This window comes from Tinamus guttatus, unplaced genomic scaffold, assembly GCF_059628265.1.
Source record: "Tinamus guttatus ecotype Peru unplaced genomic scaffold, ASM5962826v1 Tinamus_guttatus_pri_ptg000892l, whole genome shotgun sequence".
NCBI classification, from domain to species: Eukaryota; Metazoa; Chordata; class Aves; order Tinamiformes; family Tinamidae; genus Tinamus; species Tinamus guttatus.
The window spans coordinates 173,985-243,382 of NW_028289426.1; the positions used below are offsets into that span (position 1 = coordinate 173,985).

The 69,398-nt window shown below is 54.0% G+C and overlaps 3 protein-coding genes across 3 annotated transcripts; all 3 read left to right on the forward strand.

The window, feature by feature from the left end:
- Nucleotides 1-19,471: 19,471 nt before the first annotated feature.
- Nucleotides 19,472-21,891, forward strand: LOC148591264 (olfactory receptor 14A16-like). The gene is made up of 2 exons (XM_088537907.1): nucleotides 19,472-20,197; nucleotides 21,880-21,891. The coding sequence occupies exons 1-2, from the start codon at nucleotides 19,472-19,474 to the stop codon at nucleotides 21,889-21,891; spliced, it is 738 nt and encodes a 245-aa protein (XP_088394033.1).
- A 5,801-nt stretch (nucleotides 21,892-27,692) lies between these two features.
- Nucleotides 27,693-57,514, forward strand: LOC148591265 (olfactory receptor 14C36-like). The gene is made up of 2 exons (XM_088537910.1): nucleotides 27,693-28,435; nucleotides 57,421-57,514. Exons 1-2 carry the CDS (start codon nucleotides 27,693-27,695, stop codon nucleotides 57,512-57,514), a joined length of 837 nt encoding a protein of 278 aa, XP_088394036.1.
- A 7,947-nt stretch (nucleotides 57,515-65,461) lies between these two features.
- On the forward strand, nucleotides 65,462-66,382 carry LOC148591266 (olfactory receptor 14A16-like). Its single transcript, XM_088537908.1, has one exon. The coding sequence runs from the start codon at nucleotides 65,630-65,632 to the stop codon at nucleotides 66,380-66,382; it is 753 nt and encodes a 250-aa protein (XP_088394034.1). The 5' UTR covers nucleotides 65,462-65,629.
- The last annotated feature ends 3,016 nt before the right edge of the window (nucleotides 66,383-69,398 follow it).

Sequence of the window (69,398 nt, forward strand, 5' to 3'; positions counted from 1 at the left end):
AGGGCTCCGCAGGCACCCAGGACGGCAGCGATGTTGGAAGGGCAGCGGTGGGGTTTTGTCAGGCCGTAAGGCCTCTTCTCCTGTGGCACCAAGTTTTTGCCATGAGCAGGTGGCAGATGGCCCTGCAGATGGCAGAGGGACAGAGCAGCCTCCATCGTAGTCCCCAGCACGGGGCCCTTCCTGGCAGCAGCCCATTTCTGCACCAGCTGCCCCCGGGGACACTGCCCCCTGTGACGCAGTCCCTGAGTGTGTCCAGCCCTGCAGGGCTCTGTGTCCCCCAGGGGTTTGTGGAGTTCGGCCCTGCATCTCCAGGCCCCGTGTCCCTGGGGTGCGACAGTTTCCCTTTGGCTGTGGCTTGGGCACTGCGGAGACACATTGTGTGCGACACCCGGAGAGTTGAGAGCTGCCCCGCGGTGGGGCTGGGGCTTCTTCCCCTTTGCTCATCCCCAGGGCCACGTGTGAATGGAAGTGCCGGAAGGAATTTTTTGCTGCCTGTACCCTGCGCCTGGTGCACACAGGGCTCCACACAGACACGTGCAGTGGGGATGACTTTTGTGCCTCAGCTCGCTTGGAAAAAATACTCAACATATGAACAATGATACAGGAATATATATTAAAACAAAAACAAAATAGAATAACAATAACAACAACAGTAACAATAACAACAACAATATCAAAAACAATATCAACAATATCAACAATCAAAAGCTAGTGTGACACTACAGAGAAAAAATTACACAAAATAGTCTAGGGAAGGAGTCCTCATGCCCAGCGCTTCCTGGTAGCAGCCAGAGTGAAGGGGAGCTTGGTCTGCAAGGGAAAAGGAGGCATCAGCAGGGCCGAGGAGCGGCTCGGGGGCTCCCGTGGAGCAGAGGCTCTTTGGCGGCTGCGCGGGCTCTTTGGCAGCAGCGCTGCCGTCATTGGTGCCCTGGCAGAGGCTTGGCGTGGCCAGCGCAGCCCAGAGGCCGGCAGAGGGGCTGAGGCAGCAGGTGCCCAGGCCTTGGGCGCTCCTGCGCCCTGTGCAGCTCTGCCCCGGCGCCGCGGCCCGCCAGAGCGCCCGCACACCTGGGCCAGGCTCCCGCGCGGCTGCTCCCCAAAGGCAGCGCGGAGCAGCGCCGAGGGGCCGGGCACAGCCCCAGCTGTGCCCGTGCAGCCGGCAGCAGGGACCATACCTGGGGGCTGCAGCTGGAGCTCTCCCAATCCATCGGCTCTTCTTGGCTGCAGCCGACCAGGGTGATGCTCCCCACGGTCTGGAAGAGAGGAGGAGACCTTGGTGGGGACGGTGCATGGGGAAGAGGAAGGGCAAGGGCATCCAGGGGCTACGGGGGCTGTACCTGGCTGCTGCCGTAACTGAGCCACTCCATAGGCTCAGGGTGGTCCCCTGAAGGCCCCCTATCCATGTGCGGAGCCTGTAAGAGAGAGGGAGGCGTTTTCAAGACAAGTCCCAGAGCTGGGGAGGTCTGGCCCCAGGGCCCCTCTTCCTGCAGCGAGAATCGGGAAAGCGAGAAGGGGCCAACCCCATCCCCAGCTGTCCATGTGCACCCGGCAGCAGCAGCAATACCTGGAGGGCACAGCTAGAGGTCTCCCACTCCATAGGCTCTTCATCCTGGCTGCATCCAGCCAGGCTGTGGGTTCCTGGGCTCTGGAAGAGAGCAGGAGAGCATAGGGGGACAGTCATGGTGGCAGATCTGGCTCTGTGCATGGGGCCTCGTGTGCCCTGCGTGCACAGGGCAGGCGGTGCAAAGAGCCAGGGCGCCAGGCTCAGGCAGCAGCCCCCGAGGCCTTGGCCGCTCCTGGCCCTGGCGCAGCTCTGCCCCAGCACCCAGGCCTGCCAGAGCTCCCTGCCACCTCTGCCACTAGCCCTGCAGCTGCTCTCGCAGAGCCAAACGCCAGCCGTCCCCACGCAGCCTCTGCCTGCGCGCACAGTACCTGCACAGAGCTCTCCCACTCCATCTCTTCAACTGGAGAGTTGTCCATTTTTTTAAGTCTCCACCAACTGCAAAAGAAAAGGAGTCATTGTCATTTGCAGCCGTGAGAGCAGGTGTCTCTGCCCCAGCAGCCGCTTGGTGTCTCCGTGTGTGGGAGTGGTGGGGCACAGAGCTGGGCCTGCCCGCGGCAGCCTCCTTGTCCCCGGCAGGCCCTTTTGCAGTTGGGGAGCCGAGTGGCAAGTAGAGGAGAGAGAAGGGCAATGTCAGCGGTGTGAGCGCCAAGTGTCGCGTGGTGGCTTTGGGGCCTCCCCTGGGAGGCATCGCGCAGGCTGCCCTGCAGCCCCGCAGCTCCCCTGCATCTTGTGGGCACCACGGGTGGCCCCTGGTGCTGCGCGGCCCTGCTGCTCACCTGGCCTTGCTGCTGCATGGCCAGCACTGGGGCCACTGTGAGGCGCAGCCCTGGGAAGCTTCCGTGTTCCCGTGGCGATAACTGCCCCTCTGGGATGTTCCAGTGCTCCGTGGGGGGAGGAGGGCAGCGGCAGGGCCAGGGGGGCCGCCGTGAGGAAGGGTCTGCGTGTGCTGGACTCCCCCTGGCACTGCTGAGCCTGGCGGCAGAGAGCAGTGCGTGGCCTTGGGCTTCCTGGGTGCCAAGGAGGGCTCCTCACGCAGCCCCATGGTGCTGCTGGTGGCTGCCTGCCCAGAGGCCGGACTCCAATTGGGGCTCTGCTTACACCCCTGCAAGCAGCCTTGAATGCCTTCATCTTTCTTCCCTGCTCCACTCCTGCCCTTACCGCCTGATAGTCTCGAGACAGCTTTCTTTTCCATGGTCTAGACATGTTCCTTGGCAGTGCAATGAGTGCGAAGGGCAGTTGTGCCCAGGGCCGGGTGTGCATGTCCTCAACAGAGCCCTTGTGAGTTGGTGGTTGCCTGGGAGCCCCTGGTGCTGCTGGGCTCCTTCTCTTGTCCTGCCATGCACCTTGCAGGCGCCATGTGCTGTGGCTGAGAGCAGCCTTGGTGCGGCTCCTGCACTGCTGCCCCTACCACGGCCTCCTCGGGCTGCAGAGGGCAGAGCAGGCACAAATGTGCCCTCAGCAGCAGCAGGGAGCTGCAGCTGCTGCAGCTCTGCCCAGCACTGGGCTACAATGCTCACTTGCTAATGGAGGTGATTTCCCAGCCTTTGGGTAAGGACAGGAAAGCCAAGGGCAGGTGGAGCAGGAGATCCCCCTCACGCAGAGGAAAATCCCTCCAAAATCAAGCAGTGCAACCCCTGCACCGAAGTGCTGGAGCCCAGAGGAGCATCTTGCTGCTCGCCAAGCTTGCTTGCTGGCATGCTGAAAGGGGCTCCCGCTGGACAGAGTAACCTCCTTCCTGGTCCCCAGATCTTGGCATCTCCCATGCCGACAGAAATGTTCTTCGCATCCCTGACATCACAAGCTCAGAAACAAGAACCCTGCTTATCCAGTGTCACCTTTTTCTAATTAAAGACCAAACTTCATAAATATATTTTAAAATTGCTGACTTTCCCAAGTATGGAAAAGCTGTGCTGTGCTTGCTGAAGCCAAGGTGCCTTCCCCCTTAACTCTATTGGTGCTGGGAGTGCAATTGCAGGCTGAGTGTTTGGCTCCAGTTTTATCTGGGGCAATGGGCCAGGGATTATAGACAAAGGGGATTTACCCTCCTCTCCCTCTGCCTTCCCCTTCCCCAAACACTGTCTCAAAATACAGAATTGGGATCGTGTCAAACCCTGGTTCCTTTGGTTCCAGCAGCAATTCAGCAGCACACAAAGAGTTAAATTATGGCATGAGAGTTTGGCCATGTGTTGAGAGGCCACTTGGCTTTTAGCGGAGGATCTCTAAGCCGTGCGCCTGTTCCTGTGCTGCTCACGGCGGCATCAGGGAGGCCGGTGCGCAGGACAGGAGCTGCTCCCTGGGGCAGTGCAGCCCCGTGGCATCAGCTCGTATAGCGAGGGGAATGAGGGTTGGATTCAGATGCCGCTTGTGGGTGCCCAGTGCCCTGGAGAGGATGAGTGCTCAAGAAGTATCTCCCAGGGACTGTCCCAAATAGTAACAGACTGGTGACAGATGTCTATTCTTCAAGAAGGGATAACCTTCAAGAAGGGATAACCACCTGGAGAGCAGAAGGGATCTCCAGGGGCAAAACATGTCTGAGTCAGGTTTTGAGTGGAAACTCACAAAACCACGTGGAGTCACCCAAGAGTAAAGAGCCAAACCAAGCAGTGCCCCAAATCAGGGCTCTCAGGAGTGGCAGCAGCCTGGGTCTAATCACACCTCCAAACACATCCTGAGTCATGTGAAATACCCTGGGATTTCTCCAAGCATCCTCCACAGTCACACACCCTGGGGAGGAGGTGGTCAGTTGCAGTGACTGTGGTCCAGCTGGCTCTGCCCTGACCATCATGGCCAGTGTGGAGTCACCCTGTGTCCCCACAGCTGCTCACCCTACAGAGCAGCACTGCCAGCCCAGGATGCTGCAGGGAGCACAGGAGAGGGGTGCAGGAAGGGCCAGGGCAGCATGGGCTCACAGACCTGGGAAAAGGCTCTCTGTGCAGCAGAGACATCTCCAGAGCAAAGCAAAGAAGCAGTGACTCCAGAGCAAAGCAAAGAAGCAGTGATGAGCTTGTGGGGACAATAAATACAAAAGTGTTCCCATGGGTTTCAGCTTGGGCAGGCCACTCTGCCACTGGAGACGCTTGAGGAGTCCCAGAGCCAGGACCCCTGTGCTGTGCAGGGGAGAGGGGCTGCCCTGAGGGGCTGCAGGCAGTCAGGGTAACGGATCTCCTGGTCATGAGAGACCTGGCGTCCGAGGAACACTCCCCGCGTGGTGTTTCACCTAATCTGCTGCTACTGCAAGAGCCCTGGGGTCACTCTGAGAACCAGTCAAGAGCACAGATGCGTGCCAGCAGTATCAGTGACGGGGAGCCCCATTTTGCTGGGTCTCCTGCCCACCCCAACCACCTAGACCAGTGTGGAGTTAGGAGTCACCCCATGCCTTATGGCCCCACAGCCCCACTTGTCTCCCTGGAGATTTTCTGACACCAAATGACACGGGGAGAAAAAGCTACAAAAGGGGTTTATTTGAAGCAGGTGATGGCTACGGGCGATGTTGGCGAGTATGGTCTCTCTGGGCACATGGGTGCTATAGGACACAACAGGGCAGCACCTCTGTAGCCCTCAGGACAGAGCATCCGTTGCTCTGTCTTTCGGCTCTGCTCCAGCCCCCATCTCACGGTCCCTGTCTGGAACATGCATCCGCTCGCTGCTCCTCTCGTTGTCCCGGGATGCAGCAGCAGCAGAACGCTCTGCGCAGAGCTCGAAGCGCCGTCCTGAGCCGTGAGCGCCATCGCCGGGGAGCTGCAACGTCTGGGAGGGCAGCAATGCCTGTGGTGGGAAGCAGAGCTGTGGGCGATGGGCTGCAGGGTGCAGGTCTGCACCTGCCTGTCCCTGCCACCAAGGGCTTCCCGAGGGGTTCTGTCCTTGGCACAGCAACTCCCGAGCGCTTCCTGCTGCCGGCCTCGGTGCCACCCCCTGTGCCAGGACAGGCCACTGTCCCCAGCAGGGCTCTCCACGCGGGTACGTACCTGGCTCAACGTCGGGTGTGGGGCTGCAGGAGGAGGGCTTCTCCTCCTCCTCTTGGGGCTCCAAGGCCACCTGCATGGGCAGAGCAAGAACACGCACCCGTCAGTCATCAGCTGGCCCTGCTGAGGGTCCCAGTGCCCCAGGTTGCACAATGGCAAAGGGTTTGGATCAGAGGAGGCTGCCCATGGCTGCATGTCCCAAGGGAAGGGACCTGCGGCTGGCACGGCAATGGGACAAGGCTCTTTGTGGGGCCATAGCAGAGGGCTGGGCAGGGGGAAAGGAAGGCATCCAGGGGCGTGCGTGGCACAAGGGGGCTGGTGCCCTGGTGTGGAGGGGGCTGCTGCTGGGGCTGTCTCTTCCCTCCTCGCTCGGCATCCAGGCCTCAGGGCTGAATGCGACGTGGGCTGGAGCAGACTTCATCCCTGTGTCTTTGGCACTTGGAAACGGAGATGAGCCGGCATCTCCCCATGGAGACATGGCAGAGGATAAATGCCTGGGGGTGACCGTGGGATGCCATGGGCAGGGGGGCTCCAAGGAAATGGGGTAACTCTGGGCACCCCCCACACAGCTCCCACGGCAGCTCCCGGGGATGGTGGGGACAGGGGAGGTGCTGCTTGCTCACCTGGGCAGCAGGGCCTGCAGCCGGGGGAGAAGCTGCTGCTGTTGTTTCCTGTAGCAGGGTTTCCTTGGGAGACGGGCTGCTGCTCATCTCATCGCAAGGGGTTTCAGCCGAAGGAGAGGCCTCTGGTGCAGGTTCTGGAGGAAGTGATGGAGACGGAGGAGCATTTTCCCCTGCATGCTGGATGAAGTTGCTGGATGCCGGGGAGGCCTCTGGTTCTGCTCCTGCACTTGCTGCTGGTGGGACAGGCACGCTGTCCTCTGCGTGCAGAAAGCTGCTGGCCAAAGGAGGTGCTCCTGGCTCACCGCCCCTGGGCATTGCTGGCTCAAGGCTCTCCACGTGGCCAGGTGCCTCGCTCACAGTCTCTGTGGTGCTGACATGGGGTGAGCAGGGCACCTTCTCGTGCTCCGTCTCCTGGTCCACAGCCGGGCTGCAGAGGCTGGCTCTGACCCAGGTCAAAGAGTTCATTTCCTCCACCTCCTCTTCCCCATCCTCCTCCTCCTCATCAGTGTCCTCTACTCTCTCCTCCTGCAGTGCTCCCAGGCCTCTCGGCGCCTCCCGCGTTGGGGTGTGAGCATAGAGCCGCTCTAGCACCTCCCACTTGCAGCTTGCGCCTTTGAGGAGCTCCACTCGCGTGATCTCTGGTCTCCAAAGGTCATAGAAGGAGTTTCTGGCGAGGAGCTAGAAGGAGAGAGGGAGGTTTGTTAAGGGAGGAAAGGCCTCGTGGGGCTCCGCCAGTGCTTTGACAAGCTGGCTGTCCCGCACGACGCAGCACAGCTGCTGGCCACAGCACTGGGAGGGTTCCCCCATGGCCCAGCACTCCCTGGCACTCACCTGCTTGGGTTTGGCATTGAGTGATCCTGCCAGCGTCAGGGAGAAACGGTTGCCACGGCCCTCCTCCTGCTCGTCCTGCCTCTCTCTCAGGTTCTGCTCCCTCATTGGAAAAGCTCCTTCTCGGAGCTGGGCCAAGCTCTGTCCAGTGCGCTGCAGGCAGCTCCTCTCCAGCTCCTCCAGCGGCTCTGTTCTGATGCTGAGCACAGCCAGGTAGCGTGCAGTGTTGTCTTCATGCACGTGCACTGGCCTTCCTTGGAGGTGGCACGTGATCTCCAAGGGCTGCTGCCGTGTCCGTGATGTCCGTACTCTCACTGGCCCACTTGGGCAGCTTAGTCCGCTAGGCCAGCTCGGCCAGCTAGGAATGCTGCACTGGAATTGTCCCCGATGACTGTAGGGATCAGGCCCTGTCTGAGGTGCAGAAGATGATGTGCTGGGGCGCCACTCTATGCTCTGGAGCTGCCATGATCTTGCCTGGGCGTCTTGGTGGATGATGCGTGCCAGTGCGTGTGGGGGCACAGGTACAGCGAGCTCCATCCTAGCTCTATTGGCATCAGGCTGTGTTGGCTCCCGTGGAGAGGGCGATGGCGTTTCCTGAGGCCTTGCAAGGCTGGTGGAGGGCTGCGGCTCTTGCACTGTGGAGGGGACATGGCTGGCCTTCTCCTCCACAACCTGCAATGAAGGCCACCACAAAGGCTGTCCTTACTGCTGTCCTTGGTCCCTCCCTCCATCCTTCCCAATGGGAAACCTCCGGCAGCCTCTGACCCCCTTGACGATGGCTCTGCCATGCAGGTGGCTGCTGCCCTGCTCCCAAAGGCTGCCTGGGGAGAGGGCTCGTGCCTATGGGCAAGCCTTGGGCAAAGGCAGCTCCTCGGAGAGCCCGAGGCGGGTGCGTGCAGGCTGCCGTGCAGAGCAGCGCTCGGCCTGCCGGGCACAGAGACCTCCTGGTGTCTCCCAGCACGTCCCGCCTGCTTCTCGGCCCCATGGGGAGTCAGGCAGAGGCTCGGCCGCCACCACCGCTCAGCTCTGTACCTGTGCGATGCCGTGTTCAGAGGTGTGTGAGCCCTGAGGGTCGGGCAGCGGTGACAGCCGGTCCCTTTGGTGGGACGAAGCCGGGCTCCCGCTGCGCTGCACTGCTGCGGGCAGCTCCTGCTGGCCCACCTGTGGGGAGAAGGAGGCCTGTGATGGGGACACTTGTGTTGGTACGAGCAGCTCCTAAGCACAGGAAACCCCAGCCTCATGTTGAAGGGAACCTCCTGGCTGAGCACAATGCGGCTGTGCGTGGCCTGGACCTGCTCTCTGCCCTCAGTACAGAGCTCATGGGGTTCATGTGTGCCTTGGAGCATCCAGATCAAAGAATCATAGAATCACTATGTTGGAAAAGTTCTCCAAAACCATTCAGTCCCACTGTAAACCCCTCAACCCCATGTCTGCTAAACCATTGCTCTAAAGTGCCTTATCTGCACATTTCTTGAAGGCTGCCAGGGGCAGTGATTCTACCACTTCCCTGGGCAGTCTCTTCCAATGCTTCACCACTCTTTCCACGTGGAAAGTTTTCCTAATATCTAACCTGAGCCTCTCCTGGTGCAACCTGAAGCCATTTCCTCTTGTCTTATTGATATCTATTTCTGAGAATAGATCAACCCTGCCTCACTACAACCACCTCTCAGGTTGTTGTGCAGAGCAATAATGTCTCCCCCGAGGCTCCATGACCATTCAGCCTCTCCACTATCCTTGGACTCTGATAGGTGAATTCTCAAACCAGCCCTTGGTCTCTGAAAGATCATTACATGATCCTGAGCTCTGTGTTGCTGAACCCATGGAGAATCCTGTGCAGAAGGCCCTTCAGGGATGCAAGTCCTTGGGCCTATTCTTGACACCAACTTTGGAGGAAAAGCCCAGCTTTCATGCACTGTACTCATAGAAATTACTTTATTTCAGAGATACTGTTAGGGAGCCAGTCCTTGTCCAGCATTCGACACAATTTATGGTATCAGGTGAGACAGAGTAGACACCGTAAAAAGGGGAATGAATACAAGTTGTTGGGTAGCAACACAATAACAATTATTATCACTAGTAAAAGCCATAATAAAAATAACATGAAGAAACAATGCTCAATCTAGTTATGGGATATGGAAAGAGTCATTTGTGGAGAGATGTGGAAAAACTACCACTTCTTAAAAATGTCCATGAAATCACTTTCCTAATGGCATCCTTGAGCTCCTTGTTCCTCATGCTGTAGATGAGGGGGTTCAGTGCTGGAGGCACCACCGAGTACAGAACAGCCAGCACCAGATCCAGAGATGGCGAGGAGATGGAGGGGGGCTTCAGGTAGGCAAATGCACCTGTGCTGAGAAACAGGGAGACCACAGCCAGATGTGGGAGGCACATGGAAAAGGCTTTGTGCCGGCCCTGCTTGGAAGGGATCCTCAGCACAGCTCTGAAGATCTGCACGTAGGACACCATAATGAAACTGAAACACCCAAAGCCTAAACAAACACTAACCACCAGAAAACCAGCCTCCCTGAGGTAGGAGTGTGAGCAGGAGAGCTTGAGGATCTGGGGGATCTCACAGAAGAACTGCTCCACCACATTGCCTTGGCAGAGTGGCAGGGAAAATGTGTTCCCAGTGTGCAGGAGAGCATGGAGGAAACCACTGGCCCAGGCAGCTGCTGCCATTTTGACACAAGCTCTGCTGTCCAGGAGGGTCCCGTAGTGCAGGGGTCTGCAGATGGCAACGTAGCGGTCGTAGGCCATGACTGTGAGGAGAGAAAACTCATCTGATATGAAAATAGTAGAACTTAAGACCTGCCCAACACATCCCAAGTAGGAAATGGATCTGGTGTGCATCAGGGAATTGGCCATGGATTTGGGGATAGTTGTGGAGATGAAGCCAAGGTCGAGGAGGGAGAGGTTGAGGAGGAAGAAGTACATGGGGGTGTGGAGGTGGTGGTCGCAGGCTACGACTGTGATGATGAGGCCGTTGGCCAGGAGGGCAGCCAGGTAGATGACCAGGAAGAGCGAGAAGTGCAAAAGCTGCAGCTCCTGTGTGTCTGAGAATGGCAGGAGCAGGAATTCTTTCAGGGAGCTGCTGTTGGACATTTCCTCCCCATACATATGTGGAATTCACCAAGGAACAAAACAGACAGTGACAAGTTAGGAGACACTCTTAAAAGGAAAATAAACAAATTAATGAAGTTTTCTTGTCTATCTGTCTAGTTGTCTCATTCCCAGATCTCTGAGGCTCATGCCTAGTTGTCTCATTCCCAGATCTCTGAGGCTCATGCCTCTTCTAGCTAGAGGATGATGTTACTCTAAAAAGAGAGCAGCCCCTGCTGAGAGCAGAGTCTGGTTCCAGAGTGCCCATCTCTGACCTTCTTACCCTTTCTACGTGCACCTGAGGGAGGTCTCCACACTCCCCTTCTAGCAAACAACACACAAGACCCTTTTCTGCTGCCCATTTACAGCCTCCCACCATCACTTCCATACTATCAATATTTCCATAGGTTCCCCATGGGTCGCTGAGATACCACAGATATGCCATGAGACAAGAGAGCCTTTCTGGAGGGCAGGTGGCAGCCTGCAGGACATCACGGGGTAACAGCCAAATGACTGTGAGGATTTAAGATGGACTTTCCTTAAGGGACAGTCAACTCATTTCTCTGTACTGCATTTCCCGGAGCTCCACAGGACAGAATGGGGCTGTGGAGACCTCACTCCCCTGGAAATCCTTCTTTTCCACTACTTGTAGCTTTGGTGCCTGAACTGCAGCTGAATACTCCCAACCACAGGAAGCAGAGAGCAAGAACAGGAGCAGCATGGACAGGAGAAGGATTAAGGAGCAACACCATGACCCTGTTGCCAAGGGAGGCAAGGAGAGGGACAGAGAGGCATTCTGGAAAACCTTCACTTTACGAGCAGGGTATGGCACCTTGCAGAGGGGGACATGGCAGCACTGCCCCTCTCAGCCCTTTGGTGGGAGGCACCAAAGAGATGCCCCTCTCCTCTGCCACAGCCCTGGCTGCAGAGTTCAGCCAGAGTCCCACGCCCTGCAGTTCCTTCTCCTTCCCTGCCCATCCCTGCCTGGAGCTGTCCCTGCTGGCAGCTCTTTCTGTGTCCCAGTGTCTTGTCCCTGTCACTGCTCAGAGATCCCATGTCACCCTCGGTGCCCAGTTCTGCCCTACAGAAACCTCTGGCAATGTCCAGGGCCAGCTCTGTGGTTGCAGGTTGGAATGGAGCAGCTCACATAAAGTCCTAGGATGCTGCAAAGAAGATGCTGATGCTGCCTTTAGGCTAAAGTGGGGATGAAGCAGCTCACTGACGTTTCTCACAGACCTTTTAATCTCTCAGAGTGAAGGTTTACGACTCCCAGCTCATTGCCAAAACAGAAAACTTGCTCCTTCATTCTCCCTGTCAAAATGAGGAAAGTGAAAGTGCAGAGACCTGAAGGAAAGCTCCTTCTCCTTCAAGCAGCTCTTCTCTTGATTTTCCTCTTGAAAGGACCCCTCGGACATGTCCTGTGCATGTGCTGGAGCTGTGAGCAGAACCTGACCCCTGCAGCACCTCTCAAAGGCAGAAAGAACCTGCCCTGCCAGGGATCTCTCTTCCCACCCAAAGCTTCTCCCCACAGCAGCACAGGGAGCTCCCTGGAGAGGCTGTGTGCTGACCCTCACCGGTGGCAGAGTCACTGCCCTGGGCAAACAGCACCATGAGGTACAGGGACACTGCTCTGAATCACAGCCCCAGACAGACCTTGGTGCACTCCCTGCCTTCACAGCCCTACAGCCCTGTGTTCAAGTGGCATAGCCAAGAGAAGCATACCCTGATCCTCTGACCATGTGTCAGGGAATCCCTGCCCTGAAGCATCTCCTCCTCCTGCTATGTCCTGCCTACCCCAGGAGAGAGAACATTAAATATCCTATGAGCCATGGTTTGGATGGGATGCAGACACCCTCTCCAGGAACCTCAGCAGCATTGCCCTGCAGCCAGAGACTCACTGTTTCAAGGGCTGTGAAGACTTCTTCCACAATGAGCTCTGCTCCCGCTCCACACTGCCGTTCCCCTCTCGCTGCCTTCTCTCCTCCCCTGTCCGCAGCAGCAGGCAGTGCCCGCAGCCCTGCTGCTCTTGGCACAGGAGCTGCTCCTGCACTCGGCTGTCTCTGGGCAGTGCTGCCAGGCTGCCACGAGCTGCCTCCGTCCCAGGAGCCCGGCCCCGCTCAGGAGCAGAGGCCCAGCTGAACTCACCAATTTCTCTGCCCCTTGTGCCCCCTCCTCCTGGGGAATGTTCCCTCAAGCAAACTAAAATAATTATCTGTTTTCCTTTTCTCGTGAGTGGAGAGAGGTTCCAACATTGCAATTTATTTCATCAGAGGATGAGGAGCTATGAAAGTTGTGAATGTCCCACTCTGGAAGAATGATTTTCATCTCTCAACCAGACAGGGACACCTAGATGGGACAAAAGCCAACTCACTGAGACATTGGTCAGATTTTGATTAGGATTAATCAATCTGGGCATTACAGAATGCAGACCCCCAGGCCTGGGTCTGAAATGATATTCAGATTGTTCCTGTAAATTCCACAGACGCCATCGGTGGGATTCCCCTTGCCAAAAACAAAGTGAGCACAACACAGAGGTGTGCATGTGTGGTCTGCTACAGTCATTGGAGATGGAAGAGTCAGTTGCTTCCACACAGATATCTGGTGACAGTTGAAGAGACAGATGTGGTCCAAGGCAGATGTGCCACACACAGATGTGGTGTCAGTGTCTGCTTGCTCTGATGCAGGAACTGGGGGACCTGCATCATCCTAGAGGATGAGGTGAGGATCAGGTGGGGAATTGTCTTGGCTATCTGAAATGACCTCCTGGTGCCAAACACAACTGGAGCTCCACTCACTCCAGCTGAGGCATAGGAAGATTCCAGTATTAACCAGCAGCTCTTGTAATTCAGTGCAGACACTTGATTTGATGGTGTTGAAAAGTGCTGGAAGAGCCTTGTCAGATGCCTGGGTTGTCCAGCTCAACCATATGTCTCTAGCAGATTGGACCTGCAGGGAAACTATCCCCTTTGGAGCACTTGCTGGGCAAGTGCTCCAGAGAATCCTAGGGTTCCGTCCTGAACCCAAACAAATGAAATCCAGCACTGTCTGCAGGGAAAGTCCATCCCATCTACATCCATGTGTGCTGCATAATGAGGGGCACATCACACCAAGGTATCTTGAGATCCTTTGCACTCTCAAACCCTTCTTGATCTCCTCCCCTCAATTTCTGCTCACTCCATCATATTATATGAACAGGGACTGGGCTAATGAGGACCTCAGCACGGCTGGATCACAGGCTGTCAAGGTCCATGAACACCGTCAGGGGCACCTTGTCCTTCCTGGAGATTTGTGCAAGAAGTCTGTCATAGGTCCAGTATAGCCACAGAGTCACCTCAGGCACAACCCCCTTTCCTGCTGTTTCTCAGTGGCCCAGCTCTGTGTCCTCCTGGCCTCAGACACTGCTGGATTCACTTCCTTAGTAGGAAGCTGCTTCCACCATTGCATTGTTCCTGCTATATATGGCAGCATGGCTCTGTTCTGAACTGGGCCATTGCACACCCAGTGTCTTTGCCTCTTGGTAACAGGTTTCTGTTCTGTTCTCTGTGTCACAGCTGAAGCTCTATAGCCCAAATATATACAAGTGTAGGCAGCCTGAAGTAGAGGCAGGAACACGTGAAGATGTGCAGGCTGTCACAGGCCAGAAATATCATTGGAATGATGATCAATGGAAGATGAGGGAGGATGCCTTTTGTGTGAAGGAGCAGATTGGATGTGTGGAGCTCTTTATTGGAAGAGACAAGGTTTGAAGTGAGAGCTTGTGGGTGAGCATCTCAGGAGGGAGCTCTCCTATTTCTTGGCAGTATAAAAGAAGTCTGTGGATCTCTGGCCCTGGTTCTTGTTTGGCGGACTTTAATCCCCCTATCATGACCTGGAAAGGCAAAGTGCAGGGTGCAAGCAGTCTGGGAAGCTTCTGGAGGGCATTAAGGAGAACTTTTTTGCACAGCTGCCACACGAGCTGATAAGGACGATGCTTTCTGGTATCTGAACATTTCAAACAAGGACAAACTGATCAGGGATGGGATAGTCAATTTCTGCCTTGCCTACTGTGACCATGAGAATCTGGAGTGCCTAATGCTGAGGGGAGTGCAGAAGGACAGTAGCAGAATGGAGACTGGACTTCAGAAGAGCCAACTTCCTGGCCTGTTCAGGGGACTGGTGGGGGATTCCAGGGAAGGCAGCTCTCAAGGACATCAGAGCTCAGGAAAGCCAGCAGGTCTTTAAGGACAGACCTGCCAAGCGTAAGGAGGGGTCATTACGATACTCACTAAAATTATCAGATACCTCAGGGCACTCAAACCAGCAGATACCCCTTGGGTACACTGGGATCTCGTTACTTATCTCCAGGGTAATAGGGCAATGTAGAGGAGAAAAAAGGCAGAGGCAAAGGCAGAGACATTTAGAAATATTGCCCAGCATCATATTACAAGGACAAGTGTAGGGTCCTGCACCTGGGGAGGAATAACCCCAGGCACCAGTATAGACTAGAGGTTGACCTGCTGGAAAGCAGCTCCGCAGAGAGGGATTTGGGAATCCTGGTTGACAAGGAGTTAACCATGATTCAGCAATGTGCCCTCGTGGCCAAGAAGGCCAATGGCATCCTGGCCTGCATCAGGAGGAGTGTTGCCAGCAGATGTTGTCCCCTCTCCTCAGCTCTGGTGAGGCCTAACCTGGAGTATTGTGTGCAGTTCTGGGCTCTGCAGTACAAGAGGGACATTGAGGTTCTAGAGAGGGTGCAGCATAAAGCGACCGAGATGGTTAAGGGACTGGAGCACCTATAGTATGAGGAAAGACTAAGCAAGCTGGGCCTGTTTAGTCTGGAGAAGAGAAGACGGAGAGGAGATCTGATCAGCATGTAGAAGTAAGTACCTTAGAGGTGAATGTAGGGAGGATGGGGCCAAACTCTTCTTGGTGGTGGCCAGTGACAGGACAAGGGGTAATGGGTGCAGGCTGAAACACAGGAAGTTCCATCTCCATGTGAGGAAGAACTTTACTGTGAGGGTGACAGAGCCCTGGAACAGGCTGCCCAGAGAGGTTGTGAAGTCTCCTTCTCTGGAGATGGATGCGTCACCACCTCCTGGTGTCCCCTCCTCTGGAGATGGATGCCTCACCCCACTCACCTGGATACCACCCTGTGCCACATTCTCTAGGTGTCCCTGCTTGAGCAGGGGCGTCGTACTAGATGATCTCCGGAGGTCCCTTCTAATGTTAACCACTCTGATTCTGTGAACTTGCTGCTGGAGACAGTGCCTATCGTTTCCCTTACCACATCTTCAGAGTGCAATTCAGCCGAGTCTACATTAGCTCACCAATCAGACAGGGAGGGGAATTACTGCAGCACAAGCAACCTGGCAATCATCAATTACTAATGCTACTGCTCTTGTTACACTGTGCTCACTTAGGCACTGGGTTCATTTAGCAGCCTAAAAGATCTTGCTGGACTCCCTGGTCCAATGGTAGCTGGCTGCAAGTCTCTGCTCCTTGTCCACGTTCAACGTAGAAGATCATGCTCACAGTGGCACAAATTGATGGTGCTATGTGCTCCATTTCCCTCCTCTTGATTAAGGAGCTGCCTTTCTCCAGGGCTGCAGAGCTCTGCAGGTGTCAGCCCCTCCACGGGGCACCCTCAGCAAACCCTCTCATCCCCGCTGCTGCTGCTGGGACAGGAGCGGCCTCAGAGCCCGTCCCCAGCCATGGGCCAGCGCTGGCCTCGCAGCTGCTCTGCCAGCAGGGACCTCCCAAGGAACTTCCCAGCCAGGCGCCTCTTGCTGGCCTGCCCGGGACTCAGCAAAGAGCAGAGCTCACGGTCACCCTCACAGACATGTATGGACCTGCTAATGCCTGGTGCTGTCCAGTCAGGAGCACAGACAATGTGACCCCCCTCCCAAGCAGGAGCAGTGCCATGTGCCTGCTGCTGGTCTCCCAGGTGCTTGCAGGCGTGCAGTAGGAAGACTGTTTCCAGGAGGACAAGGGAGGTCATCCTGCCTCTCTACTAGGTCCTGGGGAGGCCACCCCTTGAGTCCTGTGTCCAGTGCTGCACTCTCCAGTACAAGAGCGACATGAAGCTACTGGAGAGAACCCAGCATAGGTCTACAAAGTTGATCAGGGAGCTGGAGCATCTCTGCTATGAGGAGAAGGTGAGAGACCTGAGCCTGTTTTAGCCTGGAGAAGAGAAGGCTGAGGGGGGATCTTATCAGGGTATGCAAATACCTGAAGGGAGGATGCCAAGAGCATAAGAGGATGGCCCAGACTCTTTTCAGTGGTGACTAGTGATGGCACAAGAGGCAACAGACACAAATTGAAGCACAGGAAGTTCTGCCTGAATTTGAGGAAAAGCATCTTGACTGTGAAGGTGACAAGAGCACTGGCATGGGTTGCCCAGAAAGGCTGTGGAGTCTCCTTCTCTGCAGATATTCCAGACCTGCCTGGACAGGATCCTGTGCAACGTGCTGTAGGTGACACTGCTTGATCAAGGGGTTTGAACTAGATCATCTGCAAAGCTCCTTCCAACCTCAACCATTCTGTGATTGTATAAATGGTCTCCACTGTAATAGATCAGCTTTTTGAGCTGCAGGGATGTGCCTGTCCCTCAGCTTTCTTGTGAGTGCTGCTCTAGTAGGTGAGAAGGCATCCAGGGTCATTAGAGACCAAGAAAATTCCTGACCTGGCCTCCCACTCAAGCTCTATCTCCAGTGATTCCATTAGGACCTTTAGGCCAGGAGCTTGCAAGCAGACCATGTGCATGCTTAGCCTGGTAAGGGGGAATCCCACCTGCCATGTATTTGTGGAGTTCATGAGTTAGCTGAATCCTTTTCCAAACCGGGCGCTTCTGAACAGAGATGTGGAGCCCCAGTAAGCCATCTGAATAAATCATCTGAATCATATATGCACTATGTATCAACAAGCTCCCTTCTTATCCCTGTCTGGGTGTCCTGCCTAGTTAAGAGATGTGAATCAGGATTTCCCATGGGACATTTCTAACTTTTGTAGATAATCATTATCTGATGAAGTAAATTGGAACATTGGAATCTGTATCCCTGTACTCTTTAGAGAAGGAAAACAGGTTACTCTACATGATGGAACATATCCCAGAGGGAGGAATCCCAAGGGACAGAGTAATTCATGAATTGAGCTGGGCCGCAGCTCATGGCAGCCTGTCAGCACTGCCCAGAGACAGCCGAGTGCAGGAGCAGCTCCTGTGCCAAGAGCAGCAGGGCTGCGGGCACTGCCTGCTGCTGCGGACAGGAGAGGAGAGAAGGCAGAGAGGTGAAAGGCAGTGTGGAGTGGGAGGACAGAGGAGAGCTCATGGTGGGAGCAATCTGTGACATGGTGAGTCGCCGGCTGCAGGGTAATGCTACGGAGGTTTCTGGAGGGATCTGCAGCACCCCTCCAGCTGATGACTTTTTTTCTGAGGATTGTCCTCCCAGCTTCTACTTTGCATACAAGGAGATGCTTCAGAACAGAAATTCCCTGTCCCAGCATCACAAGGTCAGGGCATTATGGCTGCTTCTTCTGGAGCTGGTGCAAGACAGTGGAGGCAATGTGGGCACATAGGTTCTTCAGAGCACTGTTCTTCAGAGCAGTGTCCATGCGCCCCAGGGTGCTGTGTGCCCGGTGCAGTGATTCTGTGAGGATCAGCACTCAGCCTGCCAGGGTGCTGCAGGGAGAAGCTCTGGGTGGGAGGAGAGATCCCCCCTGGGCAGGTTCATTCTCCTGCTGAGAGGCTGCTGTGTGGGGTCAGGGCTGCTCACAGCTCAGCCTCACCCACACAACATATCTGGAAGGGGCTTTTCAAGAGGAGACTCTTGGGAAGCTTCTATGAAAGGGAAGGGAATATCCAGAGGCTAGGATTTTGTTTTGTATCCTTGACAAGGCAGCAAAAGAATGGGACATTTTAGCTTTAGATGCCTGAAGGAGAGTTCTGCAGTGCTGCTCTGAGGGATCAATAGGTCTGCGAGGACCCCAGAATATTCCTTCAACTGCCTTTTCACCTGTGGGCAGCAGCAATATCCCCTTTGCAGCTCTCCTCATTCTCATTGTGCTTAGTCTCACTCCACTCTCAAGGGGAAGGGCTCCAGGGCATTTCTGACCTCCTCTGCAGTCAGATTTCCAGAACAGCAGAGCTGCCTCTCTCCTGCCATGTGCCCATTTCCCATTGCAAGGCACAGGGTCTGAGAACCACTGTCCTGGAAGTCCACACTGTCTGGGAGGTGCAACCTGGGGACGGTGCTGCTCTGTCTTTCTGTCCTCCCTTGGCAGCAGTCACAGTGTTTCTCCTTGTTTCCCTGCCTCTCCTTTCTGCTCTTGTCCTGGCAGTCAGCTGGGGCTTCAGCTACAAATTCAGATACTCACCCTGAGGTCCTGCCATGGAGGTGTCTGAAGAGTGGCAATGTGCCCAGGGTGCTGGGCAGTGTCATTGGAGGGGCTGCAAAGGGGTTGACTCTCCCTTTAGGAGACTCTGTGGCTGTCAGGACACGTGACTGTCTCTGTTGTCCTGCTGGGGTTGTGAGGTGCCCTCCAGAAGAGGATTCAGTGCACAGAGTCCTTGCCATGTCAGCAGTGTCCTGTTCTCTCCATTATGTATCCACTTTAAACTTAGAGGGAGAGCAGAGTTAAATGAGTGCTTTGAAACCAGTCTTCTATGATCTCAACAGAGTCCAGGGTTGTGTGCAGGAACAAGGGAGATGGACTCAACAGCACTCCATGCTGTTCCCTAAGCAGCAGAGAGCCCATTTCCATCTCCAGTCTGCTTAATGTTCACATTTTCAGAAATAGAGACATCTGTCTTTATTTGCATGTCAATAAAGACATGCAAAGAACCTGACCAGATATGGTGACAGATCTAAAAATTTCCAAAATATGTAATTCTAAAACAAAATGCTAAAACCCCCTGCTGCACCCTGGACTCCTTGGAAGTGTGTGTGGGAATATGAAAAGACCCTTTATATTAAAGGTGGATGTCCTGTGACATCAACTCCAGAAAGGAGAGATAACAAGAACCAGTCCTTTATACACATTGGCGTAGAGTAACTCAGGCTGCGGCTCCACCCAGAACACTCAGGTGGAGCAGAGATTGAGGAGCTGACTGAAGGTGACAGTGAGAAGAAGAAATTGCTGAGAGTTGGGATGGGGTTGAGAAGCATTTCTATGAAAAATGGAAAGTTTATTTCAGAGAAAATTCTTCTAAGCTATTATGGCCTTTTTTCCCTACACAGTTTTCCTGAGCCCAATAGATGTCCAACAGCAGCTCCCTCAATGAGTTCCTCCTCCTGCCATTTGCAGGTACGTGGGAGCTGCAGCTCTTGCACTTCTCGCTCTTCCTGGCCATCTACCTGGCTGCCCTCCTGGCCAACGGCCTCATCATCACAGCTGTAGCCTGCAACAACCGCCTCCACACCCCCATGTACTTCTTCCTCCTCAACCTCTCCCTCCTCGACCTTGGCTTCATCTCCACAACTATCCCCAAATCCATGGCCAATTCCCTAATGGACACCAGATCCATTTCCTACTTGGGATGTGTTGGGCAGGTCTTAAGTTTTACTATTTTCATGTCAGCGGAGTATTGTCTCCTCACTGTGATGGCCTACGACCGCTACGTTGCCATCTGCAGACCCCTGCACTATGGGACCCTCCTGAGCAGCAGAGCTTGTGTCAAAATGGCAGCAGCTGCCTGGGCCAGTGGTTTCCTCCATGCTCTCCTGCACACCGGGAACACATTTTCCCTACCCCTCTGCCAAGGCAATGAGGTGGAGCAGTTCTTCTGTGAGATCCCCCAGATCCTCAAGCTCTCCTGCTCAGATTCCTACCTCACGGAAGCTGGGATTATTGTGCTTAGTGCCTGTTTAGTCTTTGGGTGTTTCACTTTCATTGTGGTGTCCTACGTGCAGATCTTCAGAGCTGTGCTGAGGATCCCCTCTGAGCAGGGCCGGCACAAAGCCTTTTCCATGTGCCTCCCGCACCTCACTGTGGTCTCCTTGTTTGTCATTACTGCATTGTTTGCCCACCTGAAGCCCCCCTCCATCTCCTCCCCTCTTTTAGATATGGTTGTGTCCATTCTGTACTCGGTGGTGCCTCCAGCCCTGAATCCCCTCATCTACAGCATGAGGAACAAGGAGCTCAAGGAGGCAGTGAGGAAACTCATCCAGTGGGTACAAGGTCAATGGTAACAACTGTTTCATTCACTCACCAGGATATCTGGCATCAAGGCTGTATTTTATGCATTTCCTTTTTTAAGTCTCTCTTTTACATCCATCTTAAACCAATAAATACTAAAATAAAGATACCTAATTTTTGTCACATCTGCACAGGAATCTCTCATGTGGCACTTAAACATACACCATGATAAAGCAGGAAGCCAGGCTTCCCGCTTCACTAGCAGAGAGGGGGGATTCTCTGAGCCGCTTCTTTGAGCTCCCTTGGATGTGCCCAGTGCAGGGAGAAGAGTTTCCCTCTACAGTGTCTTTTCCAGCACTGACACCAAGGGACCTCTGGGGTACAGAGTCATGGTGGGACAAGGGCAGGTGGGGTGAGACCAGGAGTCCAGTGTTGTTTAGGAGATCTCAGCTCTCGTGGCTATGGTTAGAGTGTGATCTCAAATCTCTGTAATATGACAGAAATGGCAACCAAGCGTCACCACAGGTTTCCATGGTTCCATGCCAAGCTCCAACACACAAAACTAAACATGAGTGAATTGAAGGAAAGTCTAGAGGCAGCCTTTCTGTGGCAGTTCATCTTTCCTGAAGACACATTCAGGAGGGTAGCAGGACTTTCTCTATTTAGAGTCAGCCTCCTCATGTCCGTGCTGTCCTTCCACGCTTTATTCTGCACATATGGCCCAGGAACGCTCATAACCTGGTAGAGATAGGCTTGTTTTTCCTCATACCCTGGAAAAACAGGCAGGACCAGTCCTTGGGCTTCCTTAAGCCACAGCTGGATTCCAGAATAACATTTCCATAATAAAAGGGGATCTGACCTATGATGGTCCTGAATCTTGCCTCTCTTTAGAAACTGGAATCAAAAAACATGACCAAGGGTGTGCAACCACAAATGGGCCTGCTCTTCTGCTTGTGAACTCCATGGGATCCAGGGGATAACCTCAGCATTCCAGGGTGATCTGTTAGCCTCAATCTAGGGTTCATCTCTCAGTGACCACTGCAGATAGGCAATGGTCTCTGCATTGCCTGTGCCAGGCTGCCCCACACATGTCTGTGCTGATGAGAGAACCCCCAGGGATCTCCAGGCACAGGGTTTGCCTGGCAGTGGGCACTGAGTGCAGCTTTAACGAAACAGGGATGGCTCACAGTGCAGGGACCAGAAGGTAGAGCACTAAACCCAGGTGCACATGGGGAAAGGAGGGCTCTGCAATCCCCAGGGAGGCAGTGGGGACCCAGGAGGCCCAGGGAAGGGGCAGTGGAGGGCGATTCCTGCACCCGCCGTGAAACACCACAGCCTGGAGCTAGTGGCCACCCAAAGACATCTCCTGCCATTGCAATATTGTGGGGCACTCTGAATACCGTCAGACCTCAGCCACCAGTATCAGCGGCTACAAGGGCACACTGGTGGCTCATGGTCAATTTAGTGCCAACCACGATTCCCAGGTCCCTTTTTGTGCAGCTGCTCTCCAACAGGTCGATCCCCAGCCTGTCCTGGTGCATGCGGTTATTCCTCCCTAGCTGCAAGACCCTGCATTTGCCCATGTTGAACTTCATGAGGTTCCTCTACCCGCCAATCTCCAGGCTGTCCAGGTCCCTCTTAAAGCCTGCACAGACCTCTGGACTATCAGCCATTCCTCGCACTTTTCTGTCCTCAGCAAACTTGCTAAGGGTGCACTCTGTCCCTTCAGGCCACTGATTAATAAACTGAACAGGCTTTGACTGACTCCTGATACCAATAGTTGCAGGTCTCCAACTAGGCTCTGCGTCACTGATGAAGGGATGAAGGGGCCTGCGGTTGGGAGCTCGAGGTCGAGGTGCCCTGATGGGAAGTGTCCCTGAATGAGGGGTCCTGAGGTTGAGGGCCCGAAGGTGACAGGTCCTGCTGGTTGGGGCCCAGCAGTGAGGGCTCCTGGTGCTGGTGGCCCCCCAGAGAGGGCTCCTTGTGCTGGGACCCCCAGGGTGGCAGGTCCCGGTGTCAGCGCCCCAGGGAAACTGGGTGCCGGGGGCCACAGGGCGAGGGGCACCTGTGCAGGGGCTCGCGGGGCCACGTGGGCCCCTGCCATGGGGAGACCTGAGCGTGCCCAGCACATGCGCACACACAGACCCATGTACTCATGGGTTCACACGCACGTCCAAGCACACACATGTCCGAGCACATGCATGTACATGCACATGCATGTCTGAGCACACAGAGAAGCTCCTGGGATGGAGCGGGATTACGAGACCATGTCTGTAAACCAGATCCCATTCAGCCTCTCCAGTTCTGCGCAGGCACTAACAAGTGAGAGGGAGTCCAGCACAGGGACAAGAAGATGGTCAGGGGCTGGAGTGTGGGGCAGAAAAGGAGATGCTGGGAGAGCAGGGTTTGTTCTCTGGTTTGGACCAGAGAAGTCCAAGGGGGATCTTCATGCTGTGCACAACTGCCTTGTGGAGGGCACAGAGCAGTTGGATATTCTTGGAGGGTCACACAAATGGCAGGTGAGGCAATAGTGAGAGAAAAAGAAATGGACAATGGGAAATGCTCTTAGATGTTAAGAACCAATCTTTTTGTCTATGAGCATGGCCAAACTCTGGCACAGGATCCAGAGAGATTCTCAGGTCTCCATCCTCGGAGATAACCCAAAGTTCACTGGAAAAGGCCCCAAGGACCTGCCTGCTGGGACCTGCCTTCAGCACGGCACTGGATCCCCTGCTGCAACCTCAAGGAATCTACTCTTCTGAAAAAGGATCTACAGGCTCTGTGCTTTTAAAAGCCCTCAGGAAGGTTTCTTGATCTGTGATAAGATAGAGATGATATGTCAGAAAAGAGCAAATATATTCTTAACACATGTCTTCCCTCCAGAGGGATTGAGATGGGGCATTGGTTCCTGACAGGCTCCAAAACCATGGGTCAGGCCAGGTAGAAAATCTGAAGAAGTTTCTCCAAATCCTGTGAATTTTGCGCAGCTTTCTTTCATCTGACCCTGAGGAAAGCTATTTCTATTTTGCACCTTACTTATGCTTTGGGGTTTGCCATTACACCTCCAAGTAGTGTTTCTCCCGTGGGTATAGTTTTTGGCACCTGCATGTCTTTGGGATCTGTAGAGCCCTGGCATCCTGCATCTCCCACACTTTTGACCCTGGGTGTCTCAGGACAGGCCCACACACTGCATCCCTCTGTCCAGACTCCCGTATGGAGCCTGTAAGGCACTGCTGTGCCTCAGGAGCTGCATTTTGGCTTGTTCACAAGTCAGTGAGATGACCATCTCCCCATTCCCCTACTGCTGAAGCTTCCAACAATCAACATTCCTCTTCCTGTAGTTTTTTCACAGTCCTGGAGCAAATCTTGCAGAAGGGGGATGGCATCCCTCTTGAAGCTTTCAGATATGTGGCATTCCAGACCCTGAAAAGCAAAGCACGCCTTTCCTCCTTTCTTTCAGTTGCCTATTCAGCCTCTAGCATCCTGTCTTTGGCACAGGAAGGCCCATTCTGGACCCAGGGGTCTCTCCCCTTTCTCTCTTCTGTCTCCTCTGTGTCTGCTCAGTCTGCTCAATGCACTAGGGTCATGGGAAGTGTTGGTTTAGGGAGCTTCCCTGAAGCCATGAGAAGCTGCAGAGCTGGAGGCCTAATGGAGGACGTCTGGGACGTGGCTGTTTTCCCTGTCCCATCCTGCTCCCAAACGAAGGGTTGAGGAAGGTCCAGTGCTTTTGGTGTTGGTGGGTTGGGTTTCCTTTGACATCCCCAAGACCTTCTTTGTGTTGCTCTGAGCAGCTAGGAAAATCCCTGTTCTCTAAGGTCTTGCATCAGGGCCTTTTCCCTGCTTTTGTAGAGAAGCTGAGGCAGGTCTGGGATCTCCAAAAGCAGCATGGCCCACATCATGACCCAGGACACACAGGAGCTGTGTGGCTCTCCCATTCCCACATGTCCTGCTCAAACTGACAATTTCTAACACCATCTTTACAGGCCACAAGTTGGCCATTGTAGAACCGCAGTATTGTGACTCCCCCTGTTACTCTTTGCTCACCTCAGGACCCAGCTGCTGGTTTGCACTTCAAGGAGTTTAAAGGTTGCTCTGTCTTTGAGGAAGGGTGTCCCTTGTAGCAAGGGAACCTCATTGTTGACATGTTGGGCTTAGCCTACACTCAAAGAGCACAATTATTATTTGTGAAATTATTTCAAGCTTTATTTCTGTTTCTTTGCAATTAAGAAAAACCCTGTGTTTGTTTGCAGCTAGTTCTCTAAGAAACTCTCTAAGGAAAGCAGTTGGCAGCTGCAGCAGATGAGCTCTAACTTTCAGTTGCTGATTTCAGTAGAACAGAGAAGCTTCTAACAAGAGTGATGGAAGTCCCAGGTGGCAGATGTGAGAAATGGCAGGTTGGGGAGGGAAGGAAGAGTGTCCATACAGTGCTTGAGCTCTGGGACACGGGTTCTTCTAGATGTCCACACTTCATTGGGAGCCATTCTGGATTGATTCCAATTCTAGAATATTGCTGTCGATTACTCTGAAAGCTGGATGTTAATAGTAACAATAAAAACCTGTAAAATCAGAAATGCTTGTATATTACTGATGTCTCCAACTTTCAGCTACAGTCCCCAAACCTCTCCAATTAGTCAAGCAAGCCTAGACAAAAATTGCAGGGAGAGACATGGTTTGTGAGAGCTTTTTGCATTTTTATGAGCCCCATGGTAGATTTCATGCTGAATCCATGAACCTCAGTTACTGAGAGGAGAATTTAAAGTCAAGATCAACCCACAACATTTTGTTGAGTTTTAATGGGTCCCACTGATAGTTGTTAGCAGTAAAGACTACCCAGGGACTGATTAGAACAGAAAATTGTCATCACTGATAACAGGTAGGCAGAGAATCATGCAGGAGGCTCTGATGCCACATTAACCCTTGGTGTGTTTTATCAGTCAAAATCTCCAAGCTCAGCCCCTGCGCTTCTGGGAAGGGAGATCCTTTCCCCCACATGTTTTACAGGTCCTCCTGAGGACAGTGTGTGTGGGGGGGTGTGCAGTGCTCAGTGCAGGACAATGATACGACACCTTTCAGAGTATCAGCAAGAGGGACACTGAGGCTCCAGTGTCTCTTGACAGGCCTCGGTGGCAGAGACAACAGCCATAGCCAAGAGGATGAAGGCCTCCTCTGGTGTCTGTGAGCCCAGGCAGAGCCTTTGTCTGTCTCCACCAGAGCCTGTCCCATGCTGGTTCATACCTGCAGCTGTGTCCATGCATCCTACAGACACCCAGCCTGCTTCCCCAGTCACAGCCCTGAAGCCCCAGAAATGCCTGAAGGCTGCAGAGGAGACAGAAATTATTCCATCTTAAGCTTGGTCCCTGCTCCTGAGCTGGGCCTGGCTCCTAGGACTGCGGGAGCCCATGGCAACCTGGCAGGTGCTGCAGAGAGACAGCTCTGCCCAGGAGCAGCTCCTCATAAAGGAGCAGCAAGACTCAGGGCACTGCCCGCAGGCACCAGGCTGCGATGAGTCACGTGTAAGTGAGGGACAGGTGAGGGAGAGTTGGGAATGGGAGGGCAATTGAGAACTCACTGCAGGGAGAAATCTTACCAGCCCAAGATATGGAAAGTGTCTGTCTGCAGGACAACACTGCTGTGATTACTGGAATGATCTTTTGAATGTAGCACCTTCCCCAGCTGGGGTGGCTCTCCCAGCTTCTCCTGCTTGGAGCTGGGTGTGCTTTGGAGCAGGGATTCCCAGCCAGACCATCAAAGGTATCGGGCATCATGGCTGCCTTCTCCCTGGGATAGGGCAGGGGTGTGAAGCCAATGAGTGCACCCAGGTCTGCATGGGCTGCAATTCAGAGCAGTGTCCGTGTGCCGCAGGGTGCTGTGTCCCTAGGGCACTGCCACCTGCCTGGGACTGCAGCACTAACCTTGCCTGGGATATCCCCATGGTGCTGCAGGGAGAAGCTCTGGGTGTGAGGAGAGACTCCCATAAGGACAGGTTCATTTTCTGAAAGAGCCTTTTCAAGAGGACAGTGAAAGCAGTGTTAATGTCTAAGATCAGGAGATTTCTTGTGTCTGCTTTCCGAAAACCCGGGTGTGTATGGAAAGGAAATGCCAGGTTAGAGCAGGAACCTGACACTCTAGTCCTTTAAATGGAGAGATTTGTGAGGAACCTCAGAAAACCCTTGTCCCCCTCCCCTGATTGAAGACAGCACCAGCATCACCTTCTCTGGCCTCACCAGGGCTTGTCTGACCTTCTCCTTACTACCTGCAGAGAGATGTCCCTGGACAGCGCCCTGCTGCTGAGATACTGCTGTAGGGCAGAGTAAGTGTCCAGGGGGTGGGATGGGTTGTGCGGCACGGACAGGGAGAAGACATGGGCAAGAGGAACTGCTGCCATCAGGAAAAGCTCCAGCGGTGGAGATAAAATCAGCAAATGGGAGGGAACTAGAAACATAATCACTGTGGGAGGGGGGATTTGGATCCCTCCCCACCAGTCAGTCCCTGCAACACAGATGTCTTCCTCTAAGCAAAGCCCCGTGTCCCCTCTCCCACCCCTCAAGGCCATGGGGTCCCAGCCATGAGTACCCTCCTTGGTGGAAGAGGGGCTGTGTCTCTACTGCAGCCTGGTCCTTTCCCACTGCAGGAGAAGGGGACTGAGAGGGACTGTCTGGAGATGTTGCTCTCTGGGAGGTGGCTTGCACAGCTTGGGGAGGGGAAGACTTTCCCCAGTGCTCCTCTGTCTGTTACTCCTTCCTGTCCCTTGGCATAAGGTTCATAGTGTTGCTCTACATTTCTTCACCTCTCATTCTGGTCTGGTCCTTGCTCCCTCGAGCTCAGGACAGGGAGTCAGCTGCAGTTAAGGCAGAAACTTCCCTCTCCCACTGCATTGTGTCAAGCAAGAGTGAAGATATTAAGATGCTTAGAGGACAGGGTCCATTTCAGGCACTTCTGTTCAAAAGGGTAAGCTGGAGATGAATCCTTCCCCAAAATTTTTTCCTTCAAAAAGAGCTGTCATGAGTGATGCCATTTGCACAAGAGTAATTAGAGAATATTGCTATTGAGTCACTGGATCAAATTCCCTTCACTCAGTTCATGGTGCCCATCCCCTGGTCTCCTCACCGAATATATGAGGCAGTTGGACACCTCCATTTACACCACCCACAAGAGCAGGACTGACTGACACAAGCACAAATGAAGAGCACACTCAGCCAGCACAAACCAGAGTTCAGACAAGGGAGCTGAACAAGGTGAAGGAGAGAGGAAAATGTGGCTTTACTAAGAGGAGTAGAAGGAGTTTTGCTCAGAGAAGCCTATTCTAATGTGTTGATGCTTTTTCCTCATTGGACAGTGCTTCGAAACAACAGCAACTCCTTCAACGAGTTCCTCCTCCTGCCATTCGCAGACAGGCGGGAGCTGCAGCTCTTGCACTTCTCGCTCTTCCTGGCCATCTACCTGGCTGCCCTCCTGGCCAACGGCCTCATCATCACAGCCGTAGCCTGCGACCACCGCCTCCACACCCCCATGTACTTCTTCCTCCTCAACCTCTCCCTCCTTGATGTTGGCTCCATCTCCACCACTCTCCCCAAATCCATGGCCAATTCTCTGTGGGACACCAGGGCCATTTCCTACTTAGGATGTGCTGCACAGGTCTTTATGTTTGCCTTTTTCATTTCAGCAGAGTATTGTCTCCTCACAGTCATGGCCTATGACCGGTACATTGCCATCTGCAGACCCCTGCACTATGGTATCCTCATGGACAGCAGAGCCTGTGTCAAAATGGCAGCAGCTGCCTGGGCATCTAATTTTCTCAATGCTCTCCTGCACTCTGGGAACATATTTTCCATACCACTGTGCCAAGGCAATGTGGTGGAGCAGTTCTTCTGTGAGCTCCCCCAGATCCTCAAGCTCTCCTGCTCAGACTCCTATCTCAGAGAAGTTGGAGTCATTGCCGTTAGTCTTTGTTTAGCTTTTGGGTGTTTCATTTTCATCGTGGTGTCCTACGTGCAGATCTTCAGAGCTGTGCTGAGGATCCCCTCTGAGCAGGGCCGGCACAAAGCCTTTACCATGTGCCTCCCACACCTGGCCGTGGTCTGTATGGTTGTCAGCACAGCAGTGTTTGCCTACCTGAAGCCTCCCTCCATTTCCACCCCAGCTCTGGATCTGGTTGTTACTGTTCTGTACTCAGTGGTGCCTCCAGCACTGAACCCTCTCATCTACAGCATGAGGAACAAGGAACTCAGGGATGCACTAAAAAAAATGATTCAGTTGGTAATATTTCAGCAGCAATAAGCTGAAATCCCATCCTTCTACTCAAGTGATATCTAATTTCTCTCAGACAACTCCTGTGATTTTGGCATTCTTGCTTTAATAATGAGGTTTCTGCGCAAGTTTCTGAATTCATCCCACTTCTCCAGAGGTGTTAACCGTGTCTTTCTGACCCAGAGGTCTCTTTTAAATGTGTCTATCATTGTGTCAGAGCTGTCGTTCCCCGAATTAAAGGGTATGTTTTCAGTGCATCTTGTAGATTGGGCTCTTCTTCCAAAGCTGGTGCCAAGAATCTGCTGAGAATTTGCTGAATTTTCAGCCTGAAATATGCTTGTTGTTTTTCTGTGGCTCTTCATGGGCCCAAGGCAATGAGCTCCTGGGGGGATATGTTAGGGAATAAGGACTGGATTCAATTCTCACTTGTGAGTGCTCGGTGCTCCTGATAGTGATGAATGGCCAAGTAGTATATGACTGGGACTGTCCCCCGTATGGTGGCCTATGAGCATATAGGGGACCTTGCAGGCACAGGGAAAGGAACTTCAAGAGCCGCTCACAACAGCTTATACCTGAAGTCATGTTCTGGATCTAGGGACACATGAACACAGCTGAGCCATTTTATATGGCCTGTGATTGCTCAGAGCATCATTCACAGATAGAGGCCCCTTGATACGGTGTTCTCAGGTACAATGATGCCTGTCCAGCTGGATCTGTGTCCAACCATGACCACAACAACTGCAGAGTCACCCTGTGACCCCAGAGCACCACAGCCCACTCACTCTGCAGAGCAGCACCAGCATCTCGGGGTCCTGCAGGGAGCACCGGGAAGGCTCCAGGACCTTCCAGGCAGACCATAACTAAGGAATTAACCTGGGGAAGGGTTTTCCAGGGAGCAGGGATATCCCTGGGGAAGGGGAAAAGGAGCAATTGTGCTCTTAGAAGGAGGAATAAATGGGGAAAAGAAATATATTTCTGTGCATGTCAGCTAAGGGATGGCTGCTGTGTCCCTGGCAGCAGGAGGTGCCAGCAGAGCCCCAGGGCAGGGAGCCTTGTGCTGTGCTGGAGAGAGGGGCTGGCATGGGGGCTGCAGGCAGCCTGGGGTAGGGAAGCTCTGGGATACAGGAACAAGAGGCACAGAGTGTCCCTGTCCTCTGTGTCTGTATGGGGGCCAGTTCCAGCTTGGAATGGATTGATGGGGCACATGACACACACAGCCCTGTTCCCTGGAGCTGCTGTGCCCACAGTGGGGCTGGGGCTGTGGGGTGAGTGCCCTGCGGGGGGCACTGCTGCGGGGCCACCCCCAGCCTGGTCTGCTCTGCTGGGTGGGCTGGGAGAGGGCAGGGCAGGTGGGGAGAGCTGGAGAGGGGCTGGGCTGGGCTGGAGAGGGTTCGGAGAGGAAAAGGACGTTTGCTGAGCTGGGTGTCCTTGGTTGCATGGCCTGGCTGTGAAGGGGCCACAGGGCATTTGTCACAGATTGGTCTCTCACTTTGGCCATTTCCAGCACTCGTCCGACATTGGACATTCACAGGAGTCAGCAGGGGCAGGTTGTAGGGGGTGGCTGCCCAAGCAGGAGGGCTGTGGTGGGCTGAGATACCAAGGGTTGTTGCTGGGTCCATACTGGGGAGACCTTTCCCCATCCTGGAGTGCTCCCTGCCCCATGCGGTGCCTGCACATCAGGACCATGGGACGCTTGTATTTCCTTCGGGATCTGAGGCTGCCTTCTTGGCCTGTCTCCTGAAGCAAGAGCCATGCAGAGATGCAGCAGAAGCAGGACATCTTCTTTGGGGGAAGCTGAAGAGAGGGCTAAAGCAGTGAAGCAGAACCGGGGCAAGCATGTGCGTGAGAGCTGGTTCCTGCAGGTGGTCATTGGCCGCAATGAGCCAGGATGTTGGGCGCACTCAGCTGCTCCCCGTGTGCCACATGACTCCTGCTGGGCCTGGCAGTGCTGCCTTCCATCTCATCTACCAACAACCTCCTCGTCTTCTTCCTTGCTTGTCCTGTTTTGTCAGGCACCATACACTTATTCCCAGCTCCATAAGGGAGCAAGAAATCCCACAGCCTGGCATTGGAATGGATGCACATTGCTGGAAAAGAACCATTGTTCCTTTGCAGGCCTGGCCTTGGAGGCTCCCTTCCTTTCCAGAGAGCAATGACTGCTCTCCTGAGGATGAGCTTGTCCTCTCCTGGCACTGCTTGAGTGTAGGTATTTAGAAGGGGAGCGCCTGAGTGTTGAGCAGAGCTGCGATCCCCGGTGCCGGTCGGGAATGCTCTTTGGCTTCATCATGTCCTACACTCTTTTTCTGTGCCACAATTTCCAAGAAGGAAAAAAAAAATAAGAAGAAATAAAAAGAATTGGAAATGGAAAGAAGAAAGGGAAAAAGAGAAAAGAAAACAAAACAGCATTAGGAAAAGATTAAAAGGAAAACAAAAAAAAAGAAAAGGGAAAAGAAAAAGAAAATGAAGAATAGAATAAGTGAAAAAGAAGAAGAAAAAAAACAGATGGAAAACTGGCTGGGACATCCCAAAGGGCCATGTGTGAAGAAAGTCCTAGAGGGAACCTTTGCAGGCCCTCCCTTGCTCCTAGGGTCTGAAATCTTAGCACACACACACCTTCAGTGGGGATGATTTTAGTGCCTGACATCACTTGGATAAAACATACAACACTAAAACAATGATACAGGAATATATATTTAAACAACAACAAAAACAGAACAATATATTAAACGATAACAACAACAATAATAAAAACAATATCAATAAAACTAACAACAGGAATATCAACAATATCAACAGGAACAAATACTACTATAAAAGTCTCTAATGAAAAATCCAGATAAGAAGTTATTGCTGCAGTCCCTGGGCCCAGTGCTTCCCAGCAGCAGCCAGAGCGAAGGGGAGCTTGGTCTGCAAGGGAAAAGGAGGCGTGAGCAGGGCCGAGGAGCGGCTCGGGGGCTCCCGTGGAGCAGAGGCTCTTTGGCGGCTGCGCGGGCTCTTTGGCAGCAGCGCTGCCGTCATTGGTGCCCTGGCAGAGGCTTGGCGTGGCCAGCGCAGCCCAGAGGCCGGCAGAGGGGCTGAGGCAGCAGGTGCCCAGGCCTTGGGCGCTCCTGCGCCCTGTGCAGCTCTGCCCCGGCGCCGCGGCCCGCCAGAGCGCCCGCACACCTGGGCCAGGCTCCCGCGCGGCTGCTCCCCAAAGGCAGCGCGGAGCAGCGCCAAGGGGCCGGGCACAGCCCCAGCTCTGCCCGTGCAGCCGGCAGCAGGGACCATACCTGGGGGCTGCAGCCGGAGCTCTCCCAGTCCATCGGCTCTTCTTGGCTGCAGCCGATCAGGGTGATGCTCCCCACGGTCTGGAAGAGAGGAGGAGACCTTGGTGGGGACGGTGCATGGGGAAGAGGAAGGGCAAGGGCATCCAGGGGCTACGGGGGCTGTACCTGGCTGCTGCCGTAACTGAGCCACTCCATAGGCTCAGGGTGGTCCCCTGAAGGCCCCCTATCCATGTGCGGAGCCTGTAAGAGAGAGGGAGGCATTTTCAAGACAAGTCCCAGAGCTGGGGAGGTCTGGCCCCAGGGCCCCTCTTCCTGCAGCGAGAATCAGGAAAGCGAGAAGGGGCCAACCCCATCCCCAGCTGTCCATGTGCACCCGGCAGCAGCAGCAATACCTGGAGGGCACAGCTAGAGGTCTCCCACTCCATAGGCTCTTCATCCTGGCTGCATCCAGCCAGGCTGTGGGTTCCTGGGCTCTGGAAGAGAGCAGGAGAGCATAGGGGGACAGTCATGGTGGCAGATCTGGCTCTGTGCATGGGGCCTTGTGTGCCCTGCGTGCACAGGGCAGGCGGTGCAAAGAGCCAGGGCGCCAGGCTCAGGCAGCAGCCCCCGAGGCCTTGGCCGCTCCTGGCCCTGGCGCAGCTCTGCCCCAGCACCCAGGCCTGCCAGAGCTCCCTGCCACCTCTGCCACTAGCCCTGCAGCTGCTCTCGCAGAGCCAAACGCCAGCCGTCCCCACGCAGCCTCTGCCTGCGCGCACAGTACCTGCACAGAGCTCTCCCACTCCATCTCTTCAACTGGAGAGTTGTCCATTTTTTTAAGTCTCCACCAACTGCAAAAGAAAAGGAGTCATTGTCATTTGCAGCCGTGAGAGCAGGTGTCTCTGTCCCAGCAGCCGCTTGGTGTCTCCGTGTGTGGGAGTGGTGGGGCACAGAGCTGGGCCTGCCCGCGGCAGCCTCCTTGTCCCCGGCAGGCCCTTTTGCAGTTGGGGAGCCGAGTGGCAAGTAGAGGAGAGAGAAGGGCAATGTCAGCGGTGTGAGCGCCAAGTGTCGCGTGGTGGCTTTGGGGCCTCCCCTGGGAGGCATCGCGCAGGCTGCCCTGCAGCCCCGCAGCTCCCCTGCATCTTGTGGGCACCACGGGTGGCCCCTGGTGCTGCGCGGCCCTGCTGCTCACCTGGCCTTGCTGCTGCGTGGCCAGCACTGGGGCCACTGTGAGGCGCAGCCCTGGGAAGCTTCCGTGTTCCCGTGGCGATAACTGCCCCTCTGGGATGTTCCAGTGCTCCGTGGGGGGAGGAGGGCAGCGGCAAGGGCCAGGGGGGCCGCCGTGAGGAAGGGTCTGCGTGTGCTGGACTCCCCCTGGCACTGCTGAGCCTGGCGGCAGAGAGCAGTGCATGGCCTTGGGCTTCCTGGGTGCCAAGGAGGGCTCCTCACGCAGCCCCATGGTGCTGCTGGTGGCTGCCTGCCCAGAGGCCGGACTCCACTTGGGGCTCTGCTTACACCCCTGCAAGCAGCCTTGAATGCCTTCATCTTTCTTCCCTGCTCCACTCCTGCCCTTACCGCCTGATAGTCTCGAGACAGCTTTCTTTTCCATGGTCTAGACATGTTCCTTGGCAGTGCAATGAGTGTGAAGGGCAGTTGTGCCCAGGGCCGGGTGTGCATGTCCTCAACAGAGCCCTTGTGAGTTGGTGGTTGCCTGGGAGCCCCTGGTGTGCTGCTGGGCTCCTTCTCTTGTCCTGCCGTGCACCTTGCAGGTGCCATGTGCTGTGGCTGAGAGCAGCCTTGCCTTCCCCCTTAACTCTATTGGTGCTGGGAGTGCTATTGCAGGCTGAGTGTTTGGCTCCAGTTTTATCTGGGGCAATGGGCCAGGGATTATAGACAAAGGGGATTTACCCTCCTCTCCCTCTGCCTTCCCCTTCCCCAAACACTGTCTCAAAATACAGAATTGGGATCGTGTCAAACCCTGGTTCCTTTGGTTCCAGCAGCAATTCAGCAGCACACAAAGAGTTAAATTATGGCATGAGAGTTTGGCCATGTGTTGAGAGGCCACTTGGCTTTTAGCGGAGGATCTCTAAGCCGTGCGCCTGTTCCTGTGCTGCTCACGGCGGCATCAGGGAGGCCGGTGCGCAGGGCAGGAGCTGCTCCCTGGGGCAGTGCAGCCCCGCGGCGCAGGGGACAGGGACACTGCGCCATGGGCACCTGTGCAGAGCAGGGGGGGTCTTTTCTCCCCTTTGGAAGCAGCTTGGGAAACAGCCAAATACAGGGGTGGAAAGCAGGTTTGGTTGAACTTCCCAGCAAGTGAACAAACTCCCAAGAGCTGAGTGCTTAGCTCTAGGTTAGGGGATCAAGTGCAGCACGGGCAGGTACCAGGACACGTAGCCCCTCTTCCCCCGCACACCTCAGCCCCAGCCCAGCGCCCTCCTGCCAGCAGCCCGTGTGCTTGCGGTGCGCTCCGCGAGCCGCCCTGCCGGCCTCTTGTGCAAGCGCTGTGGCCTCCAGGGCCTCCACTCCAAGGAGCCCCATCTCTATTGAAGCCATGGATGAGAAGCCCTGTGTCCCTGTCCACGTGGACGTCCATGGGAAGCCGTTGCTGTCCTTGGGCAGCACAGGGATGTGCTGCCCTCACCAAACAGAGTCCCCACAAGGGGCCGCAGCACCCGCTCCCCACAGCCTCTGCAAGGGGCAGTGTGGGGCTGCTGGAGCAGCGCAGCAAGGTGTGCGGCCAAACGCACCCGTCTGCCAGCCAAGGCAGGCGCCCTCGCGCAGCGCCTCTCTGCAGGAGCACCGGGGCATGGCCTGGTACCAACTGCCGCCACCATGGCCAGGCCAAGCCCAGCATGCAGCTGCCACTCCTTCCTTCCCACCCATTTCAATTGCAGGGTTTTGGTGATATTTCAGTGGAAAACAAACCTGGTGTAAATGTTTTTTGTGGAGCTTAACAATCTCTTTGCAAAGTTCCTCATTCCTTGAGCTTAAAAGAGCCAGGTTATTAACCACCATAGCAGCATTTCTAACCAAAACACTACGACTTAAGCAGGCCAGGAGTGCCAGGAGCTGCTGTCACTCTAACCCATTCCTGGCGCCCAACGCAGGGCTGGGACCGGCCAGGTGATGCCTTGAACTGCAGCTGCCCCATCTGGAGAAGCAGGTGGAGGTGTTTAGGATATTCACCAAACTACAGCTGCTTGCAGTTAAGAAATGATGAGTTATGTGTGAAACTTATGCATTGATTCTTGGACAAAAGCATCTTGCAGCAGTTTGAAGGAGGGTGATCCAGTCTAGAAGAGACATGGTGTTATTGGAGTAAGTCCAGCTAAGGGCCCCTTAGACGATTAGGGGACTGGAGCCTCTCTCATATGAGGTGTAGCTGAGCGAGCTGGGGCTGCATAGCCTGGAGAAGAGAGGACGGAGGAGAGTTTTATCAATGTGCTTAAGTATCCAAAGGGAGGCTGTGATAAGGACAGGTCCAGATTTTTTTCAGTGATGCTCAGTGACAATGATGAAAGGTAATGGGCACAAATTGAAACACAGGAAGGTTTTTCTGAAAATAAGGAAGGTGTCTGAGCATAGGAACAGGCTGCAGAGGAAGGCAGTGGAGTTTCCAGCCCTGGCAATACTGAACAGGTGTCTGGGCAGGGTCTTGGGCCGCCTGCTGGAGGTAGCCCTGTCAAAGCGTGAGGATGAACAAGGTCTCTGAAGGCCCTTTCCAATCTGAGCCATCCTGGAATGTTTAAAGCTAGAATATATCCTTCATGCAGGCAATGTGGAACTTCAGTGTTTCAGAGTGAAACTGATAGCCGAGCTCCTGCGTTGGTATTTGTCCAGTGTAAGATGGTTATTGCAATCTATCTTATGACCTTGGCGTTTGCAAAAGTTTTGTTCTTTTCTTTACTTATTTACTTATTTTTCCTGGCCACGTCTGTCTATGATGTATGCTCTACCCCTTAGAAAACTCCTTATAGTCCATGAAAATGCAAATATTATTTTCTAGGAGTTCTCTGTAACATGACAAGTTCTACATTTTTTTTATTTTTATTTACTGATTTTTTTTTCCTTACACTGACCAAGAAACCCTGAAGTGTTTTGACTTTTCTTTAGGAGGCCAAGGCAGGATGCCCCACACTGTCTCCTGAGGAGCTCTCAAATTGACTCAAACTGTCTCCTTATGTCCGCTGTGCAGCGCTTGAGGAGATACTTCCCAAGAAGCAGCTTGATATTCCTGACAGAACAGGAAATGCCTGCATGTCCCGGATGGAACCTGCCTCAGTGGGTGGATTCACATGCCACACTTGCCACCGTGTGCTCTGCTGGTCACTGACTCCTTGAGAGATGTTCTGCAGGTGTCCTCACTACTCCTCTAACTGCATCAGGGGGGAAAGGAAACAACGGAATCCTACCAAGCACTTAACCTGAGCAAACTCTGTGTCTCCTGGAAGTCAGGACGTTGAACAGCTTCAGCAAAAGGTCTTCTGCTGTGCTGGAGAAGCAGATGGTGCCTACAGTGATGATCTGGAAATCACAAGAGCACTAGGACCTGCCATAGTCCCTGTTCCCCAAGGGGCTGAGGGACAGAGCAGCCTCCATCGTGGTCCCCAGTACGGGGCCCTTCCTGGCAGCAGCCCCTTTCTGCACCAGCTGCCTCCGGGGACACTGCCCCCCGTGACGTGGTCCCTGAGCGTGTCCCAGCCCTGCTGGGCCCTGTGTCCCCCAGGGGCTCGTGGAGTTCGGCCCTGCATCTCCAGGCCCCGTATCCCTGGGGCGGGACAGCTTCCCTTTGCCTGTGGCTTGCGCCCTGAGGGGACCCATTGTGTGCGGCACCCGGAGAGTTGAGAGCTGCCCCACAGTGGGGCTGGGGGTTCTTCCCCTTTGGGCATCCTGTGGAACACGTGTGCAGGTCAGGTGAAGGAAGGCCCTACACTTAGGGATTAATAGCAGGTTGATTTTTAATTGTCCTTGGTATAAGAATCTAATTTGACACATTTTCAGGATGCCCTGAGGCCTTCCCAAATCTCGTACACAGAATTGCTAGCATCATACATGAGGGAAGCACTACTTGTACATGGTAAATGCTAGCACATTTCTTCCTGAATGTTCAGAGGATTCTCATCCTTGAAGCAGTTTCCTTTAGTGCAGGGTGCCGGGTTAAGGGTAAGGGAGGGATTCTCACGGTCCAGCCATAAGTGTTGGTCAGGTGTCATTCCTGATTCCTGCTCCACTTATCAGTGCTAGGCCCTGCCATTTATACAATTAGGTGGAAGAAGACACGCCCATGATATGGTCATCCTCATAAGGTGATCCTTCCAGAATCTGCAGACAAGTTGCGTAAGATTCTCTGCTCCCTGCAGCATGAGTGAGTGGCATTGTGCACTGCCAGTGGGTGCCTCTGCAAGACTTTCCAGATTCTTATTTGAGAAGTCCTTGAAAAGTGCATGCAAACTCCAGCATATGTTCTTGCTGCATCAGTGTCTGTGTGTGCCTTTTTGCTTGCTCATTCCATATGTATTGTTGGAGGGTGGTATTTGAGTAGGGCAAGTGGATTACTCTAGGCCTGAAGAGAAAAGTGTATTGTTGACAGAGATTTTATGTGGAATGTGTGGGTGTTGGGGACAGCTTTTTAGTAGGGAAATGCTGCAAAGGGAAATGCAGCTGTGGTGCCCGTGCTGGGTAGGGATGAAAGGAAGCAGGGGCAATGTTTGGAGGCTTCGCTAAGCATGCAGTGGCTAGTGATTTTAGCTGTGAGGCCTGTCTTTTGTGGGAGGTGATTGAGCAGGGTGACCATGCTGGTAGCAAGGTGTGAGAATTGTGGTGTAATGGTTGGGAGGGAATGAAGCAGAGCAAGCAGGTGTTGTGAGGCTGCCCTCCTCATAGAGAGTGAAGGCTTTGTTCTGTCAGTCATTTACATATAAATCCCCCTTGCCGGTGCACATGTGCAGCATGAACAAAGAAATGTGTGAATGAAGCATGCAGCTTCCTGAGTGCATGAATGAAGCATGCAGCAACATGAATGAAGGGCAGCATGAATGAAGGACTACCATCTCTACATGTGCTTTGGTGAAATCCTGGCTCCAGAAATGACTTCTCAAGCAATCTCTCTTAAGCAGCTCTGTGGAGGGGAGTTTGGGAAGTCTGCTTGACAACAGGTCAAGCAGGAGGCAGCAATGTGCCCTTGTGTCAAGGATGGCCAGAGGGATGCTGGCCTGCATGAGGAGGAGTGTTGGCAGCAGGTGGAGGGGGCTGATCGTGCCCCTCTCCTCAGCTCTGCTCAGGCCACACCTGGACTCTCGTGTGCAGAAATATTGTGGGCTGCCCAGGACAAGAGGGATGTGGAACTTGCAGAGAGCGACCAGCTTAGTGCCACAAAGATGATGAAGGAACTGGAGCGTCTATCTTATGAGGAAAGAGTAAGCGATTTGGGCCTGTTTATCCTGGAAAAAACAAGAGTGAGAGGGGAACTTATCAAGAGGTACAAACAGCTGAGGGGAGGATGTAAAAAGGACAGGGCCAAACTCTTCTCGGTGGTGCCCAGCAATAGCCCAAGAGCTAAAGGGTGTAGATTGCAACACAGTTACAATGGATGCAAATTGCTACAAACTTTCAATGTGCATATGAGGAAGGGCTTTTTGACAGTTAGGGTGACGGAGCACTGGAAGCGAGTGTCCAGCGAGGTTGTGCAGGCTCCTTCTTTGGAGCTCTTCCAAAGCCTCCTGGGTGTGATCCTGTGCAACGCGCTGTAGGAGTCCCTGCTTGTGCAGGAGGGGGTTGGACTGATGATCTCGAGAGGTCCCTTCCAACGTCAACCCCTGTGTGACTGTGTGACTTGGGAGGGCTCCGTGGGCACCCAGGACGGCAGTGATGTTGGAAGGGCAGTGGTGGGGTTTTGTCAGGCCGTAAGGCCTCTTCTCTTGTGGCACCGAGTTGTCACCATGAGCAACTGGCAGATGGCCCTGCAGACGGCAGAGGGACAGAGCAGCCTCCATCGTAGTCCGCAGCACGGGGCCCTTCCTGGCAGCAGCCCATTTCTGCACCAGCTGCCTCCGGGGACACTGCCCCCCGTGACATGGTCCCTGAGTGTGTCCCAGCCCTGCAGGGCCCTGTGTCCCCCAGGGGCTTGTGGAGTTCGGCCCTGCATCTCCAGGCCCCGTGTCCCTGGGGCGCGACAGCTTCCCTTTGCCTGTGGCTTGGGCCCTGCGGGGACACGTTGTGTGCGGCACCCGGAGAGTTGAGAGCTGCCCCACAGTGGGGCTGGGGCTTCTTCCCCAGGGCCACATGTGAATGGAATTCCAGGAAGGAATTTTTTGCTGTTGCTCCCATGCCCCTGGTGCACACAGGGCTCCACACACACACCTGCGGTGGGGATGGTTTTTTGTGCCTGAGCTCACTTGGAAAAAACTGGCAACATATGAGCAATGATACAGGAATATATATTTAAACAAGAGCAAGAAAGAATAACAAAAACAATAATAACGACAACAATATCAATAACAGTAACAACAACAATATCAAAAACAATATAAACAATATCAACAACAACCAAAAACTACTGTGACGCTACATAGAAAAAAATCCAGAAAAGAGTCCAGGGCTGGAGTCCTCATGCCCAGCGTTTCCTGGTAGCAGCCTGGGTGAAGGGGAGCTTGGTCTGCAAGGGAAAAGGAGGCATCAGCAGGGCCGAGGAGCGGCTCGGGGGCTCCCGTGGAGCAGAGGCTCTTTGGCGGCTGCGCGGGCTCTTTGGCAGCAGCGCTGCCGTCATTGGTGCCCTGGCAGAGGCTTGGCGTGGCCAGCGCAACCCAGAGGCCGGCAGAGGGGCTGAGGCAGCAGGTGCCCAGGCCTTGGGCGCTCCTGCGCCCTGTGCAGCTCTGCCCCGGCGCCGCGGCCCGCCAGAGCGCCCGCACACCTGGGCCAGGCTCCCGCGCGGCTGCTCCCCAAAGGCAGCGCGGAGCAGCGCCAAGGGACCGGGCACAGCCCCAGCTCTGCCTGTGCAGCCAGCAGCAGGGACCATACCTGGGGGCTGCAGCTGGAGCTCTCCCAATCCATCGGCTCTTCTTGGCTGCAGCCGACCAGGGTGATGCTCCCCACGGTCTGGAAGAGAGGAGGAGACCTTGGTGGGGACGGTGCATGGGGAAGAGGAAGGGCAAGGGCATCCAGGGGCTACGGGGGCTGTACCTGGCTGCTGCCGTAACTGAGCCACTCCATAGGCTCAGGGTGGTCCCCTGAAGGCCCCCTATCCATGTGCGGAGCCTGTAAGAGAGAGGGAGGCATTTTCAAGACAAGTCCCAGAGCTGGGGAGGTCTGGCCCCAGGGCCCCTCTTCCTGCAGCGAGAATCGGGAAAGCGAGAAGGGGCCAACCCCATCCCCAGCTGTCCATGTGCACCCGGCAGCAGCAGCAATACCTGGAGGGCACAGCTAGAGGTCTCCCACTCCATAGGCTCTTCATCCTGGCTGCATCCAGCCAGGCTGTGGGTTCCTGGGCTCTGGAAGAGAGCAGGAGAGCATAGGGGGACAGTCATGGTGGCAGATCTGGCTCTGTGCATGGGGCCTTGTGTGCCCTGCGTGCACAGGGCAGGCGGTGCAAAGAGCCAGGGCGCCAGGCTCAGGCAGCAGCCCCCGAGGCCTTGGCCGCTCCTGGCCCTGGCGCAGCTCTGCCCCAGCACCCAGGCCTGCCAGAGCTCCCTGCCACCTCTGCCACTAGCCCTGCAGCTGCTCTCGCAGAGCCAAACGCCAGCCGTCCCCACGCAGCCTCTGCCTGCGCGCACAGTACCTGCACAGAGCTCTCCCACTCCATCTCTTCAACTGGAGAGTTGTCCATTTTTTTAAGTCTCCACCAACTGCAAAAGAAAAGGAGTCATTGTCATTTGCAGCCGTGAGAGCAGGTGTCTCTGTCCCAGCAGCCGCTTGGTGTCTCCGTGTGTGGGAGTGGTGGGGCACAGAGCTGGGCCTGCCCGCGGCAGCCTCCTTGTCCCCGGCAGGCCCTTTTGCAGTTGGGGAGCCGAGTGGCAAGTAGAGGAGAGAGAAGGGCAATGTCAGCGGTGTGAGCGCCAAGTGTCGCGTGGTGGCTTTGGGGCCTCCCCTGGGAGGCATCGCGCAGGCTGCCCTGCAGCCCCGCAGCTCCCCTGCATCTTGTGGGCACCACGGGTGGCCCCTGGTGCTGCGCGGCCCTGCTGCTCACCTGGCCTTGCTGCTGCGTGGCCAGCACTGGGGCCACTGTGAGGCGCAGCCCTGGGAAGCATCCGTGTTCCCGTGGCGATAACTGCCCCTCTGGGATGTTCCAGTGCTCCGTGGGGGGAGGAGGGCAGCGGCAAGGGCCAGGGGGGCCGCCGTGAGGAAGGGTCTGCGTGTGCTGGACTCCCCCTGGCACTGCTGAGCCTGGCGGCAGAGAGCAGTGCATGGCCTTGGGCTTCCTGGGTGCCAAGGAGGGCTCCTCACGCAGCCCCATGGTGCTGCTGGTGGCTGCCTGCCCAGAGGCCGGACTCCACTTGGGGCTCTGCTTACACCCCTGCAAGCAGCCTTGAATGCCTTCATCTTTCTTCCCTGCTCCACTCCTGCCCTTACCGCCTGATAGTCTCGAGACAGCTTTCTTTTCCATGGTCTAGACATGTTCCTTGGCAGTGCAATGAGTGCGAAGGGCAGTTGTGCCCAGGGCCGGGTGTGCATGTCCTCAACAGAGCCCTTGTGAGTTGGTGGTTGCCTGGGAGCCCCTGGTGTGCTGCTGGGCTCCTTCTCTTGTCCTGCCATGCACCTTGCAGGCGCCATGTGCTGTGGCTGAGAGCAGCCTTGGTGCGGCACCTGCACTAGTTGCCCTGCCACGGCTTCCTAGGTCTGCAGAGGGCAGAGCAGGCACAAATGTGCCCTCAGCTGCTGCAGCTCTGCCCAGCACTGGGCTACAACGCTCACTTGGTAACGGAGGTGAATTCCCAGCCCTTGGGTAAGGACAGGAAAGTCAAGGGCAGATAGAGAAGTGGATGTCCACGGTTCCATCGGGTGTTTCCTAGCGCATAGGGATGCCCTTCAAAAGCAAGTAGTGCAATCTGTACCCCAAAGTGCTGTAGCCGAGAGGAGCATCTTGCTGTTGGCTAAGCTTGCTTGCTGGCATGCCACAGTGCCCCTGCGAGGCAGAGCGCAGCTGCTGGGAAGGGGCTGGCGCCAGAGGTGCGCGGAGGGCTCTGGGTGGCTCCTAAGCAGCCGCAGGGCTGGTGGCACGGGGAATTGTCGGCAGGCATTTGGCTGCTGCCCTGGGAATGCTGGAGGGGAAGTGTGAAGCAGAGCAGTGTTCCCTGCAGTGAGGTGTGAGCAGAGGGCTGGGCAGCCAGCTCAGCCCCGTGGCTGTGAGGGCAAGTGCTGGGAGCCCCCTTGCCTGCGCGCATGACGCCTGCAGAGCCCAGGCGTGCGTGGTGCCCCTGCCGGCAGGAAAGGTGCTGGGAAGCCCTTGCCCCACACAGGCTGCTTGCAGAAAAGATGTGGCTCGTCTGTCTCGCGACTCGGGCCCAAGGGACCTTGCGAGCAACGTCTTTATTCTGTGAGTTGGCACTGCCCTCACTCAGCACTGACACTGCTCTGGCTTGTCCTTCACCAGCTTTTACATACGGGGATCTCTGCAGGGCCCCTCTCTAGGAAGTGGGTTGTGGAGGTGCTGGAGGGATGTGCTTCTTGGAATCCTGTGGATTCATAGATCAGAGGGAGTCTCGTGTGCTCCCTGGCCTTGTTTTAGGGAACATCTAGAGCAGACTGACCCCTCTGTGTCAGAAAAGCTGCTGTTGACTGCAGTGCTGAGCTCAAAGTCAGGAAAGCAGCCAGGAATATGAATTTCTACAAGCATGGCTTTGAAGTCAGATCCTCATTCTCATCGTGTCCAATAACATCCTTAATGGGAAGCAGGGGAGCTCAGGAAATGAGGTTTAGATGACTGGAACACTGGCTGTTGGAAGAGGTCTGAAGGTTGTGATCCGCAGTGCCGAGTGCAGTTGAAGGCTTGTGGCCAGTGGTATTCCACCAGGAAGAATGGTATTAAAGCCAGGATCAAAGTATTTACCACAAAGATTATCAGAGAATGAGATCTAAGGGCTCTCATTCAAAGAGTGTTTGCTGTATATCCAGTCATACCTAAGCCTTCTACACTTAATCACAATGATCATGTAGAGCCTCTCTTTTGCAGTACTGGATTGAGAACATGCTTTCTTTTATAACTTACAGAAAGAACAAAGTCGTAAGCTGCTTGCTTTTCAGAGCTCAGAGGGTGGTGATCAGTGGTGTGGAGCCTAGTTGGAGGTCTGTAGCTAGCGGTGTCCCCTCTAGGAGTCAGTCCTTGGTCCAGTCCTGTTCAATTTATTCATCAATGACCTGGATGAAGGCACAAAGGGCTCCCTCAGCAAGTTTGCTGATGATACCCAACTGGGAGGAGTAGCCGATACCCCAGAGGGCTGCGCTGCTATCCAGAGGGACCTGGACAGACTGGACAACTGGGCAGTGAAAAACCTCATGCAATTCAACAAGGCCAAGTGCAAGGTTCTGCACCTGGGGAGGAATAACCCCAGACACCAGTACAGGTTGGGGACTGACCTTCTGGAGAGCAGCTCTGCGGAGAAAGACCTGGGTGTCATGGTGGACGACAAGCTGACCATGAGGCAGCAGTGCGCCCTAGTGGCCAAGAAGGCCAATGGGATCCTGGAGTGCATTAAGAAGAGCGTCTCCAGCAGGTCGAGGGAGGTGATCCTGCCCCTCTGCTCAGCTCTGGTGAGGCCGCATCTGGAGTATTGTGTCCAGTTCTGGGCTCCACAGGACAAGAGGGATGTGGAGCTGCTGGAGAGAGTCCAGCGCAGGGCCACAAGGATGATGAGGGGCCTGGAACATCTGCCCTATGAGGAGAGGCTGAGGGAGCTGGGCCTGTTCAGCCTGGAGAAGAGAAAGCTGAGAGGGGACCTGAGCAGTGTCTATAAGTACCTCACGGGAGGCAGTGAGGAGGATGGTGCTGGCCTCTTTTCAGTGGTGGCCACCAACAGAACTAGAGGAAACGGCCGGAAACTGAAGCATCAAAGGTTCCACAGGAACTTAAGGAAAAAATTCTTGACTGGGAGGGTGACAGAGCCCTGGAACTGGAGGCTCAGAGAGGTTGTGGAGTCTCCTTCTCTGAAGATCTTCAAAACTCGCTTGGATGCAGTCCTGTGCCACGTGCTCTAGCTGACCCTGCTTTGACCTCTAGAGGTCCCTTCCAACCTTGAGCATTCTATGATTCTACAATTTGTATTTATCCTCCTTCCCCTGAGGCACAAACTCAGTCTGTCTGATCCAGAAGTCGTCCTTCAATCTGCCCTCACTGTGTCACAGCTGCTCTCTCAAATGACATCTCTGTAATAAAAGGGGATTTTGTCTGCACTGTGCCTGAAGGCTGGGCTCTTCTTCTCAAGCTGGAGTCAAGGATGCGCTCAGTGAATTGCACCCATAAAGACCCTCTTGCCATGCCTGGGTGTGCATGGGCCAAGGGGCATCAGCTCGTATAGCGATGGGAATGAGGGTTGGATTCAGATGCCGCTTGTGGGTGCCCAGTGCCCTGGAGAGGATGAGTGCTCAAGAAGTATCTCCCAGGGACTGTCCCAAATAGTAACAGACTGGTGACAGATGTCTATTCTTCAAGAAGGGATAACCTTCAAGAAGGGATAACCACCTGGAGAGCAGAAGGGATCTCCAGGGGCAACACGTGTCTGAGTCAGGTTTTGAGTGGAAACTCTCAAAACCACGTGGAGTCACCCAAGAGTAAAGGGCCAAACCAAGCAGTGCCCCAAATCAGGGCTCTCAGGAGTGGCAGCAGCCTGGGTCTAATCACACCTCCAAACACATCCTGAGTCATGTGAAATACTCTGGGATTTCTCCAAGCATCCTCCACAGTCACACACCCTGGGGAGGAGGTGGTCAGTTGCAGTGACTGTGGTCCAGCTGGCTCTGCCCTGACCATCATGGCCAGTGTGGAGTCACCCTGTGTCCCCACAGCTGCTCACCCTACAGAGCAGCACTGCCAGCCCAGGATGCTGCAGGGAGCACAGGAGAGGGGTGCAGGAACGGCCAGGGCAGCATGGGCTCACAGACCTGGGAAAAGGCTCTCTGTGCAGCAGAGACATCTCCAGAGCAAAGCAAAGAAGCAGTGACTCCAGAGCAAGGCAAAGAAGCAGTGATGAGCTTGTGGGGACAATAAATACAAAACTGTTCCCATGGGTTTCAGCTTGGGCAGGCCACTCTGCCACTGGAGACGCTTGAGGAGCCCCAGAGCCAGGACCCCTGTGCTGTGCAGGGGAGAGGGGCTGCCCTGAGGGGCTGCAGGCAGTCAGGGTAACGGATCTCCTGGTCGTGAGAGACCTGGCGTCCGAGGAACACTCCCCGCGTGGTGTTTCACCTAATCTGCTGCTACTGCAAGAGCCCTGGGGTCACTCTGAGAACCAGTCAAGAGCACAGATGCGTGCCAGCAGTATCAGTGACGGGGAGCCCCATTTTGCTGGGTCTCCTGCCCACCCCAACCACCTAGACCAGTGTGGAGTTAGGAGTCACCCCATGCCTTATGGCCCCACAGCCCCACTTGTCTCCCTGGAGATTTTCTGACACCAACTGACACGGGGAGAAAAAGCTACAAAAGGGGTTTATTTGAAGCAGGCGATGGCTGCGGGCAATGTTGGCGAGTATGGTCTCTCTGGGCACATGGGTGCTACAGGACACAACAGGACAGCATCTCTGTAGCCCTCAGGACACAGCATCCGTCGCTCTGTCTCTCGGCTCTGCTCCAGCCCCCATCTCAGGGTCCCTGTCTGGAACATGCATCCGCTCGCTGCTCCTCTCGCTGTCCGGGGATGCAGCAGCAGCAGAACGCTCTGCGCAGAGCTCGAAGCGCCGTCCTGAGCCGTGAGCGCCATCGCCGGGGAGCTGCAACGTCTGGGAGGGCAGCGATGCCTGTGGTGGGAAGCAGAGCTGTGGGCAATGGGCTGCAGGGTGCAGGTCTGCACCTGCCTGTCCCTGCCACCAAAGGCTTCCCGAGGGGTTCTGTCCTCGGCACAGCAACTCCCAACTGCTTCCTGCTGCCGGCCTCGGTGCCACCCCCTGTGCCAGGACAGGCCACTGTCCCCAGCAGGGCTCTCCACACGGGTACGTACCTGGCTCAACGTCGGGTGTGGGGCTGCAGGAGGAGGGCTTCTCCTCCTCCTCTTGGGGCTCCAAGGCCACCTGCATGGGCAGAGCAAGAACACGCACCCGTCAGCCATCAGCTGGCCCTGCTGAGGGTCCCAGTGCCCCAGGTTGCACAATGGCAAAGGGTTTGGATCAGAGGAGGCTGCCCATGGCTGCACGTCCCAAGGGAAGGGACCTGCGGCTGGCACGGCAATGGGACAAGGCTCGTTGTGGGGCCATAGCAGAGGGCTGGGCAGGGGGAAAGGAAGGCAGCCGGGGGCGTGTGTGGCACAAGGGGGCTGGTGCCCTGGTGTGGAGGGGGCTGCTGCTGGGGCTGCCTCTTCCCTCCTCGCTCGGCATCCAGGCCTCAGGGCTGAATGCGACGTGGGCTGGAGCAGACTTCATCCCTGTGTCTTTGGCACTTGGAAACGGAGAGAAGCCGGCATCTCCCCATGGAGACATGGCAGAGGATAAATGCCTGGGGGTGACAGTGGGATGCCATGGGCAGGGGGGCTCCAAGGAAATGGGGTAACTCTGGGCACCCCCCACACAGCTCCCACGGCAGCTCCCGGGGATGGTGAGGACAGGGGAGATGCTGCTTGATCACCTGGGCAGCGGGGCCTGCAGCTGGGGGAGAAGGTGCTGCTGTTGTTTCCTGCAGCAGGGTTTCCTTGGGAGACGGGCGGCTGCTCATCTCATCCCAAGGGTTTTCAGCCGAAGGAGAGGCCTCTGGTGCAGGTTCTGGAGGAAGTGATGGAGACGGAGGAGCATTTTCCCCTGCATGCTGGATGAAGTTGCTGGATGCCGGGGAGGCCTCCTGTTCTGCTCCTGCACTTGCTGCTGGTGGGACAGGCACGCTGTCCTCTGCGTGCAGAAAGCTGTTGGCCAAAGGAGGTGCTCCTGGCTCACCGCCCCTGGGCATTGCTGGCTCAAGGCTCTCCACGTGGCCAGGTGCCTCGCTCACAGTCTGTGTGGTGCTGACATGGGGCGAGCAGGGCACCTTCTCGTGCTCCGTCTCCTGGTCCACAGCCGGGCTGCAAAGGCTGGCTCTGACCCAGGTCAAAGAGTTCATTTCCTCCACCTCCTCTTCCCCATCCTCCTCCTCCTCATCGGTGTCCTCTACTCTCTCCTCCTGCAGTGCTCCCAGGCCTCTCGGCGCCTCCCGGGTTGGGGCATGAGCATAGAGCCGCTCCAGCACCTCCCACTTGCAGCTTGCGCCTTTGAGGAGCTCCACTCGCGTGATCTCTGGTCTCCAGAGGTCATAGAAGGAGTTTCTGGCGAGGAGCTAGAAGGAGAGAGGGAGGTTTGTGAAGGGAGAAAAGGCCTCGTGGGGCTCCGCCAGTGCTTTGACAAGCCGGCTGTCCCGCACGGCGCGGCACAGCTGCTGGCCACAGCACTGGGAGGGCTCCCCCGTGGCCCAGCACTCCCTTGCACTCACCTCCTTGGGTTTGGCATTGAGTGATCCTGCCAGCGTCAGGGAGAAACGGTTGTCACGGCCCTCCTCCTGCTCGTCCTGCCTCTCTCTCAGGTTCTGCTCCCTCATTGGAAAAGCTCCTTCTCGGAGCTGGGCCAAGCTCTGTCCAGTGCGCTGCAGGCAGCTCCTCTCCAGCTCCTCCAGCGGCTCTGTTCTGATGCTGAGCACAGCCAGGTAGCGTGCAGTGTTGTCTTCATGCACGTGCACTGGCCTTCCTTGGAGGTAGCACATGATCTCCAAGGGCTGCTGCCGTGTCCGTGATGTCCGTACTCTCACTGGCCCACTTGGGCAGCTTAGTCCGCTAGGCCAGCTCGGCCAGCTAGGAATGCTGCACTGGAGTTGTCCCCGATGACTGTAGGGATCAGGCCCTGTCTGAGGTGCAGAAGATGATGTGCTGGGGCGCCACTCTATGCTCTGGAGCTGCCATGATCTTGCCTGGGCGTCTTGATGGATGACGCGTGCCAGTGCGTGTGGGGGCACAGGTACAGCGAGCTCCATCCTAGCTCTGTTGGCATCAGGCTGTGCTGGCTCCCGTGGAGAGGGCGATGGTGTTTCCTGAGGCCTTCCAAGGCTGGTGGAGGGCTGCGGCTCTTGCACTGTGGAGGGGACATCGCTGGCCTTCTCCTCCACAACCTGCAATGAAGGCCACCACAAAGGCAGTCCTTACTGCCGTCCTTGGTCCCTCCCTCCATCCTTCCCAACGGGAAACCTCCGGCAGCCTCTGACCCCCTTGACGATGGCTCTGCCATGCAGGTGGCTTCTGCCCTGCTCCCAAAGGCTGCCTGGGGAGAGGACTCGTGCCTATGGGCAAGCCTTGGGCAAAGGCAGCTCCTCGGAGAGCCCGAGGCGGGTGCGTGCAGGCTGCCGTGCAGAGCAGCGCTCGGCCTGCCGGGCACAGAGACCTCCTGGTGTCTCCCAGCACGTCCCGCCTGCTTCTCGGCCCCATGGGGAGTCAGGCAGAGGCTCGGCCTCCACCGCCGCTCAGCTCTGTACCTGTGCGATGCCGTGTTCACAGGTGTGTGAGCCCTGAGGGCCGGGCAGCGGTGACAGCCGGTCCCTTTGGTGGGACGAAGCCGGGCTCCCGCTGCGCTGCACTGCTGCGGGCAGCTCCTGCTGGCCCACCTGTGGGGAGAAGGAGGCCCATGATGGGGACACTTGTGTTGGTACGAGCAGCTCTAAAGCACAGGAAACCCCAGCCTCGTGTCGGAGGGAACATCCTGGCTGAGCACAATGCGGCTGTGCGTGGCCTGGACCTGCTCTCTGCCCTCAGTACAGAATCACTATGTTGGGAAAGATCTCCAAAACCATTCAGTCCGACTGTAAACCCCTCAACCCCATGTCTGCTAAACCATCGCTCTAAAGTGCCTTATCTGCGCATTTCTTGAAGGCTGCCAGGGACAGCGATTCTACCACTTCCCTGGGCAGCCTCTTCCAATGCTTCACCACTCTTTCCACCTGGAAAGTTTTCCTAATATTTAACCTGAGCCTCTCCTGGTGCAACCTGAAGCCATTTCCTCTTGTCTTATTGATAGCTATTTCTGAGAATAGATCAACCCTGCCTCACTACAACCACCTCTCAGGTTGTTGTGCAGAGCAATAATGTCTCCCCTGAGGCTCCTCTTTTCCACACTAAATAACCCCAGCTCCCTCAGCCACTCCTCATAGGGTCCATGCTCCAAAGCCTTCACCAGCTTTGGTGCCCTTCTCTGGGCACACTCCAGTGCCTCCATGGCTTTTATTTTTACTTTTTCTAGTGATGGGCCCAGAATTGAACACAGTGTTTGAGGTGCAACATCACCAGCACCAAGTACAGGTGGAGAGTGCAGGTCAGGGTGCTTTTCCCGTGCCCAGTAATGCACGTCCCCTCGCTGGAGGAGCTCCTGCCCGGCTATCTTGACCCAGGGCTCCTTCCCCACCACCCCTGTGCTCTCCATGCGGGTCCTGTCCCTGCCTCCCAGCTCTCCCTCCAGCCCCAACACTCACCTCACTCATGCACTCTTGCGCACTAGAGTTCCCTTCCATGGATGAGGTGCAGGCGTTCGCCTGCTGCTCCTTCTCCATCTCTAGGAACCTCTCTGAGGACCTCTTGCACGGGCACCAAGGGGAGTTGCTCCCTGCTGGTTGCGCCGCAATCCTCAGAGTGAAGACCCTAGCAGGGACACGGTCACCTTGGGGACTGCCCCATCACAGTGACCTGGGGGTGTGATGCCACCCCCATCACAAAGCCCTGGGAGTCGCCATGGGGACACCAGGCACCTCCTCTCCCCACTCCTGAGCAGGTCCCTGGGGCGCAGGATGAGTTGTCCTCTCCACAGCTCTGCGCTCCCTGGGCCTTGCAGAGGCTGCCCCTCGTCAGGCGCTCCATAGCAGACACCCACCACGAGGCCACCCCCGTCCTCGTCCCTGTGCTCTCGATTGCCTCTTGGTTCATCCCAAGGCAGAGCTCCCTGCATCCCACTGCTCCCTCCCTGAGCTTCTCTTTCCCACATCACCCCGTGGCTATTCCTTGCCATCCCAGGTCATCACTTCCTCACTCTTTTTGGAGTCCTCCTCCTCCCCAAGTTGCTCCCACTTTGAGGCTCTCCTCACCAGCGTGGCCACCTGCTCGACCATCAGGTCAGCACATGGGAACAGCCACGTTTTTCACCCCCTCAGCTCTATGTGACACCAACCCCCAACCGGCCTCCACGAAAAGACAAAACACTTGGGACTCTTGTGCTTAGGTTCCCCACATGGGCTTGTTTCTGCCCACACTCATTTACCACCCCCAAAATTCCTGCCCTGTGGGTGCAGCGCTGAGTGGTAAGAGTGGAGAAGGGAGTTAATACTATTTATTAATTGCAATCAATATGTATAGAAATTGTTCTTGTCCCCATCTAGGTGCATGCCTAGCTAAGAGACATTAGCTATCATCTTAATATGTAAGAAATCGTTATGGGTTTTATTGATATATACAGGTTTTTAATGAGGTTTTACAAGTGGAAATGATTGGCAAGGATATAGCAAGTGTAGGAGAACACTTAAAGGAAGGGGAAGAAGGGAAGGCATGGGAAAATTACTAGAAGCATAGGGAAAAGTGCAGCAAATGAGCGCAAGAGTTGGAAAATAATAGAAGGCAAATATAAGCATTGGAAAAAGATTGAAATGGTGGGAAAAAGTGCAAAAGCATTGGAGAAGTGCCCAGATCTTGGAAAATAGGGAAAAACATGGGTAAGGAACGATAGTGTAGGAATATAGTCAAAAGTGCGGGTATGGTTAGAAAAGTGGAAAAAGAGTGAAGTGATGGGGAAAAAAGGAAAGCGCAAAAAGAACACAGAGCTCGGTAATATTGAGAAAGCATGGGAAAAGAAGGAGAGGTTGGGGAAAAGACAAAAGGGTAGGAAAATCTTCACAAGTGTGGGAAAATGGTCACAAGCATGGGAGGGAATGTTTGTGAAAGAGAAGGAAAAAAAGTGAAAGCATGGGAAAATTATCAAAGTAGAGGAAAATGTGGGAAAAACGTGGGAAGAAGTGGCAAAGTGTAAGAATACTAGTAAAAATTAATATGTGGGGAAAACCTCCAAAGCAGGAGAAAAATTGACCATGTGTGAAGCCTTGTGGAAGGGTCCAGGGTCCCCCACATCTCCAGCGTGCCCTTGCTCTCAGAAGGTGTCTGCCCCAGGGAGGAGGGACGCTCTTGCCTTCTTGTCACCGCCAGGTGCCTGCATTGTGCCCCTGCTCTGCTGCCTGTTGCTGAGGGTCCCCAAGGCAGCCCCAATCTCTGCAGACCCCTCTCCTACCATGGAGCAGGCCTGCCTGCGCGGTGCCTGGAGACCCCAGCAAGGCTGCGCTTAGAGGTGAAGGTGTGACTGTCCTTGGTGAAAGTCTGATTGGGGCCAAGGTCAGGAAAGGACAAGAGACAACAAGGACAAGCAGCAGCAAAGGGAATTTCAAGAGAGTTTAAGGACAAACTAATAATAAAGTTTGTAGTTGGGCAGCACTGGGACAGGAGCCAGGAGATTTTCCTGGTGAAACCACCTACCAACCTGATACAAGAGTAAAGTTAGCCCTTCCCAGAGCAACCTGGTTGCCTCCTACCTCAAGAGGAAAGCCTGTGTGCAAAAGGACAAAGCAGGGGATTCTGTAAACTCTCACTTTAGCAAGGGCATTGAAAAGGTTTCTCATAGTCTCCTAGGCAATTTGGTGAACTGATCTGCAGAAGATCAGTGGACCATAAAGCAGGTGGATGGAGTATCAGGCTCACTGAGAACAGTGATCAGCAGTGCAGTGCTGCTAAGCGGCAGCTGGCTGTTAGTGGCATCCCTCAGTGATCAGCATGTGGGACAGGACTGCTTCATCATAACATCGTAACATCAAGTTAGTGAAGAAGTCCCTGGATGTGGGCAGCCTGTGATTTGGCAGCCTGAGGTCACCCTTAGCCCGTTTCCTCTTCATATCCTCTAGGGGTGTGAAGAGTTTCTGGGGAGGGAGTGATAGAAGGTGTTAAGGGTGCAGCGACTAGCGCAGAGACCTTGGGGTGATGTGCCTCTCCCATTTCTGAAGCACGCTTGACTGTACATAAGGAGGACTTGGCCTAAGGTGTTGCCGCTCAAGCGGCGTGGCGACCTGGTTCAGGAACCGCACGGCGACCACCCCCAGGCCGCTCGGGCCATCAGCTCGCTGACACCAATGTGGTGGACGGCAAATGGCGTTTATTGATGGGTAACAAGGTGTTATATAGCTAAGGGTAACAACGTCACATCCGTCGGCTTACATCATAAACTAACACTATTGGCTATTAGGGGCTCTACCTTTCCGTACAGTGCGATATCTTCCGGGCGCCGGACCCTAACTATCTGTAACAGTGTAGTAATCTGCAACATCTTCCCCCTCCCTATGCATAACAAAACTAGCTAAAATATGACTATCTTATTCTTACATATTCTTATCTTATTCTAATTATTTATTCTCATTATTATCTTATTCTTATTACTATCTTGTTATTATCTTATTGTGATCACTTATTATTATCTTACTCTTACTTACTGTCATTATTACCTTATTACTTACTCTTATTATTATATTACTCTTACTTATTCTTATTATTATATTATTCTATTCTTATAGTTTATAACAATCTTAAAATTATGTATCATAAACTTGACATAAAAACATAAGGCACAAAGTGTAGAAGGTAGGGGATGACAGGTAATACCGGGGTGTAGGAACAGGGTGTACCTTGGGATAACTTGGGGATAACACTGAGTGGATATATTCTTAAAGCAGTTGTCGGCGTTCCACTAACACGATGTTAACCTTCTCTAGCCGACTGTTGACAAACGGCATGAGCTTATTCAACATACAGGGTCCAAAGATCAGTGTCATCATGATCATTGTGATCGGCCCTATCAAGGTGGGTATCAGGGTGGTTAACCACGGCGAACCGGTGAACAAATTTTTGTACCAGCTGCGTTTGGAACAGGGTTCAATGGGTGCTGGTTGGCAAGGCACTGAAAACTGGTGACCCTGTAGTTACTTTTGTACTAATTACTCGAGATTGTTCCATCTGTTCAAGTACTCATTTAAAGGGCTAATGTGACTCTACCTGTCCTAGAGTGACAAGCTCCAAAATTAAGATAACGCAAAGGCATCGCGGCCCCCTCTTGCGGAGGCTGTTTTGTTGTTCTCTGGATTCGGTCAGCGTGGAACTCACAGGCTCGGGCGGGACGCCTGTCACCAGGGCGTCCGATGATCCGGTCCTGTGAACAGAAACTCACAATTTTCATTAGTTTTATTTTGAAGGTCTGGTTTAATAGACTTAAGCGGGCACCACTTGACTCTGCCATCTTTCCTGACAGTGACCTTTGGGTCGATCTTGGCATGGGGGGAGCGCTGCCAGCGAGTCCCCCAGCCAAGGGCAGTTTACTGCAACGTGGCCGGCCTGGCCACATTTAGAACCTGCCATTACGTTGGCTATTGCGGTGTGAACAGCCACCTGAATTGGGGTCAGATGCTCTTCCTTTGCAACGTGCTTAATCATGTCTGCGATACTTGACCCCGCCGGCAATGATCGCAGGATTTCTTTGGTTGCCGAATTGCATTGTTGGCGTAAACATTCCGCTACGACCGGGCCTTTTGCCTCCGTGGGCAGGGACGAAGAGTCGACCGCTGCTTGGAGACGATCTACAAATTGTGTAAAGCTCTCACTTTCACTTTGCTTTATTGAGGACCATGGCGATGGTCTGGCAACAACTCTACAGGCTGTGCGAATGGCTTCTCTGGCCGCACGAGTAGTTGTCATAACTTCATGGGCCCACAGGCCATGGGCCTGCGCCTGGGGGGTGATCATTGTTGGATCTGCACCCATTAACCGCTGCAGGCTGGAGCCGTGTAATGGATGATCTGCCCCAGTTACTTGGGCTAAACACTTTGTACAGTTGTCTTCCCATTCTTGTTTGAAAACGATCATCCCTGCTCCATCAAAGATCAGCTACAAGTTTGTTTTATATCGAACGGGAGCAGATCGTCCCCCCCGAAGATACCATCTATGAGGGTCGAGACCATGGCAGAATTAATCCCTTTATCCGCAATTGCTTTAACAATCGCTTGTACGTCCTTAGATTTTATCGGCGAGTGGACCCTCTGTCCCCCCTCCATCACCCGAACCGGGAACGCTAGCGCGGCTGATGGGGCCCACTCGGCACATGCGATCTTTATTTCCCTCCAGTCCGTGAGAGGGGTTCCTCCCCTTCGCGGTTTTTCTTTAATTCGGATGGGAATATTTTGGCTCTTAGCTCTGTTTACCTTCATTTCCTCCTTCCTTAAGTTTGAATCAGTTGTGACCCACTCGTCCTCACTAGTGTCTGATCCGGAGTCGGAACTCGACTGACTGGTCACTTCCGGGCTCCGGTACTTTCTCGTTGGGCTCCGGCCCCGCCTACTTCCGTCCCGCCCACTTCCGTTGCGGGCGGGCTGTTCCCCCCTCCTTGGCTCGCCCCGCCTCCTCCTCACAGAGGCGTTTTGTGAAATGGCCGCTCTGATCGGTTCTCAGCGCCTCACTCGGGCCTCCCTCACCTGACCGGTCACCCGAACCACCTTTCTCCTCCTTGTTGTCCTCCTCTCTTGTTTATCTAACGGTTCCCGTCTGTTCCTGCCAGGAGCATCCTCGCCCCGACCTTCCCCTTGTGGCTCAGCGCCATTTTGGGGGGCATAGGGTGGTGTCCTGGCCCAGACGTCCCCAAGCTCTGACTTCTTTTCAATGTTCCTAGCTTCCTCGGCTAGCTCGCTCCAAACAGATTTCGGCTGTTTTTGCTCCTCTGTAAGCGGGACGGGGTTCAGGGATTGAGGGGATGTATCGCCCTCTTGCAGATCTTTAGGCTCCGCAGAATCACCATCATATGGGGGGTGCAAAGTCTGTGCGGCTGCCCCGACTCCCATTTTCGGGGTGACCAACAGTCCCCTGCTCTTGTATAGGTTTTCTGCAACGCCTGTACAACTTTTCCCCAAGCCTTAAGGTTTTTCCCACAACCTGAAGACATCGTCTCCTCGACTAACACCTTGGTACATTTGTCCCACACTTCTGGGTGGAGAATATCCACCGGTTGGTCTTTAACCTTAATTTTTAAAAGCCTCGCAACAGCGAGAGTAAAATCTTTGGGTTTACAATCACTACCCCCTGAATACCTGCCTGAAGTCCAAGGGCTCGATCTTGATGTTCTCTGCAGGGAAGAGGAGCAGGGTCAGCGCTGCAGCAAAGCGGGTGGCTGGAGCCAGGTGTGAGGGAAGAGCGCCCATCTTTACGGTGCCGTCTTTGCAACCCCATCCTGTAGAGGAGCACCCACCCACTGCCCACCAGAGGGGACAAGGGAAATGGAGGGTGGCCCAGTGCTGCCAACTCACCGGGAACAGTCACCTTGGGGCGTTTCAGCCACTGTTGCCAGGCTGGGTTCATGGCCAGCTTGAAGATGGGTCTTTGGACCATCAGCACTTTTTCTGGCCCCAGCCACAGTGGCTCTTGCACCACACAGAAGGTGCCAAGCCCCGTAATCAGCACACCCTGCAGAGGCAAAAGACAAGGTGAAGGCATCAGCCTTCTGGAGATGGGCCAAGTGACGGGTGTCAGCGTGTGGGGCTGCTGTCCCTCCTCCTGATGTTGCTGCTGCTGAGGAACTGTGGGGCAAGAGGGAGTCCTTGGGAAGCTTTGGAGGAGAGTCACTTTTCCAGGATTTTGTCCTTGGCCTGATCCAAGAATTTCCCAACATCCCAGAACTTGAGAAGATGCCAGAGTTCACTGAGGACATAAAAGTAGGAAAATATCTCCATCTCTCGGCTTGGTCTCCTCCCTTTTGTCACCATGGGGCAAAGAGCTGAGGTGCCCCATAGTTTCCCCCACAGAACTGCACACGCTGTCTCTGCCGGCTTGCTGAGGAGCTGCTCTGGTACGCAAACCCTCCAAGATGCCCCAGTCCCAGCCCTCGAGGGGTCCTCAGCCCCCATTTTTAGACTGCAGAGCCCAGGGCTGGTGTGGAGCAGGGAGAGGGGCAGGGGGTAGGACCAAGGACTGTGGGCACCTGACCCCTGGGGAAGCAGCTCCCCAAGGCCTCACCCTCCACGGAGACTTCTGTGCCACGTGCTTTAGGTGACCCTGCGTGTGCAGGGGTTGGACTGGATGATCCCTAGAGGTCCCTCTCAACCTTCAGCATTCTGTGATTCTGTGATTCTATGATCTTGCTCAGCCTGTGTCACTGGGGGAGTGTCCCAAACTGTGAAGCCCCCGGCTGGACCTGGAGGGCACCTTGGTGGCTGGTCCTCCTTGTGCCGCAGAGCCCCGTCCCGTGTATCACAGTTTAGCTTCTGTTTTTTCATATTTTCCTTCCCTTTTTGCTTATTTTCATTTTTATTTCCATTTTTTTTGCATTGTTGTTTTTTGTTTTCACCTTTTCAATGCTTTCTTTCCCCTTTCATTTCCAGCTCCCTCTTTTATCTTTTTTTCTTTTGTTATCACTCCTTTTATTCTTTATTTCCCTATTTCTCCCTTTTTGGATTTTTTCTTTGCTTTTCTCCTTTTTAGCTGTATCCTTTCTTCTGCCTCTCATTTTTTCCTTCATTCTTCGCCCCCTTTTACCTTTTTCTTTTCCCCTCTCTTTTAGTTTTTTCTTTTGTTCCCCCTTAAATAATTTTTCATGTTTTTTCCCTCTTTTTGTTTTTTCCTTCATTTTTCCTCTTTTTCATTCATTCTTCCCCTCTTTCAGCTTTTCTCTTTCCTTCTCCCTCTAATCTTCAGCCTTTTATTCCATTTCCCCCTCCTTTTTAGCTTTTTCTTTCATTTTTCCCCCTTTTTTCCCTCATGGTACTATTATTTTGGTGAAGTTACTTTGACAGGTTCCTATTCAGAAAAGAGGTACCCACAGTGTTTTTAAGCCATTGGTGATGGAAGGAGGCTTGCGGGGACCGAGGCTCAGGAAAAGTCCCAATGTTGGGTCTGTCGTGTGTAATTTGTGGGTGCGCCAAGGGGGGACGTGGAGGTGCAGAGGGGGCAGGAGGCAGCGGGGCAGGACAAGGACAGGAGGGCGGGAACTTCCGTACAAAGTTTTAATGGCGCCGTCGGATGCGACGCGACGGCCCGGACGCCTGGGCCCCTCGTCCTGCCCCACAAGTGGCTTCGGGTGAAGCTGAGTTGGGGGGCGCAGGCGTCCGGGAAGGGCCCAGGCGTCCGAGGAGGGCCCAGGCATCCGGGAAGGGGCCCAGGAATTAGTGGAGTATTAATGGGAATCAAAGTGTCCTCGAGGGTTATAACGGGGTATTAACCCCTTTAATCTGGGGGTATTAATGCCTTACTGAAGTATTAATGGGTATCAAGGTGTCCTTGAGGGTTGTCATGGGGTATTAACCAGTTTTATTGGGGAGTATTAATGGGGTATTAATGCCTTACTGAGGTATTAATGGGTATCACAGGGTTTGCAAGAGAGTATTGCTGGCAAAAAGTACTGCTCACCGCCCGTGAATCAGGACCTGGAGGTCCTCAAGTCGAAGTCCTTTTTTCCAGATTGTTTTTGATTCTTGCTGTTCTCCTAAGTCTGGTGCTGAGTGAGGATCTTTTGTTTTTTTTCTTTTGTTTTTGTCTTTTATTTTTCCTTATCAGGACTGGAAAATGTCCAAGCTCGTACTACAACATCCGCTTCTGGCCACTCTGGTATACTGGTGAGTTGTCAGTGCCCAACAATGAGTTTTGGTGAGGAGGGAATGTTTTGTGCTTTCCTTTTCTTGCTGGAGAAAACGTTTTAAAGGCAGTTTAAGAAAAAACCTAAATATCAGAACTTCATTTAATTTGCTTTTATTCCTCATTGTAGTGACAGGAAAGGGTGTATGAGCAGCTGTGTTGTGGGACTGCATGCCATTTCCAAATAATGGAAGTTCCTTTCAACGGACTAGACTCCAAAGGAGCTGTATCAAATCCTCTTAGAGGATGGAAAGGAGAAAGAGGGAGGCAAATGTGGAGATGAGTGACAGAAGGTTCGGCCTGTGCGGAAAATCTTGCTGTCAAGAACTGAATGTCCACAAAGGAGACAGAGGAGTCCTAAAACTTTATTCGAATGAAGGGTGAGTCTGTGAGACTGTGGGGTCTCTCCAATTGCTGGAGGCTGCAGCCTCCCTTTATCCTAATTCCCCATCCGAGGGACGCCCTCTCCTTTTCCCCATTAGCTAAGGTACAAACAGCCCCAGAGGTGCAGGAAACTCCAGCCCCACGTCGAAAGGAAGCTCATGGTGGAGGAGGACCCAGCTGCCCCTGGCCCAGAGAGGCTCTCTGACTCTCCACACAGGGCTCCCAGGATCCATACAGGCCTTGCAGCATCCCAGGTGTGGTGCTTGGTGTTGGAGAACATTGCCACAGCCAGCAATAAGTAGCCTCTGGCCAGAGAAGGTCATGCCTGGCTGGCTTGTCCCACCATCCTTGTGCTCTCCATCCTTGTGCTCCCATCCCTGCTGCCAGCCTCTGCCTCCTGCCCGACCACTCACCTTCCTTGTGCGCTTGCACCTCACAGGATGCCCGTTGCTGGGCTGGGAGCAGGCGTTCGCTTGCCTCTCCTTCTCCATCTCCAGGGCACTTGCTCTGGATTGCTGCTCTGGGAACAAATGGGAGCTGCTCCTTTTGCTGGAGCTTCTCTCCTCAGTGTGACCCTGAAGGTGGTGCTCTAGCCCAGCACAGACTTGGTCGCCATGGGCACTGCCCCATCACAATGGCCCTGGGGACATGATGCCACTGCCATCACAAAGCCCTGGCGGTTGCCATGGGGACTCCCAGAGGTATGTCCTGGTGGTGGCCAAGGGCACCCACAACTCATCTCAGTGCCTTAGTAGTCACCGAGGGGAGTCCCAGAGCCCTCATTTCATCTTTCCATCCCAGGCCCTAATCCAATCCAATCCCTCAGAGATATGGGTGTCTCTGAGACCCCTGACCTTGGCCAGCCATTGAGCTGACAGTTCCAAATCCACAGGTCCCTTCTTTAGAAAGAGTGTCAGAATAGCAGAGTCTTTGAGCCTGCAATGGGGGAGACAGCTGGAGGTAGGAATCCAATACCCTGCTGAAGGCAGGTCCCAGGACAGGTGTTGTCATTGGGCCTTTTCCAGTGAAGTTTTGATTATCTCTGAGGACAGAAGATTTGAGAACCTCTTTGAGCCCCTGTGCCATAGTTTGGCCTCCCTCATGGGTTTGTATTTGGGAGAGCACAGCCAGTGGGGCCACAGACATGTGCTGCTCCTCTTTTTGAAACAGTGGAGACCATGCCTGTGTACCAGATCCCATTTGGGCTCTCCAGTTCTGCAAAGAAATGAACAAATGGGAGGGGGTTCAGCACAGGGACACCAAGTTGGTCAGGGTACATGCTGGAGTGTGGGACAGATAAGGAGAGGCTGGATCTTCATGCTGTGCACTAGTACCTTGTGGAGGGCACAGAGCAGCAGGATTTTCTTGGAGGGGCACACTAATTGCATGGAAGGCAGCAGGGAAAATATGGACAATGGGAAATTCTTCTCAGATGTTAAGAACAAATCTTTTTCTTCACAAAGTGTGGGATAGGAATGCAGAGAGATTCTCAGATCTTCATCCTCAGAAATCCCCTAATACAGGCTCAGGGAATCTGCTCTCCTGAGACAGGCTCTACAGGGTCTTTGCTTTAAAAGTCTTCAGCAAGGTTTCTTGGTCTGTGGTGTTTGAGATGGAGATGATGTGTCAATAAAGAGCAAACATGCCCTTAACACGTCTTCCTTCCTTCCTTGCAGAGGGCATGAGACGGGCCTGTAATTTCTGGTAGACTCCAAAACCATAGGTCTGGCTGGGCAGAAAATCTGGGCAAGTTCCTCCAGATCCCCATTAATTTTGCCCATCTTTCCTTCCTCTGACCCTGAGGAAAGCGTTTTCTCATCTTGTACCGTAGTTAGTTCTCGACATATTCCATGACACCTGCAGGTAGTGTTTTTCCCCTGGGTTCAGTTCCTGGCACCCTGCCTCTCTTTGGGATCTCTAGAGCCCTGGCTCTCTGAATCTCTCCCACTTTGACCCCGGCGCCTCAGGACAGGCCCCCACACTGCGGTGCTGCTGTGCGGACTCCCGTATGGAGCCTGTAAGGCACTGCCGGCCTCAGGAGCTGCATTTTGGCTTGTTCAGAAACTCGTGGGGTGACCATCTCACCTCTCCCCAACTGCCAAAGCTTGTGAGCACCCCTACAGCCAACATCCCTGCTAGACGTTTTATGTAGTCCTGGGGCAAATCTTGCAGAAGAGACAACTCATCTGCCTTGAATCCTGTCAGAGATGTGGCATTCCAAGCCACTACCAAGGAAAACATGACCTTTACTCATTTCTTTGGGTTGCTTATTCAGCTTCTAGCATCTTTTCTACGGCACAGTGAGCCCCACTCTACACCCTGAGTTCTCTCGCCCTTCTCTCCCCTGTCTTCTCTGTGTCTGCTCAGTCTGCTCTGTCCACCAGGATCATAAGAAGTATTGGTTAGGGAGCTCCCTTGAAGCCACGACAAGTTGTGGAGCTGAAGGCCTGATGGAGGAAGTCTGGGACGTAGCTATTTCCCCTGTCCCCTCCTGCTCCTGGCCTGAGGGTTCAGGAAGGCCCAGTGCTTTCGGTGTTGGTGGGTTGGGTTTCCTCTGACATCCTCAGCTCCTGCTTGGGTTGCTCTGAGCAGCCAGAAAAATCTCTCCTCTCTAGGAAATAGCATCAGAGGATTTTTCCTACTTTTGTGGAAAAGCTGAGGCAGGTCTGGGATCTCCAAAAGGAGCATGGCCCACATCATGACCCAGGAGATGTGTGGCTCTCTCATTCCTGTGTGTCCTGCTTAAACTGACAGTTTCTAACACCATCTTTACAGGACACGAGCTGGCCGTTGTAAAGCCACAGTATTGGGACTCCTTTTACTCTGTTCACTCAGAGCCCCAGCCACTGGTTTGCACTTCAGAGAGCTTAAAGCTTGCTCAGTCTTTTCAGTAAGGCTTTCCCTTGTGGCCAGGGGGCCTCATTGTTGACATCGTGGACTTAGCCTACAATCAAAGGGCATAAATCTTATTTATGGAATTATTTCATGCTTTATTTCTGTTTCTTTGTAATTGAGAAAAATCCTGGGCCTATTTGGAGTTAGTTCTCTAAGGAAAGCAGTTGAGAGTTGGGGCAGATGAGCTGTAACCTTCAGTTTCAGACATCAGAGGAATGGGGAAACTTCTAACAGGAGTGATGGAAGTCCCAGGTGGCTGATGAGAGAAATGTCAGGGCTGGGGAGGCAGAGGGAAGAGTGTCCATACAGTGCCTGAGCTCTGGGACACTCTTTTCCCTACATGCACAGACTTCATTGGGAGTCACTCTGGATTGATACAGTTTGGAGGATGTTGCTGTCACTTAACTCTGAAAGCTGAATATTAATAATAGCAATAAAAACCTTTAAGGGCAGAAATACTTGCATGTTGTTGATGTCTCCAACTTTCAGCTACACTCCTGAAACCTCTCCAATTAGCCTTGCAAGACCTGATGAAAATCACAAGGGCAGACATAGTTGGTCAAAGCTTTTTGCTTTTTAATGAGCCCCATAGTGCATTTGGTGCTGAGCCCATGAACCTCAGTTACTGAGAGGAGACTGAACAAAATGTTCAAGAATTCAAAGTCAGAAGCAACCTCCAAAGTTCTGTAGAACATTAATGGATCCCACTGAGAGTCGTTAGCAGCAAAGATTCCCCAGGGGCTGATTGGAGGAGAAAACTGTGATCACTGGTAACAGGTAGGTAGAGGAAATGTGCAGGTGGTTCTGATCCCACGTTAACCCTTGATGTGTTTGATCAGGCAGAATGCCCAAGCTCGGTCACTGAGCTTCCTCAAAGGGAGATCCTTTCCCCCACATGTTTTCCAGGTCCTCCTGGGGATGTTATGTGGGTGGGGGTGTGCAGTGCTCAGTGCAGGGCAATGATACGACACCTTTCAAGGTGTTGGCAAGGGGGACAATGAGGCCCCAGTGCCTCCTGGTAGGTCTTGGTGGCAGAGACAACAGTCTTAGCCAATAGGATGCCAACCTTATTTGGGGTGTTTGAGCTTTGGCAGTGCCTTGTGCTGTATCCACCACGGTCTGTCCTATGCTGGTTCAAACCTGCGGCTGTGCCCATGCAGCCTGTAAACGCCCAGCCTGCTTCCTCACTTTGCTCTCACACGGGATCTCCTTCCCTTCACTAATGTCTCTCCATCCCCACTGGCTGTTCCTTGTAACACAAAGCCAAGGGATGATCCTTGCGTCCTGGTGGGTGGCCTGTTGCACCACAGCACCAGCCTTCAAGTGACATTTCCTAATTCTAATGCACAGTCTGACATTCGCAAGATGGGGATTTTCCAGGATATTTCATTTTTTCATGCGGCTTCCCACTACCAAGGAAATCTCCTGGCAGCTCCACAATGTGGGGAAGAATATAACCTTGTCTATGAAGACAGAGCAGAACATGAGGAACTGGGGACTGGCTTAAAGAGAAGGGCCTGCATGTTACAAGAGAGGCCATATGAGCCAGTGGTGCATGTTCATGTGAATAAGGCCAGACACTTAAGGGGCTGCATTAGTGGTAGCATGGCTACCCAGAGGAGGGGAGCTGTTATCCCTCTCCAAGGGGGTCTTTGCGTGAAGGCAGCAGTGGGAATCAGTTTTGGGGAGCAGGTGTGAAAACCAAGGTGTCCTAGGGTGCTTGCCCACCAACCATTTCTGAAAGGTCTGATTTTTCTCTTGTTTTCCTTTTGAATGTGCTAGGAACATGGTGGCTGTGCTGGACACCCCATGCACTTGACATGGCCTAGTAGACCTGTTGTCATTTCATGAAACCAATCGTCTGCAGTGAATTATGCAAGATCTTTGCAATGTCTGGTTCTGCAGAGGTCTGAGCGAGTGGAGCTCTAGAGGGTCGTAGGCTCTGAGATGTCAGATGGCCAAGAGGATTCTCCACCTGGCTGATGCAGGAGAGTCTTGGACCAACCTTTGTCCCTTCTGAAGTCCAAAGGGGTGAGCGTGTGTGTATAGCTGACTCCCTGCCACCATCTCCACTGACTACAATGCGAGCTTGGACAAGGAACTCTCATGCACATAGCTGTTTTCTGGACCCCAAAAGTTGGGCAAACAGAATCCTTTTCTGAGACTGTGGAGTGTTAGATGTGCTGGCATTAGGTGTCCTGCTGTACTCCTCCAGATTAGGTCCTGAAGCATGAGGAAATGGACTTGTGCTGTTCTTGCCCCTGTGCATGTGTTCTGTCTGCTTATGAGATGGGAGCAGGGTCTTGTAGAGTAGGACACGTCCACCTCTCTTAGATAACCATCCTCTGATGAGACCAAGTGCAATGTCTCAGTCTCTCTCCACGGCTAACAGAGAGACCATCAGTGACCATTTTGTGGACGTGAGTGGACGTTTGCCATAGGTGGCAGGGGTGACCTTTCAGTACCTTTCAGGAACCATCAGCCCTGGAGCCCTGTGACCATCTCGGGAATGCACAAGGGACAGAAAACATCCCGTCTTCAGTTGGGTCCCTGCTCCTGAGCTGGGCCTGGCTCCTGGGACTGCGGGAGCCCATGGCAACCTGGCAGGCTCTGCAGAGAGACAGCTCTGCCCAGGAGCAGCTCCTCATAAAGGAGCACCAAGACTCAGGGCACTGCCCGCAGGCACCAGGCTGGGATGAGTCACTCATAAGTGAAAGGCAGTAGGGAATGGGAGGACAGCTGAGAGTCTCAGGGCAGGGAGAAATCTTCCCAACCCTTGACATGGTAAGTTTATGTCTGCAGGGCAACAGTGCTGTGGGTCCTGGAGGGAGCTTCTGAACTTGGCACCTTCAGATCAATAGGATGTGTCAGGGTGTCTCTCCCAGTCTCTCCTGTTTGAATTAGGAGGTTGCGTTAGAGCAGGGATTCCCAGCCACACGTTCAGAGGGACAGGGCATCACAACTGCCCTCTAACAGGGACGGTGCTGGGATGCACCCAGGTCTGTATGGGCTGTAATTCAGAGCCATGTCCCTGTGTCCCAGGGTGCTGTGTGCCGGGGCAGTGACTCTGCCCCCTGCAAGGGTCAGCACTCAGTCTGCCCGGGGAAATCCCCATGGTGCTGCAGGGAGATGCTCTGGGTGGGAGGAGAGACCCCCATCAGGGCAGGCTCATTTTCTGAAGGAGCCTTTCCAAGAGAACAGTCAAGGCAGTGTTAATGTTAAAGACAAGGAGCTTTCAGGAGTCTGTTTTCAGTTTCATCCTTTTTGTTAAGGGCCAGGGGTGTATGGAAAGGAGATGCCAGGTTGGGGTGGGAGACTGAGACTCCCAGTTCCTTAAATGGAGAGATCTGTGGGGAACCTCAGCAAGTCCCTTACCCCTCTCTGACTGCAGACAGCACCAGCATCACCTTCTCTGGCCTCACCAGGGTCTGGCTGACCTTCTCCTCCCCACCTGCAAACACAGAGATGTCCCTGGGCTGCTGCAGAGCAGGATGAGTGTCCAGAAGATGGGACAGTGTCTGTGACACTGACAGGGAGAAGACATGGGGCAGAGGAAGATCTGCCAGCAGGAAAAGCTCCAGCAGTGGAGATACAATCAGCAAATGGGAGGGAGCTATAAACATAATTGCCATGAGAGGTGGGATTTGGATCATCCCAGTCAGTCCCTGCAACGGAGACGTCTTCCTCTAAGCAAAGCCCCGTGTCTCCTCTCCCACCCCTCAAGGCCATGGGGTGCTGGCCACGAGCCCCCTCCTTGGTAGAAGAGGGGCTGCGTCTCTCCTGCAGCCTGGTCCTTTCCCAGTGCAGGACAAGGGGACTGAGAGGGACTGTCCTCAGATGTCACTGTCTGGGGGGTGACGTGTGCAGCTGGGGGAGCTGAAGGCTTTCCTCAGTGCTCCTCTGTCTGCTGCTCCTTACTTTCCCTTGCCAGAAGGTTCATACTGTTGCTCTTCCGTCCTTCACCTGTCTGTGCTGATCTGGTTTTGCTCTCTGTAGCTAAGGAGGAGAATTCAGCTGCAGTTCAGGCAGTAACTTCCCTCTCCCACTGCATTCCCTCAAACAACAGTGAAGACATTTAGGTGATGTGAGGATGGGGTCCGGCTTAGTGGAAATGAGATGCCGAGAAGGAGTCAGTTCAGCCCCTGCCTTCACTGCACTGTTCCTCTTGCTTGCTGGAGTGGGAACTGCTGTGACTGATTCAGGTCCAGACACCTCTGTTGAAGAGAGCAAACTGGAAGGGGGGTTAGATTAATCCCTCCTAGTGATCTTCCATCTCAAACAGAGCTGTCATGAGTGTGGTCTCTCTCCCTCTCCCTCTCTTTCTCTCTCTCTGTCTCAATAATAAGTGGAGAATATTCCCACTTCCCTTCACTCCACCAAATCCCCTTCACTCAGGTCGCAGTACCCATCCCCAGGTGTCCCCTGCAAATGCATGAGTCAATTTGACACCTCCATTTACAGCCCCCAGTAGAGCAGGACTTACTGCCCTGGAAGCAGGCAGAGAGGCAGAGCACACTCACCCAGCACAAACCAGAGGTCAAAAAAGGGAGCAGAACAAGGTAAAGGAAAGAACCCATGTGGGGGTACCATGAGGAGTGGAATGGATTTTATTCAGAGAAGCTTGTTCTAACTTTAACTTGTTGATGCTTTTTCCTCATTGGAGAGTGCACTGAACCGAGATTAAATGTCCAACAGCAGCTCCCTCAACGAGTTCCTCCTCCTGGGATTCGCAGACACGCGGGAGCTGCAGCTCTTGCACTTCTAGCTCTTCCTGGCCATCTACCTGGCTGCCCTCCTGGCCAACGGCCTCATCATCACAGCCGTAGCCTGCGACCACCACCTCTACACCCCCATGTACTTCTTCCTCCTCAGCCTCTCCCTCCTTGACCTTGGCTCCATCTCCACCACTCTCCCCAAATCCATGGCCAATTCTCTGTGGGACACCAGGGCCAACTCATACTTGGGATGCGCTGCCCAGATCTTTCTGTTTGTCTTTTTTATGTCAGCAGAGTATTCTCTCCTCACAGTCATGGCCTATGACCGCTACGTTGCCATCTGCAGACCCCTGCACTACAGGACCCTCCTGGACAGTAGAGCTTGTGTCAAAATGGCAGCAGCTGCCTGGGGCTGTGGCTTTCTCCATGCTCTCCTGCACAGTGGGAACACATTTTCCCTACCCCTCTGCCAAGGCAATGTGGTGGAGCAGTTCTTCTGTGAGATCCCCCAGATCCTCAAGCTCTCCTGCTCAGACTCCTACCTCAGGGAAGTTGGGCTTCTTGGGGTTAGTGTCTGTTTAGGCTTTGGGTGTTTCATTTTCATTGTAGTGTCCTATGTGCAGATCTTCAGAACAGTGCTGAGGATCCCGTCAGAGCAGGGCCAGCACAAAGCCTTTTCCATGTGCCTCCCACACCTGGCTGTGGTCTCTCTCTTTGTCAGCACTGACATACTTGTCTACCTGAAGCCCTCGTCTGTCTCCTCCCCAACTCTGGATCTCGTGCTGTCCATTCTGTACTCGGTGGTGCCTCCAGCAGTGAACCCCCTCATCTACAGCATGAGGAACAAGGAGCTCAGGGACACACTAGAAAAGATGGTTCAATGGATATGAGGTCATTGCCAATACCTGCCCCACGTCCATTCACTCAGTAGAATATCCCTCATCAAGGATGTGTGTTATGCATTTATTTCCTTCTTATTTTTTTCTTGTCTATCCATCTCAGACAAATATAATAGGTAAATAAATAAGTATATTCACTTCATTGTATGTCTCCTTGGGAACCTCTCTTTTGAATTGGACCCACATCCTGTGTTGAAGCAGGAAGCCAGGCTTCTTCCCCCTTCTCCAGCAGAGAGGGGGGACTTCAGAGCCCACTGCTCGAGCTCCCTCACATGCCCCTAGTGCAATGAGGAGAGTTTCCTTGTGCAGTGTCTCTTCCAGAACTGGCACCAAGGGAGCTCAGGGGGACAGTGTTAGGCTCAGACGAGTACAGATGGGATGAGACCATGGGCCCCATGTCCATTAGGAGCGCTCAGTTGTCCCAGGCACCGTCAGGGTGTCATCTCAAACCCCTCTCCTGTGATGGTGGCAGCCAGATGTCACTATGGGCTCTTCCCTTCTGTCTCCAGTGCTGTAACATTACAAATGGAGGGACAGTGGAGGGGAGGAGACTCAGGCAGCAGCCTGTGGGGACAGACCCTCTGCTTGACGATGTCACCCCCACACTCCCACAGCAGGCATTTCCTCACTGCAGCCTTCTCATGGGAACTGCAGCTTTCTGGAGACACATCCTGGCAGAGCAGGACTTTCTCTTTTTAGAGTTGTCCTCTTCATTGCCATGCTGTGCTTTTATGCTCTGTTGTGTGGATATGGCCCAGGAGTTCTCATAACCTGGTGATGCTCTGTTGCGTTGCCATGTGAATGTGTCCTGGAAGCACAGGCAGGACCAGGCAATGGGCACCCTTCTGTCAGCCCTGGCCTCCAGACTAATATTTCCTATAACTAAAGGGCATCTCCTCTGTGATATGTCTGAAACCAGGCATTTATTCACAGGATGGGTTGCAATATGTCCAAGGTGGGGTGCAACTGCAAAAGGGCCTGATTTCCTGATTGTAAGATCTATGGGTTCCAGTGATGAGCTCAGAGTCCCCAGATGAATAGCGATTAGACTGGATTTATGGTTCATCTCTCAGTGACCAGTGGAAATAGGGAACGGTCTCTGAAGTGGCTACCTGGGGCTTTCCCAGAGGAGACCATGCTGATGATAGATGCTTCTGGAGGGGCCCCCAGGAGAGCTCAGGGGATTTCAAGGGAGTGCATATGCCTGGGGACAGGCAATGAGTGGAGCTTCACGAAATGAGGGACAATCGACAGTGGGGTAAGCAGAAGGTAGAGCACTAAATCCAGGTGTACGTATCACAGAATCACAGAATGGTTGAGGTTGGAAGAGACTTAGGGAAATCATCTAGTTCAACACTCCCGCACAAGGAGAGACACCTAGAACACATTGCACAGGGTCGTATCCAGGCAGGTTTTGAGTATCTCCAGAGGAGGAGACTCCACAACCTCTCTGGGCACCCTGTTCCAGGGCTCTGTCACCCTTACGGTAAAGAAGTTCTTCCTCACATGGCAGTGGAACTTCCTGTGTTTTAGTTTATATCCATTACCACTTGTCCTGTCATTGGCCACTACTGAAAAGAGTTTGGCCTCAACATCTTTACATTCTCCCCTCAGGTATTTGTACATGTTGATAAGATCCCTTCTCAATTTTCTCTTCTCCAGACTAAACAGGTCCAGCTCACTTAGTGTTTTCTCATACAAGACATGCTCCAGTCTCTTAATCCTTTTTGTTGCTCTATGCTTGGCCCTTTCTAGAAGTTCCACATCCCTTTTGAACCGGGGAGCCCAGAACTGCACACAGTACTCCAGGTGCGACCCCACCAGAGGTGAGAAGAGGAGCAGGATCCCCTCCCTCGACCTGCTGGCAACACTGCTCCTAATGCAGGCCAGGATCCCATTGGCCTTCCTGGCCACAAAGGCACATTGTTGGCAACTGGTTAACTTGTTGTCAACCTGGACTCCCAAATCCCTCTCTGTGGAGCTGCTTTCCAGCAGGTCAGCCCCTTATCTGTACAGAGTTATTCCTGTCCAGGTGCAGGACCCTTCACTTGTCCTGGTTGAACCCTATGAGGTTCCTCTCTACCCAACTCTCCATCCTGTCCAAGTTCCTCTGAATGGCAGCACAGCCCTTTGGAGTGTTGGCCTCTCCACCCAGTTTGGTATTGTCCACAAACTTGCTGAGAGTGCGCTCTGTGCCCTCATCCAAATCACTGATGAGTAAAGTTGAACAGCACTGGAAGCAGTACTGAGCCCTGGGGGACACCACTAGCCACAGGCCTCCACTTAGACTCAGCTCCATTTATCACAACCTTCAGAGCTCTGCCATCCAGCCAGTTCCAGGAAGAATCATGGACTCCTTGCACAGAGGGCGATGGGGCCTCAGGAGATCTCTAGCCCAATCTCCTTGCTCGCAGCCTGGTCAGCCCTGGTGTCACACCAGCTTGCTCTGTTTTCATGCACTCTGGTCTTGGAAACCTCTAAGGGAGGAGACTACACAACCTCTCTGGATAACCAATTCCAGTGTTTCATCACAGGGTAAGTGCTCCAGCTCCCCAACTCTAGTGAGGGTCCTTGGCCTAATTTGCTCCCAGTTATCAACATCTTTCTTGTTCCAGGAAAACACACTTGGATGCAGTGTTCTCCATGTGGTCTAATGAACACAGATTAAAGGCATTTACCATTTCCCTTGACCTCCTGGCTGTGCTGCTGCTCATAGCACCATGATTCTTACGGCCTTCTCTGCTGCCAAGGAATGCTGCTGTCTCATGTTTTTCCTCTATCCCCCAGGATGCTCAGATCTCTTCCAGAGAGCTGCTGCCCCAAGCTCTCTCAGCGTCTCCTCACAGGAGAGATCCTCAAGTCCCTCGATCATTTTTGTAGTCCCACACTGGACTCTCTCCAGTAGTTCCATGTCCCTTTTGTAGTGGAGAGCCCAGAACTGGAAACAGGACTCCTCATGTGACCTCAGCAGGGCTAAGTAGAGGGCCAGGATCACCTCTCTCCGTTT

What these genes read in the sequence shown, in the direction of transcription:
- LOC148591266 (XM_088537908.1), top strand. Translation starts at nt 65,630, where the DNA reads ATGTACTTCTTCCTCCTCAGCCTCTCCCTCCTTGACCTTGGCTCCATC.
- LOC148591265 (XM_088537910.1), top strand. Translation starts at nt 27,693, where the DNA reads ATGTACTTCTTCCTCCTCAACCTCTCCCTCCTTGATGTTGGCTCCATC. An exon ending in GCACTAAAAAAAATGATTCA is followed by an intron (nt 28,436 to 57,420) that starts GTTGGTAATATT and finishes TTTCCTTATCAG; the next exon opens with GACTGGAAAATGTCCAAGCT.
- LOC148591264 (XM_088537907.1), top strand. Translation starts at nt 19,472, where the DNA reads ATGTACTTCTTCCTCCTCAACCTCTCCCTCCTCGACCTTGGCTTCATC.